This window comes from Salvia hispanica, unplaced genomic scaffold (genome assembly GCF_023119035.1).
Source record: "Salvia hispanica cultivar TCC Black 2014 unplaced genomic scaffold, UniMelb_Shisp_WGS_1.0 HiC_scaffold_523, whole genome shotgun sequence".
Lineage (NCBI taxonomy): Eukaryota > Viridiplantae > Streptophyta > Magnoliopsida > Lamiales > Lamiaceae > Salvia > Salvia hispanica.
In genome coordinates, this window is record NW_025952271.1 from 380 (window position 1) to 72,468 (window position 72,089).

The 72,089-nt window shown below is 35.9% G+C and overlaps 8 pseudogenes; 4 read left to right on the forward strand and 4 right to left on the reverse strand.

The window, feature by feature from the left end:
- Positions 1-6,532: 6,532 nt before the first annotated feature.
- On the reverse strand, positions 6,533-8,436 carry LOC125199507 (annotated as a pseudogene).
- Positions 8,437-9,198: 762 nt separating this feature from the next.
- LOC125199504 lies at positions 9,199-10,829 on the reverse strand (annotated as a pseudogene).
- A 9,710-nt stretch (positions 10,830-20,539) lies between these two features.
- Positions 20,540-24,302, forward strand: LOC125199500 (annotated as a pseudogene).
- Positions 24,303-24,354: 52 nt separating this feature from the next.
- LOC125199501 lies at positions 24,355-24,794 on the reverse strand (annotated as a pseudogene).
- A 37-nt stretch (positions 24,795-24,831) lies between these two features.
- On the forward strand, positions 24,832-27,142 carry LOC125199505 (annotated as a pseudogene).
- Positions 27,143-27,620: 478 nt separating this feature from the next.
- Positions 27,621-31,550, reverse strand: LOC125199510 (annotated as a pseudogene).
- Positions 31,551-43,148: 11,598 nt separating this feature from the next.
- Positions 43,149-48,699, forward strand: LOC125199508 (annotated as a pseudogene).
- Positions 48,700-67,056: 18,357 nt separating this feature from the next.
- Positions 67,057-69,480, forward strand: LOC125199503 (annotated as a pseudogene).
- The last annotated feature ends 2,609 nt before the right edge of the window (positions 69,481-72,089 follow it).

Consider the following 72,089-nt stretch of genomic DNA (forward strand, 5'->3'; position numbering starts at 1 on the left):
TTTATAAAAATTTGAGGCTTGATGTCTTCTCGCTCAACTTCCGCGATGTCGACATCCCCCTCCGACTCCTCCACCGCCGGTTCCCACAACGCGCTCCTCCTTCCACCTTCCTTATTCTCGTTGTTCACCTCCGTTGAGCGAGCTGGCGAGTTCGTAACAAACAATTACAACTAAATTTAATACTTTATACTTTATTTAAAGTTTAATTCAATACTTTTATAATTTTATTGCACATAACAATTAAAATGTCATAAAATGAAGTAAAATTCATGCATGCCAAATCACTATACTATATTGCATAATCACCTCCGTAACCAAAACTTTGAAGGGAACACTATTTTTTGATAGATACGAAGTCTCTTACATCTCTTAGATCTCCCCATTTTATTTATTAATTATGTTCGATTTGATTTGCTAAATATTTATGCATACAAATGGCGAAATTCAATCCATAACAGTCAGCGATTTATAGTAATCTGATTTATAGCTCTTGAAATACTTTTATTTTAGACTAATAAATGAGATTTTTTCAATAAAATCATCGGAAATTGCGTTTTGACCGTTGACTCAATTAGTCATTAATAGCATGCCACCTCATTCAGTTGCCCGTCTCTTATAATCTCACGCTCTCATTTTTATTTTTTTTTTTCCCTTTTTGATTAGTTCAATAATAAAATTTACCATCAATCAGAAAAAAAATCACACATTTATTGTGAATTTATGATTAAAATAAAAAATACATTTGGAAAATAGTCAAATTTTATTTGAATAAATAAAATATAGAGGAGTATCGCCACACCGACAAAAAGACGACGTTTCAGGCTATCCCTCACTTAAAAAGTTTAATGTGGGAAACAAATCATGCATTGTGTTGTAGCAGCTGCAGGCGTCGCCAAGGAATATGTTGCTTGTTTTCTACAAGCCGCCATCGCTCCTCCGCCCTTGTCCCAAACAAGTAGTGCAGCATTAAATGGGGGGATGGGAAGAGGAACATGGAATTGTACCCCAAGCGAAAAGGCCGGTGAGGATTGATATTCCAAAGACAAGCTTAAGTAGAGGAAGCTAAAACGACATCGAATTTGCATAGGACTAGCGAGGTCTGTTTGAAGGGGACGGATACTCAGTTTACTCCAAAAGAGGGAAAAGAGGTGCCATTTTACGCCGTCGTTTCCAACATTCATGGCAAAATTTAAACCGGTAAATTTTCCTTTGAACCTTTTACTTGTCGATGTTTGTTACTACTCCTTATTAAGATGATTTTGGGGTTTTTTATTGATCTTTTTGATTAAGATTGAAAGTTTGAAACCATGAAGATTTGAGTTGGTTTAGTTTAAAAATGAGAAAAGTAGAAGTATTATTGGCTTTTGTAGGATCGGTTTATAACCTAACTTACGAGAATTAATTCAGATATGGAAATATCATATTAGTGGGTGGAGAAATTAGTGTTTTGGGTGATTTGGGTAGAGGTGTTGATAAGTTTTGGGAGTTGCTGATGTGAACCGGATTCACAATCATAGATGCAACGACATCGAGGGCCAGGGTGAGGGGTCCGAAAAAAAGGAGATATGACAAGGAGCCAAGCCGGATTCGAAGGTCTGACTCAAACCAGAATTTTCCTATCAAAATGATGTCCAAATGCTGTTCTAAGACCACCATTATCTTCATCGTCAAAAGAGCTTCGCTGAGTACCTTACACTCCCAATCGGAGTTCGGATGAGAAGTTATGGCCGTTGACTAAAGTCGCCAGAAGTGCCAAAAATGCCCGGCCACGAGAAAACGCCCGCAAGGCCCCAAAACGCCCGGCCGGGCGCTTGCCCGAAAATGCCATTTTTAAGATTTTAAAGACTATTTTCCCTATTACTTTGGTTTTAGTATAAATACTCTTTGTGGGTTTCATTCTCGCCTTTAATATTTGTAAGAGATAATTTCTCCATATTTGAGGCTCACCTTCTTCATCTTTTGAAGACTTATCAAATTCCTTCGGCTGCATTCGATCTTTGCCGCTAAGTTGATTGTAGAAGATGCTTGCTATTCTTCGTTGCTAGTTTGCGGAGCCAAGGGTTGATGCGAGTGCTTTGATTTCTTTCTGTTCTTCACCTAAATCATAACACTAATCCATCATCTATCCTTTTATCCATTTTTCTTGTTCCATTTCTTATTTATCTTATTTATTTACTCGGGTTTATTTACAAGAACAAGTCCGGGCAATCATGAGTTTTCAATCTAAAGATTCACATTATTTTCTTTGTTGGTTCTTTTCCCCGATATAAGATTAGGTCGAACCAACCATATGGCCCTTAGATTATAAATCGGACATTCATTAATTTCTGCTTTCAATTAATGAAGAAATATTTTGCCCACATTACTTGTGCAATACACAAACTCGCCGCAACAACTCGCTCAGCCGCAGACGGAAATCTCTTCCGCCTCAGCCTTCCGCTTATTTTGCGCTGATCCCAAGCTTAGGGACGCCTTCGTGACAGGAATTCTTCTGTTAAGAGAGGTGCACTCAATTTGACATAGAGCTATATTAGAATAAAGAATTGAAATCTCCATGTCCCCTTTTTTTCTTTTCTTTTTTTCCTTTTAAAGGGGAGGGTGAATGTTTTTTCCTAAGGCCAAATTAAAAAAAGAAATGCTCTAACGTCGTTGACCAAATTATGCAAATGATCTCATAATATATTAGTATTTAATTAGTAATGTGTTGTGAATTAGGAATGGGAAAACAATCAACCAAATAATGCAGTTTAAATTTTAACATGTGCAAAGGTATTTTAAATCAATTGATAGTAAAATACTACTATATGTTAGCAAAATAAGAACTTTTATGTGTACAGCTTTTATTTATCTATTAAGTACTACTAGTTCTTTAGCCATTTTGGATAAAATTGTTAGTGTGAATTTACTTAATGACTCACCATACTTCATGTAAACAAATAATTTATAAAAACTCATGTCACATTTCATGAAATATAAATCAAATTGTAAATTGGTGGGATATACGTTTTTTTTAACATAATCAAACTCATATGTTATACCCACTGTTTTGAGTATTATGTCGGTGATTTTTTATGCACCTCTATTTTAAGGCATAATATGTTTTTATAAGCTGCCTAAGGTATAATAATATTATTTGAATACTAAATAGACATTTAATGGGTTATGGATGAGAGCCGAAACGAAGCACAGTGTTCGGCTTTGCTCATTTCCACCGTTTACTCTTTTTAAAATTTCAAATCATATTTCTATAAGACTATATTATACTCCACGTTCACGCTAATATAACTCGTGCTAGTTTCTATTTTGTTTTTATATTTCATAGTTTAGCTCTGATATAAGAAATTCATCTCCAAGAAACGAAATATTGATAACATATTTTGACGGAAAAAAAATGAAAATGGAGAAACAGACATATTAAATGATTATAGAGAATGATAAAAATAATTTTATATATTTATTGTTTCTTATTAAAAACTGTACACATTTTATAACATTCCCATGTGTGAATGCAAAAAGATAGGAGTAGTATTTTTTTCATAAGAAAATAAATCAAATCATATAATTATTATAGAAATAAAATACAAAAATATAACTAAATAACATCAATAGGCAATAAAAAATGTGTGTCTATATATGAACAGTAAAATAATAGGGAATAAAATACTACACTCACATAATAATTTGTTCAAATCTTATTGTTATAACAAAATAAACTCGATATATTTATGGACTTCATTAGTAGGCAAATCAAACTCAGATTCACACTTCACAAAGGAATGGTTACGATTTGCTACACAGACTGGGATTATAAAATTGGTTAACCATAATAGCAATTAATAAACCGAATATCTTTTGCAAATTCTGAAGATCAAAGTAGTCGAAATTATGAAAATTATCTTAATTTGATTTAGTACCTCAAAAGTCAAAATGTAACAATTATGAACCAAACTGACTTGCAGGTAACAGAGTATATATATGCAATTTCATAAAAAGCACCATAAATCAAATTAAATATATAAACTATTGGTTCCCAAATCAGTAAATATTTTCTCCATTAAAAAGAAACAATAAATAATAAAAAATCATAAGACCGCAGTTATTTGGATCGATCTATAATTTGATCGGCATATCACTTCTGAGTAAAAAAAATTAAACGAAAATATAAAAACGGTAATAAATCAAAAGACAGTAAAATAAAAATAAATCAGATCTCTACGAACAGAAATAGTAAAATAAGATTTGGAAAATTGATAAATACAGTAATTAATAAGTACTCCTACTTAGTATATTTTCAACCACCCAAAACTTTTCAGATTAAACAATGCTGCAGAAAAGCAAATAAGAAGGGCAGTTTGAAATCATTTTGGCTTCATGGTTACGAATTGAGTGGGCACTAATAAATCCCATCAACAAGACAGTGAAGCATATTTATTAAAAACAATTATTTAATTGAAAAATATGAAAATCAAAATGAATGTGTTGATAGTATCCTATCAAAAATCTTAGCGCAATGACTTTATAGCTCAAGTCTCGAACTAACTAAAAATACTAGTAAGATTTTTGTAAAAGAGTCACAACTAAATAAATAGCTACTCTAAATACAATTCAACTGCAAAATCGGCCTTCTTTGATGCTTGTCCATGAAATTGTACACCAAATAAGCATAAAAATGACATTAGGAAGCAGAACTTGTGAGAAGAAGAAAATGGAGATGAGAGAAGAAGAAATGCTTAATTTGAGGATTATAAATTTTCGTGGGGGAGAAATATATAAAGTGGCAGTGGAAAAAGTTGTTAGTAAATTCGCAAGAAATATTGAAGCTGTTGAGATATGATTGGCTGTTGAATAGCATCGTATTCCTTTTTCAAGATTCCATTCCTCGAGTGACACTTATAATTTGAAATTATCTTTTTCATCTCTAAATTTCTTATTTTCACATGATCGGGAAATCAATTACTCGGGTACATTCTTGACATGATGAGATCCAAAAAAAAATGCTTGGAACAAATTGAAATTGCTTAGAATTTGATTAAATGGCTCGAGTAATTGAAATGTTTTCCTTACTTAGGTTTCAAATTTATTACTATGTTGCTTTGAATTTTATTAGGTAGTATTATCATTTAAAAGTTGTAGTATCTGTCATTTTACTCGTCCATTTTATTTTTAGAGTGAACCGTTACTTTATATGTTTGGAACCCATAACAAAAATAACTCTGCATCAAACATTTGATTTTTTTATGGATATTTTTGGAATTTTCTATTTAAAAGAACCAATATGTGATTTTTTTCTTCCTTTCTTATTTCTTTTTTCTTCTTTAGTTTCTTCTTCTTTCTTTTTTCTTCATTTTCTTCTTTTCTTTTTAGTATTTTATCTTCCTTTCTTCTTTCTTTCTTTTCTCCTTAGTTTATGTTTCCTCTTTTTCCTATTATCTTCTTTTTCTTCTTTTCTTTTTTGTGTTTTATACATACATCTAATTGCATTCATAATATAAATCAACAACAAAACACCTAATTAAATTAATTATTTAAAGTAACTAAATCAATTGAATATTTTTAATTAAATTATTTATACTCATTTTAGGTTAACCTAACTAAAAATATTCAACTCTAACTCTTTATCATTATGAATGCAATTTACAATATTAAATTTTTATTAAGACTATATTGATTAATATAAAATAATAATTATTATTTATTAATTACTACTAGTTTTTACTATTATAACAATAATTTTATTATAGTAATTAAATATAATTATACCTATAATTATGATTAAGTATATTTAAATGATATTAAAAATAAATTAATTATTAATTTATAACATCAAAATAATAATATTAATATTGATTAATAATAATAGTATAAAGAGTGAGGAGAATGAGAGAAGATATTATAATATCACTTTGTACTAGTTTTTCAATGCTCAAAATATCCTTTATGACATAAATGGAAAAATGAAATTATTTAGAGGGTATTTTAAAGTAAAATTGCATCGTCAATCAAAAATGTGATTTATAGGTACCAAAAAACGATATAAAATAAAGATCGATACTATTTATGGCGTAAATTGAAATATCATGTATCATTTATGTAGTTCACTCTTATTTTTATGTTTTAACAGAAAATTAACCTTTAGAAATAACATTAAAAAAATATTATACATCATTTAAGGGGAAATGGTATGTTATATGTATGTCCAATTCTTAGTTCAAAGGCAAGACGTATCATATCCTAAAATCATTTTACTTTTAAATTTTATTACATTTTTATGCACTGGCTGCTTATAGTTTTGTACTTAGTATGCTCGCTAAGAATAGTCTTAAAGTGAATATAGAAGGCAAGAGTTTTAACATAAAATTAAAGAGAGAGAAATAAATATAATTGAAATACTGGAGTATTATTAATAGAGAAAGTGGTCGACATTAGGAAAAAATTATCATAACCAGATCCGTACTGACTACATAATCCTAACATAAAAGTAACTAAAAAAAATTAAAACTAAAAGTAGGAGTTGTGAATGTTTTAAAATGATCTAAAATCGAAGAGCAAGGCTTGCTAAAACCCCAACGAGCGGGCAACATTTGCAGTGGCAGGCTCCGCTTGTTGGTAATTCTCTCTTTTATCATTATATTCGTCGTTTCGATTGGGCCCCCCTACAACGGCCCCATAGACAACATTAGGGTTATCTGCATTCTTGTGGAACCACTCTTCAAAACCTCCTTGGCAGCTCACCGGCGCGGATCTTTCTTGATTGACACTATAGACGCTCCTCTATGGTGCACTCTTTTGGGATAGTTTGTTCCAAATCCAACCATGTAACTCATCCCCTTAGGGTTTAACCCTAGAATGTAATCCACTTGTGACCTAGCAAATGTGACCAAGTCGTAAGACGAGACCGGCCCATGAGGGCATTGGATGGTGCTTCTAGTATTGGCAGGGTCTCTGCACGCAGCGGCCAGGAAATGATGCGGTAGCAACATAGTGAAGATTGTTCCATTCTTGAAACCATAAGAGACCGGCGTACGTTCTGGGACGTTGAAGCTTCCTTTTGGATGCAATTGCAAAGGAATGCTCACCGTTGTTCTTCATCTCGTATACCTCTCCACCATTTGCCCACATCTTTTCTCCAGAGTGCTCATTGCCACAAGGAGTTGGGCACCTGATATTTGTCGTCCCACGAAAACATGGTTCGTGCGCCTCCTGAATTTGAGGATTTGGTAATGAAATTATGGTAGTTGTTGTCGTTGGTGGCCCTGCCTAACCAGGCTGCAGCCCACACCAATTCATCCTATACCAAATCAAACACAATCTTATTTACTTCCAAACAAAATTGCAAAAAACATGATTTTAGTTTAATAACAACCTCATATCCACTGCTTGAATAGAATTATCCAGCCGTTGGAATGCTATTTTGGTATTGACCGGTGTACTTTGTGGCAAACTCAAACAACTGCAACAAATTGCAAATTAGTATATCAAGGTGATAATCCGTTTTCTAGATAAAATTATATCTTAAATTATATTAAGATATAATTTAGGATTGATTTGTGAGATTATTTTAGTTAGAGAAATCTGACTATGACTAATTATCACATGATTATCCAAGTTGTGAGATTCACTCTCATGAACTAAAGTATTTATAATCTTGCAAATCGAATGCCTCTACTTTTGCATGGTTAAGAAGCGTGGAGGAATAAGTAGGAGTCCATGTGCGTTGAAAGCAATGGAGGCTGCAGCCAAAGCGGCTGCGGTTTCAGCAGCGAGATCAGAGCCGGGATGTTGGGCGCGATCTTGTAAGCGGGGCGGGTGTGGTCATGTCTTCGGGCCTTTGCCAGCAAGCATGGTTGGAGCCGCTTCTCCGACTTGGCCGTAGAGCACATTGGGCTCCGGATGGGCTTTAATCATATAATCCGTTCCCCATTTTATAGCATTCAAAGCATTCCACAGCTCCTTGCGGGCCTCCAGCTGAGGCCCAAATTGCACCACACTCCATGCCAGCATCGTCACTGTGAACGCCATCGGAAGCCCAAATTTAACGTTGTCACCGGCGTCATAGTATCCTCCCACCAAATTAATCTACATTATGAAATAAGGGTTACACTTGCACTTCTTTTTAAATTTTAGTAGGCAAATGAATATAAATTTCAAATATGGGACTCGATTCCAAGACCACTGGCCTTAGAATTAACCACGTTACCACTAGGCCAACACACTGCACGTACACTTACTTACCCCAGCATTATTGCCATCACGAAGAGCTGAATCGCCACGCCATTGCACTCGTTGATGTGGAGGTAATTTGCCGGATCTTTGTGCCTCAAAATACAGCAAAGATTTGGTTAATGCATCTCCATAGTCAAATGAAGCAGCACCATTCTGCAACAACAACAACACAACACATAAACCAAAGCTCAAGTAACGCAAACCAGACGACATTATTCTACTTTTCTACGTATCATTAATTCCTACATTCACTATTTATACTAACCAATAACCTTTCTTTAACCTATTCAAAATTCTCAGCAAAATTTACTAATAATTTACTACCGTAATTAGTGCAGCTATTGATTAGCCTCTGAAAGGAAATAGCATCGACTCATTTTTCTAATTTGAAAATAAAATAAATGCTTCTCAAAGTCTGCGTATTAATATATAGAAAGAGATCTCTTTGGTCAAAATGAGCCAAGGTATCCGAATATTTTCTCACTATAGTTAGTCTCATACTAATATTAATTCCATTCTAGTTAAAATAAATATTCATTTCATAACTATTGAATTTGTTTCACTAGGAATAGTCTTATCATAAATTTATGGGCAGATCTTCTTCTCCCTAAGTTGTGACTTGGATAGACAATTATTGCCTTCATTTTCTTCCGCAAATTTTTGATTCACAACTTCATATCATTCAGCCTCCAGCTATATATTCTTCAATCGTATTGGCTTGGGAAGAGCTGAAGATAGTTTTGAAAATTACTAAAAAATTTAAAAGTAGAGGAAAAAATGTGATTACCCCTAAATATATGGACTATTCAAGATATTAAAATATATTAGGGAATCCAACTGTTCATAACCTAATTTGTAAATTCACTCCAAAATAAAATACTAATTCAAGTCCACTACCACCACCAATGTAATTAAATTAGAGATATTATGGATGACTAGCAAAAATTTAAATAAAAAATCTTAGAAAACTCACTCTGAAGAAACAAATCTAGATACACTAGTAACAAAAGAGTCAATTACTTACAATTTCATTTTCTATTCACTTGTATATGCAATTTCATATTACAAACACATTTCCAAAATCAATAAAATTCCAGCAACGGTCAAGATGCAGAGATGATTCGAGCGTAAAGGAGCTCGTTCCACGTGTCCGGCAATCCAGGGAGGCACCAATGTATGCAGTCGGCAAACGCCGCCGGATCCGCCTTCTGCTCCGGCGTCAGAATCTTCCCATACCTGATGGTGTGGACAGCCGTGTGCGCGTCCTTCCGGTACTCGGAGAGGCGCGTGATGTCGAGGAAACTCACAGGCACTCTCATCCCCCTAGTCACGCTCGCCGCCACCGCAAACAGCCTCCCGTCCGTCCCCACGTCCAGCGCCGGCGTCGCATTGACGATCGGAGACGTCTCTCTAGCGCACTTCACGCCCTCCGCGTTTCCCCAATCCGAGCTCCTGCAGCCCCGAATCCGATCAATTAATTAACAAAACGAAATTGAAATCGATTTGATTTGAGGAATTTGGTGTTTTAATTACTTGATGTGAAGAGGCGACATGCTCATGAAGAAAACTTTGGTGCGATTTGGATCTACATTTTTCTCGATCCATTTGGACCAAGTGTTGAGCACGCTTCTGTAGGCCACTTCCCTTTCCACTTGCTCGTATTCGCTCGAGTTTTGGTGCCTGCAAATTCAACGCACATAATTACTAGCTCTATTTGCAAATGTTCAAACTTGTATTACTTACACAACTTTCATGGAGGGAGTGTTCATCCACCAAATGTAAGTGTTGAAAATGAGGTAGTCCACATTTTTCCAATTGGTGCCATGTTTTTGGATTGATTTAGGCAAGATGATGCGATCCGAGACGCTGTGCATATTTGGGTCATCAGAGTTTGACTCTACCAAGAATGGGGCCCAGTAGAATTCCACTGTAGCATTGTAATCCTGCAAAATTTAATGTTACTCCATATTTTTAGTTTTGAATATAGAGAAAACTGAAAAGAATTAACCTGAAATTTGAAAATGGACAATGAAGCAGTGATGTGGAGGCTCTTTTGGAGGGAGGGACAAGAGATTGCAACAAACAAATCATGGATTCCCACTGATTACGATTCAACGAGTCTCCGACGAACATCAGTCTCTTATTCCTCAATTTGTTAAGCAACAATCTTGGCCTAAACCTGAATCAATAATTAATCAATTAATGTGATCCTAAATTAAGTAGTAGTAATTGATTAATTCAAGAAAGTCTTACTTGGGCAAAGAGCAATCTCGAGGCTGCCACCTCCAATTCTGATAAACGGAATCTTTCCTTCCGTTTCGCATGCAGGTGACCTGCGCCGTTAAGAACTTGCATTCATCCTCTCGGTAGAGAGGGCGAGTGACGTTATCGAAAACCCAATTCCCCGTGAATAAATCGCACTCTTCACCATTCGATTTCAAGACGGTTTCTTGAATGTGAAGGGCTTTGGATCGAGAGAATGGGAAGTCGGCGATGTACATGAAGCAGCCCAGGAGGAAGACGGAGGCCACGACCATGAAAATCGGGAGGTTGGGCTTCATGGCGGCGGAGAGGATGAAATTGTGGCGGAGGGAGGAGGGCTCCATCAGAAATTGGGGGAAATTTTAAAAAAGAATATTTTGACGATCAAACAATGAAGAAGGCCACCGACTTGCTATTTATGGTTGATGGAGTTTCAAAAGGGGGATTTTGGGGGGTCGAATTAGCTACTGTGAGAGTGAGAATTTAATTGAAGATTTTTTTTTAGAAAAAGCGGGGAAAGTCCGACAAAAAATATCAAAAAACACCTAATTTATCATGTAGAAGCTAAATATTAAGTTTTGTGGGTGGATTCTCCAACACATGAACGTCGTTGTGCACCGAATAAGCATAATGTGATAAGTAATCAGCAACAAAGTTCCCTTCCTTCCCGCGCACATGTCAGCAGATGATCGAGTTAAAATCATGAAGTATTTTGCGGATTCTCAACACAATTGTTCAACAAATAGTAGAGATTTCAAAGTGTTCCAAGACCATAGCAACAACTCAAGAACTATCGCTTTCTACTTCCAAAACTTGCACACCCAAACTTCTAGCCAACTCTACTCCATGAAAAATACACCAAATCTCAGCAAGTAAAATATAACAAATCCCGATATTATTTATAAATCAATGTCTCTAGTTACATGCGTCATCTCTAATCAATCCTCCGCCATAGGCACGCATATCACTCTAAGGAAGCATCCGTGTTCAACTTTAGAACCCCATGGAAGGTGACATCCAACCAACTAAAGTTGCATTTTTGTATCACCCTTTCACCAACATGAGCCACCAACTTGACATCACGAATATTCTTAGTCATAGTAATGGTATGTGAAATAACAGCCTCTCGAACTAACCGACTCGCGTAACAAAAGCACCCCTTTTTTTTTCCAAATGAGCCAACATCCAACACCAAAAATAGTGCACCACCTCATCCCACTCCCCATAGTTAAATTAGAGCTCACATTACGAAGCACCCAATCATCAAAACTTAGCGTATGGTCAAAGAACCACTCCAAACCAACCCATGTTCGTCACGCATCAACGCAGTACAAAGAATATACATTCGAGTTTCTAAATGACAACCACACAAGTCATAGCCCCCATCCAAAAATAAGCATCGCTTTACCATCTCATCATTAACCAAAATATCGTTATTTAGTAACAACCGAAAAATGTTTTAATTCGTTGGGGCCATTATATGTCGTTTTAATAGGAACTTGCATGTCGATGATGGCCCCTTAAAGCCTCATCCTCACATTCTATTGTTAGGTGGGATGATTGTTGAGATTAGTTCAACGATCTTAGGAGGTAAGAATGGATGTTTAAACTTAAATTTGGTATTTTTGACAAAATAATTCACCATCTTATAAAGATAACTGGGATTGGTCGTCCCCCACGGAAGGGGCTCCAATTTGGAACCCAACGATGATTCGAAAATTGTATTGTATCTCCCTTCCCGAAGTCCACAATATCCTCTTCCTCATCATCTCCATCCATGTACGCATACAAGTCTCCAAAACGGTGTACAAACCGCAAGAGCACAGCCTAAAGTCGACCATGGTTCAAACTTATATTTGGAACGTAAAATACTTCCCACAAAGAGTTGGGATTGTTAATGAGTCGCCAACAAGCTTTTCATTCCCAAAGCCCGATTCACCGCATGCAAATTAAAAATTCCAAGTCCCCCATCATCCTGGGTCGAATTACCTTATTCCAAGCCACTTTGCTAACTTATGACCCACGTAAATCTCCCGATTGATTTTCCATTGCATCACAAAAACCTATAGGCAAATTGACGTCCGCATCACGTAAATCTGGCATTGTATCCAATACGATCATAGGTAGCTCTTCCCGCTAAAGAGAGATGAGTTGCATTCCGAGTTAGCTATCTTTCCTTTCATCTTCCGGAGAATATAAGCATAGGTTTCTTTATTAAGGCATCCGCAATGGTGCGGACGATGCACGTCGCCAACCATCGTCCGCGCCCAATAGATCGTCTCGCGAACGATGCGCGGAGGATACCTATCGCCGTCGATCGTCGCCACCTGTGGACGACGGACGATGGGCACACGTTTCGAAATTTTTTTGAATTTTTCAAAATTTTTTTCTTATTTAAACTCTACTATTCACTACCATTTCACACACTCCAATTTCACATCTCTTCAATTTCTCTTCAATTATTCTCTCTCATCGACTCAAAATGAATCCCGACGACTACGATTTGAGTACATGGATGGCGCAGACGGCCTGACTCGAGCCTTGTTCGATGCCGTTAATGAAGCCAAGGCGAATGCTTGCACAAATGCAGGGAGCAGGGCGGCGGCGGGAGGCGGGTCCTCGCTCGATACGACGGCGGACGTTTGTCCCCGCGAGCACGACGTAGCGCATGAACGTCCTGCTCGCATTATTTTGCGAGAATCCAAGGTGGGGCCCAAATGTTTTTCACCGCCGTTTTAGAATGAGCCAGATCTTTTCTCCGCATGGCACACGCTTGGAGGCCGTGATGAGTACTTCCAAGATCGGGAAGACGGGATCGAAGACCCGGACTTACGCCGCTGCGAAGTGCACGTGCGATCCGCCGTTGGCCTACAAGACAACATCGATATGTTCGACGAGTACCTTTACGTCGGGGATACAACCGGCCGCGAATGTCGAAGAATTTTTGCAAGTTAGTTGTGGAGGCTTTGGCGACACATATTTGCGACGCCCGGACGCGACGATTGCCAAAGCGATGCGGATGCACGAGACGGTGCACGGCTTCCCGGATGCTAGGAGCATCGATCGTATGACCGGCATCGGAAGACGCTCCGAGCCTGGAGAGGCCATACTAGCGGCTACAAGGGCACACCCGACGATGATCCCGGCCGTTGCGACCACCGCCCGGATCTGCATGCCTACTTGGTGTAGCGGGTCGAACAACGACATCAACGTCCTCAACTCATCCACCCTATTCGCCGATCGCGGGGTCGCGGTATTCGCTTCCGCCAACGGCCGCACACATCATAGGGGTACTACTCGCCGATGACATATACCCTAGGTGGCTTGTTTTTTTAAGACGATCAGCGCCCAATGGTGAGAGGAGAGTCTTGTTTGCGGCAAAGCAGAGTCCGCGGAAGGATGTGGAGCGGGCTTTGGGGTGCTCCAATCGCGGTGGGCAATCGTGAAAAGTCGGCGCATGCCGGTACAAGGAAGTCATCGCGGCGCAGTGATGTTTGCATCATCATGCATAACATGATATCGAACAAGAACGTGGCCATGTCACCAATGGGTGGATGATGAAGCCGAATCTAGCTCCAGTAAAGGCGACCCTCGCCGGCACTCGAGGATTAGCGACGCTTGTGCGTTCTAGAGCGACAGCCTCAATGCGCAACCAACAAGACCACACTCACTCTGACCGACATGATTGAAGAAGTTTGACCGCAACCGCCGTTGAGAAATTGTAGTTTTTTTTTTCAGTATTGTAATGTTTGAATTTTAATGAAATGAAGTTTTAGTTTTCCAAATTTTGAAGTATTTAAATATTCAAATAATAGAAAAATGCTTAGGCGTCGCAGGGCGGGCTATAATCCGCCCCACCGGGTGGAATAGGGGAGGATAAATGCCGACGTGGCGGTGCATAAGGCGTCGCTTAGGGCGTCCCATTGTGGATGCCCTTTAACCTTTTTATGCAATGGGGACCCCTAGCCTAGGTACCGACTCCAAACTGTCCACTTCTTGTACTCCCAACATCTCCCTCAATCTTGTTCTTTCAATATAGCGTACAATTCTTAGAAAATAATAAAGATGTTTTAGCAATACTAACTTTCATACCTGAGCTATCACAAAAATCCTCCAATATATGTAAAATAGATTCGCGGTCATTAACCCCGCTTCTCCAAAAAATAGGAGATCACCCGCAAAAAAGGCAGTGAGTGTCGGTCCTTCTTACAAAATTTGAAAGGTTTCTACACTCCTTTCCTAACAGTTTGACTAATGACATGTGTTAATCTCTCCATGCAAAGAACAAGCAAATAAGGGGAGAGTGGGCATCCTCGTCGAAGCCCTCGAGACGGAATAAACCTCTCCGTCAAGTTCCCATTCCATAAAACTTGCATTGTACTCGTGAAACAGACGCCATGATCACATCAATTATGCTCGGTGGCAATCTTGCCTCATTCAAAGTATTAAATAGAAAAGCTCAACTTACTCTGTCATATGCCTTCTCCAAATCCACCTTCAACGTCATGACACCTCGTTTTCCGATCCTATACCGCATAGAAAGGATGCCTCTTGTGCTAGAACAATATTATATGTAATGTGTCTCCCATAAACGAATTGACTCGTGTCGGACCCACAAGGGCGGCATAAGGTTCTTCGGCCGACTAGCAAGGCGGACCCAAGTGTATTGGGGGAGGGGCTTAAGCCTAATATATATATATATATATATTTTTACTTCTTTTTCCTTAATTGTTTTTTAAAATTATTCAAATTTAGTGTAAATTATAGTGTAAAAGTCCCTACAAATTATCTAAATAACTCAAATATATACTTTAAAACAAAATTAAAAAATCTCAACCTCTATCGACAAATATTTCGCACTTTGCCTCAGACTAGCATACCAATGTGGCAATATGATGCGATATGTCTTTCAAAAGTTTTACAAATGGAAGCATTTAAGGTCCACTTCCAAATAGATAAACTATAAAAGTAAACTATGAAATTATAATAAATGATTTTGCACATTCCGTATATAATAAATGGACCATATTACTCTAATTTTTGTATGTTCGTATTAATTTTAGTTGTTTTTTAATATTTTAAATATAATTGTTATCTCCTGCCGCAATCATCTAATATATATATTTTTTGTGAAATTTTGACATGATACGTTGAAAATGATTTATATTAGTAAAATTTAGATCATTTTATTTTTATTAACTATTTTTTATCTTTTAATATAACAAATATACATTTATATAGTTAGAGAAATGATATGCTATATACCTTAGCTAATGTGCAACAATAAAATGAAAAAAATTGCATTATAGAATTATTTATGTAACCAATTTAATTTTGGCATTCAATGCTAATAAAATTTAATTACAATTTTTTGTTTGTGTAGATTTTTGTATATATATGTATGTATGTATACATAAAACAATTTCATCAAATCTTAAATGGGGGGCAATATTATATTAATACTCACTTGACTTGACGAATATTGCATTTTATTATCACTTGTGTGTGTATAAATCTATGTACATATTATGTGTATATTTGATCATGCAAAATATTTGGCATGGTTTCAATAATTTACAATAATATCTTTTTATAGAAAAATTAAATGTATTTTCATAATTTATGCATCTAGTTGAAATCTAGTTGGAAATGAGACTTTATATGTTTCCACTTGTCAAAATTTTATTAATAAGACATACCATATCACATTGTCACTTGGTTATGCTATGATGTGGTATGCTATGACTAGGGAATTTTTCTCATTTATTGTGTGTGTTTTCATAGGGTTATTCATTCCATTAAGAAATCAATTTTTAGTAGGATACTCACACGCTACATACACACACACATTTGCTGAAAACATACACATTCACACAATAGATAATGTATCTCAATCTAGAGTAATTTTGCCTTTACTTTGTTTATGTATGTATGGAACGAAGAATGTTATTTTGGTTCTGTGAATAGCTCCATATAGTACAAAATAAATTTATTGCATTCGTGTGTGCGTGCGCGTGCACCAAATTATGCGTCTAAGAAGGCTGTCTAAGATGTCACTTGTGTTTGTGTATCCAGTGTGTGTGCTATGTGTGTGTGCGCATGTGTGTGCAATTTGTGTGCGTAGTGTGTGTGTGCGCGCGCAATTTGTGTGCATAGTCTATGTGTGTGTGTGCGCAATTTGTGTGCATAGTCTATGTGTGTGGGTGCAATTTGTGTGCATAGTGTGTGTGTGTGTGTGTGGCGCGCAATTTGTGTGTAGTGTGTGTGCGCGCGTGCAATTTGTGTGCATAGTTGTGTGTGTGTGTGTTCGCGCGCGCAATTTGTGTGCGTAGTTACGTGTGTGTGGGGTGTGTGTAACGTGCGTAATGCTTGTTTGTGTCCAATCGATAGTTATATAGCTATTTGAAATTTCAATCATCTAATTTTAATATAGAATTCAAATTGTTGAATTTGAAGGAATTGGAATTGTAATTCAATTCTAAATCCAAATATTTTATGGTACCAAACATTGGATTTGGAATTCAATACTCAATTTCATGATAACGAATGTAGTCTAATTAATTTATACTATTCAGTTAGTAACGTGGTTCCGAATTCCTCTCTGAATTTTCAGTCTTTTGTTTGATTATTGTTAGTTATTATATCACCTCGGTTTTTTTAGTGAAGTAAGATTTTAGGTAACACATTGTAATTATGAGATATGTCTACTACATGTGTATTAGTGTGGTGGGATGTGGCCAAAATGGTTTTGGGAATCGCACAGCTCGCTGTAGTGCTATGAGGTCTGGCTTCATGATGCTGACTCTATGGCTCTCTCAAAGGCGCACGAATCTATCTCATCAAGAATTGAAAACCTAGGCCTCAAAGGCAATCTCACCAATGTTGTTTGTTCAATTCGACAACATTGTTAAAAGTTTTTCTATTTTGGCATCAAACACTAGCTCAATCTTACACATCTAATATTTGATATGACCACCTTGATTGATTTAGTTATTCAATTTTTAAATAATACTCCCTCCGTCCACGAATAGGAGTCCCATTTATCGGTGCGGATTTTAATAAATGTTAAGAAAAGTGAGTGGATGAAAGTTGGTGAAATAAGGGTCCCACTTATACATATTAGTAGTTTTAAATGATATGTGAGTTGAATGAGTTGGTGAAATGTGGTCTTTTTACCATTTATGGTAATTATGAACCAGGACTCTTATTTGTGGACGAACCAAAATAGAAAAACGGGACTCCTATTCGCGGATAATTAGATGTTTTGTTTCTAGTCTAAAAAGGAAATGACTCAAGTAATTTGGACATATCAAAAGAATATGATTCAAATAACTTGGGAAGGAGAGAGTATTATATAATTCAATTTAAATTGATTTTTGTTATTGAATTTATGCACCTTGGCCGACTGTTTATAATATAGGTGTGGAAATTATTGTGCATTATATTGCCGATAGTTTCATATGTTGAACATATTCATGCCAACAAAAGTGGAAATTATTGTAGCCAACAGTTTCATACTATGTTTGAACATATTCATGCCAACAAAAATAAAAATGATAGCTCAATAACAATCCATATTCCTCAATTTTCCTCAATTTTAAATAGAATGTTTCATATTTTGAAGAAAATAAAATGGGTTGTGCATAGACAGTGTGATACTAGTGTATGTAAATTGGAGCATGACTAACTTATAATTAAAATTTATATATTTGAAAATAAAACTCGAGCCTTTTTTCGATTTATAAAAAAAAGGTATGCAAAATACATTTTAGTTAAGTATAAAAAACTTATAAAACATGTTATGGGCTAAGTATAGTAGGGGTGCTAAACGGTTCTAGGGTTCTTGGTTAGAGAGCGGAATCGAAACTGCCGTTAATTGAGGAACCAGAAGCTGGAAAACCGGTTTCATGTTTTTAAAAATTGGTTCTGAATCTAACGAACCGATCGATTCTTAATCGGGAATCGGATTAGAATTCAATTTTATTGTGTTTTATAATTTAATTTACTAATAAATCTAACTTAATTGAATTAATATTGAATTAAAATGAAATAAGTTGAACTATTCAGTGATTTTTATATTTAAACCTTGTTAAATTTGCGAACTTTATTTTGTGAAGAATTTAAAGTGTTTAAACCGTGATGCTTTGAATCTCAGTTATCTCTCCAATCCAATTTTGATGAACTAACTATTATGAGTAGAACATTATAAGTTTGTTTTTCATTTCGGAAAGAGCTTATACAAATACATATCATTTCATATTGATAGAAATTTAATTTTATAACAAATTTGATGTAATAATTCATTTAACATACACGATTTTAACATGTTTGTGAATAATGTATTAATTGTTCCGTTTTAAACCAAAAAGTCACAACAAGATCAATTAGTATCGAAAATTTTATTGAATATTTGTTCACCGAAAAAAGGAAATTGGAATTCAATTTTAAAACTCCTTTTAGAAAAAAAAATTGCTAAATTTTAGAGCTCCTTTTTTTTTAAAAAAAAATTGCCAATATAAACATGTCCGGCATACTATTTGTTATTTCGTTTGATGATTCTTTACAAAATAGTACACTTGGCATTACTCTTACCATCACTTAACGAAATGAATATTAATTGCATTGTTGGTTTGTAAATTTTTTTATTTGAATTTTTAGGTATTATTTTGTTATATTTCAAGATGTTGGATTATTATTTTTTTAATATTAAAATATTTAAAATTATAAATAAATTCGGATTAAAATTACACATCGGTTCGGTTTGAACCGAAGCCGAGATTCTTAATCGCCGCTGAACGCTCGGTTCCAATTCCAAGATTTACAAAAAACTAAAGCTGGTCAACCGATCCGGTAAGAACCGAAACGGGCCAACTCTCTATAGATAAGATTCAAATAGATAAAATCACACAATGTCCTAAAAACTCTCTATCCTTGTTTATTCCTCATATAGTCATGCCAACTCACCATTTACGATAAATCTAAACACAATTTACAATAAATATCATACTCCCCGTCCACTGAATAAGAGTCCCGTTTTTTATTTTAGTCGTCCGAATAAGAGTCCGGTTCACTTTTACCATAAATGGTAATAGGGTCTCACCTTCCACTAACTCATTCTACTCACATTTCATTTAAAATTAATATATACAAGTGGAACCTCTATTCCACTAACTTTTTCCATCCACTTTTCATATCATTTCTTAAAACTCATGCCGCCATGAATGGGACTCCTAATGGCGGACGGAGGGAGTAGTAGATAATAATTTTAGTTCAATCATTGGACTAACCCCTAACTCAAGCTAAAATTCAAAAGAATATTCTACATATATTTAATTTTTTTCTATTTTTTTATCATAAATTATAACCTCGTAAAAATTTATCCAAAAATTAATTATTATTATAAATTTAAAAATAATAATACATTCTCTACTATATACTTACACGTTAGAGTTTATTTACATTTTTTATATTTGGAATGTCAGTCATTTTATTGAATTATCATATTTATACTTTCTTCGTCCCACTTTAAGAGTATTCGATTGGAATTTTGGATTAAAAAATTTGGGTAGCTGTTTTTGGATATCCGAAATTTTTGGGTTGGATATCCGTGGATACCCAATTTGACTTTAAAGTTACCTACAAACTCTTGTCATAGAGTATTAAAAACGGATGTTTAACTTTAAACACGCGTTTACGCATTTTTTTTATCTCTGCAAATTTAGTAAAGATATACGTATAATTTAGGAACCTATATTAGTTTATTCTATACGCAACTCATACCAAATTTAATAATTACTCGAATAAAAACAAAGGCCGCCTACCTACAGAAGTATTTTAAACAATATGGTAACTGATCTGATTTGGATGAGATTGTATTCAATTTTTGTTTGAGATCAGCTTGAGTTGAGGTAAGCAAGTTATTTCACCCTTCTTCTCTATCCTTATTCTTTTGGAATTGTTATATGCGCACGTATTTTTGTTCTTGTAACTGGAGCGTAATGCGATGAGGATGTAGTTATCGCTGTAGAGGCGCCAGCAGATGAAGGAATGAGGAGATTAGAGGTTTACATATAGATATGTTCGCCAACTATAACAGATTTTCTGCAAATTCCAGTCAATATACCGGGAATTTTGGTCATGTTCAAAAGTCCTACTCATTGAGTATCAAACTGTAACTCCAATTTGTAGTTTAGATCGGACCACGAAGTAATTCTATGGAGAATTATCGCAGTAGAATACTCTGCTCGCGTGTTTTTGTGATCGAGTTTTTACTAGGTTTTCGGCGTCAATTTGGCGTCTCGCAATCGATAGAGGGCTTTGAGATCACGGGGAATGAGCTGCCCAACTGCGAGGCCGTTCGGCGATGCAACGGCCGGCGGTGGTGAATTATGATGCCAATTGATTTAGTTTTCTTATGAAGTGAATTAGGCATACGACACTTGGTTATAACAACTTGTATTGTTTAATTCCCCGCTAAGTATTATACTGATACTCATCATGAAATGAAATTTCAGATTGAGGAATAAAGGCTACAAGGATATAGATGTTGAGCCAACCAGGTCTCCCACTCGAAGATGTTAAAATGTTAGTATCATGTTTTAAGTGATTTTATGGAGTATTTATTTGGTAGAATTCCTCTCTGAATTGTCAATCTTTTTTTTTGATTGATATTGTTAGTTATTATATCACCTGTGTTTTTTTAAGTAAAGTAAGATTTTAGGTAACACTATGTTATTATGAGATATGTCTGCTCCAGGTGTATTGGTGTGGTGGGATGTGGCCAAATGGGTTCGGAATCGCACAGCTTGCTGCAGTGAATGGCTGTGAGGTCTGGCTTCATGATGCTGACTCTATGGCTCTCTCAAAAGCGCGCAAATCTATCTCATCAAGAATTGAAAACCTAGTCCTCAAAGGCAATCTCACCAAGGTTTTCTCATCATGCTCATTTGGTGTAACTAATGTTTGATTTTCTGGTTCATAATTACTACGCGTTGCAGGTTCCTGACTGTTTTTGCACTAAAGCAATCCATGTGTTGTCAATGCCGGTTGAGAAAGTTTTCTTGATTTCCTTAGCTACCATTGTAGTTCTTAACCTTTCATCTAAGAGGGAACTTGGTTAGTGAGGAACGTTTATTTCAGCTTTGATTGGGAATTTTTCAAACAAACTATTTCAGGGAATCCTTTTATTTTCTTATTTTTATATGATCAGTTCTATTCATTCCTCTATCCATTTTGGAAAAGTTTATATGTTCTACACGAACTGTGAGTTGGTTTTCTAAGTCGATTACCTACAGGAAAAAGGTACTGAAGCGATAAGGAACTTGAGGTGTACATCAAATTTGGAGGATTTTCACTCTGCAGATATGGTAATTGAGGCCATTATGGAGTCGGAGGATGTGAAAAAAGTTGTTTGTTCAATTGGACAACATTGTTAAAAGTTCTTCTATCTTGGCATCAAACACCAGCTCAATCTCGATTACTAGATTAGCTTCTGTGACCAGCCGACCTAGCCAGGTTACACATCCAATCTTTAATAAATATGACCACTTAATTGATTTAGTTGTTCAGTTGTGGTTGATGATTGCAGCCTTATTGTTAATAATACTACTATTTATGAATTAGCATTATATTTTTTTTAAGCATCCCTTCTACAATAATTTTAATTGTGTGGGCAGTGGCGTACCAGTAATTTCCCATTTGATACTGCATCTTTACCAACTAATGCTGCAAAATACGCTATGCACTAGAACAACTTTTGTAACACCGGTTGGTAATGTACTGATTTGAGAGGCAAAGGCTATAAAATATAGTAGTATGAAAAAAACTCCAAAAGGTTCTTTTCTAGTCCTCATATAATATATGAAAGACTAGACAGGACTTTTGATTATTCTTTTCATAGAGGTGATTATCCATACATTTGATTGTTCTTAGATATATAGTTTTTTTTCTTTCTTCATATTCAACTTCAGATTGGCTTCACTTTTACTTGTTTATGTATAATAACCTATGTATTTGCATTAACTGTTTGTTGTCCACCTATCAACAAAAACTGCTCTAATTAAGTACTTTTGTCTGCAGGTTATAGGCATGCATTTTATGAATCCTCCCCTGTTATGAAGCTAGTTGAGATTATTCGAGGAGCTAGTACATCAGATGATACGTTCAATGCCACAAAATCGTTGGCAGAGAGGTGGGTTAGAAAATAAAAATGGATAAAAAAATTTGGCTTTACTACATGTGCACGCGAAATTTTACAATCATATTATCTAGTTGCAATGAACTTTAGTAGCATGATACTGTATTGCTAACAGCTAAGCAGGAAAAATATAAGGAGAGCCTTGTATATAGCAGTTTACTGCTAAGTAAATGGTAAACCCGATCAACTTTATCAAAGAGAGCAATTAACTAAAAATACATACTCTGTATAATAATACCTGCTCTTATCATTTTACCCTTTAGGGTGTAGGCATGCATTAGGCCAATTTTAGGTAATGCACGTTTACACACTCACACAGCACATGAGCTAGCATGTAAGATTACCTGCTTGTACAACATTGTTAGTGTAATGTTTGCAAGTTGTATAAAGATAAAAAAGAATTGCAATACATATTCCAGGGATGCTAAATGATGAGAGGGCGTAGAGTTGGGGTGAGACGAAGACAATGGGGGTGGGGTGACAGGGTTGGGTGAATTTAGTATATATTTTAATAAAAAAAACATGTAAGGGCAATTATGTCTTTCTGCATGAAAAGTAGGTAATTTTTATATTATCATTTAAGGGCAATTATGATTCATTAAGGTGGGTATAATTTGTTTGTACTATACACTTGTAGGGGTTGGTGGTAGGGTTGATTTATAAAGCTAATCATATGATTAGGCCTTTGGTTAGAACCCTTGTAGGGGTTGGTGGTAGGGTTGATTTTTGTTGGTACTATTATGATTTATGTAACTGTGCAGGTAATGCTGTAGTTGGGTATTAAAACTATATTCTAAAACTCGGCTAGAAAGCAAATTTTTGTTCGACATGTCAGTTAATCGTCTTAGTGGTAACTGGAAAAAATCAAGAAATGAATTCATATTCCATATGTTCATTCATTGCACAAACATACAAATCGTAGGAGAGACAATTCTATAGTCTTATCTTAGTGGAAAAAATCAAGAAATAAATTCATGTTCCTCTTCTCGCCTTTCACTTCATTCAGTGAGGTTCATGGCTCAACATTGTTTTTTCTGTGTGTACAATATACATTGAATAGTGGGCTGTATTGCAGGTTTGGCAAGAAGATTGTTTGTTCCCAGGATTTCTCCGGCTTCATTGTAAATCGGGTTTTGATGCCAATGATAAATGAAGCTTTTTATGCACTGTATACTGGTGTGGCAACGAAGGAGGACATTGATGCAGGAATGAAGCTGGGAACAAACCATCCAATGGGTCCCTTGGAACTCGCTGATCATATTGGACTCGATGTTTGCTTGTCAATAATGAAAGTCCTGCATGCCGGCTTAGGGATAGTAAGTATCTGCCATGCCCATTGCTCGTGCAGTACGTTGATGCCGGTCGCCTTGGTAGAAAGAAGGGTGTCGGCGTATACAATTACAGTAAAATCTGAGGAGTTCGCCTCAGGCTGTGTGCAACACTAGGGATCTCAGCTATGCCATCTGTTGACTGTTGTGATCAAGTGTAGTATCAATAATAGGCATTGTCCATTGTGTTCTTTCTTCTGCTTAAAGCTTTATAGGATAATTGTGTGTGAACTGAATATGTGTTTTGCAATAATATATATGGAAATATGCTGGTGAGAAAGCAATGTATATCACACAGATCAATCTCGGAACATATCCGTAAATCAAAATAGGTGCTACTTCATTGATTCTATTTCCGGCTATCATAATCAAGGATCTCGTCATCGGTAACCGACCTTGAGTTCTGAACAATGGATCGCCCGATGGAATTGATCCAATCCTCCTTCTCCTTGTCCGTATCCGCGATGAAATACATGGTTTCATTCCGAGTGGACAATTGGAAGGTGAATTGGCGATTGAGCACGTCCTCAGCGCCCTTCACAGTCAGGCGATCACCCAAGGGGATGATGCCGCTGGGGCGGGAGGCGCGTGTCACGTTCGATTCCTTGAACCAGAACAGTTTCCCCTGCTTCAGGATGAACCATCGGCGCCGCCAGGTTTTGATTGTATTCGCCCTGCTTCGTGAGCCACCCGGCGCGCTCTGCCACGCCCCAAAACTTGATGCCGTCAGATTCGTCGCCGTTGGCCTCGCTGGTGCTCATCGCCACTCGCCACAGGCTCAACATTGATGCAGATTCGGGGTTTGGTGGTGGAGATGAGGCGATGGTAGAGAAAGGAGTTTGTTGGGGTTTGCTTTTTAGGTGGTTATATTATTGGTATAAGTAGTTTGGATTTCGGAACTTTTCAATCAAATAATGCATACCATGCAACAAAATCATTTTTTCCTAAATGTACGTAACAAAGAAATTTTAAAAAGTAAAATGCAATGTAGTTTTATTAGTTATAGTATTCCTCCATCCCTAAAAAGTAATATTTGTTTCGACAATGATAGTAGGAGTAATGTGTCGTTATTACAAAGTTCATAATTTTAAGGGTGAACAATTAGAAATAGCTCATATTTTTCGGATTAATAAGATTTTTGAATAGCAATAACAAAAATGATATGGAAAATTTATGATAAATTTTTTCACACTATAATTTATGTACATTTGCCATTTCTCAATATTAAATTACATAATTTTTTTATTCATTTTGTTATTCAAAATGTTAATTAAAAAACGGATTGGGAAAAAAAAAAGAAAACTACTTTTAAAAAAAGTGGTTTGAATAAAATAATTTATTTTTATTTCATCTACAAATAGAACAATCAAACAAAAAATCGAATTTCAGAAAAAAATTTATCACAAAACAAAATATAAATTTCTAAGACTTTGATTAGGAAAATAAAAAGTGAAGAATTTTTGTGAATAGCATTAGTTCAACTTACCATGTAAACTAATCAGACGAGTAATATTTGAAATGGGGTGCCTACAAACCGTTTTTAATCAGAACTGAAGATCTCTGAAACAGATTATCATCAATGTCGTCTCCTTCACCGACTCGCTCGATCAATTCGGTGCCAACTCGCCGGTAGCCGCCTCGTTTGACGACGGCTACTCCTTTTCCAACTTTGATTCCACCGTCGCCGAGTCCCCCACGCCGATCTACGTCTCCGGCGGAGAATTCATTGATCCGACGTATTTCTCGTCGGAAACCAATGAAAACGGTCCGATTCTTCCGCTCGAGGAGAGTTATGCGCTCCGTGAATGGAGAAGGTAAAGCATTTTTTTTTTTGATCAGCGAAATGAAGGTTTTATGTTCGTTAGGTTTTGCAGAGTAAATTTAGGTTTTATTATTATGTTTATGCAATTCTTCCGCAGTTGATTGGATTTTCAATTGTTTGGGTGAAATCCTTATTGGGGAACAGAAGAATCGAACATTGTTCGTGTAAATGTTCTTGTGATTTGAAATTAATTATTAGGAAAAAATCATTTCTTTGAATGTTATGGGAGATAACATTTTGTTAATTCTGGTTGACAATATAATCTGTCAAATTTAATTAGTTGGTTGTATTGTTAATTTTAATAATTACTATTGGCATTCGACTAGTACCTAATTTTGGGAAATGAACGGATTATTTCACCAGATATGTCAGCATTTTATAAACCATTGCTGCTGAAACACGCAGTCGAAGTTCTCATTTGTTTTTTTTAATTGTTTATGTGGTTAACAGACAAAACACAATTCGGTTAGAGGAGAAGGAGAAGAGAGAGAAGGAATTGTTGGCCAAGTCATAGTTGAAGCTGATGAGTACAAGGTTGAATTTCACAGAGGGGCAAATTACCTCAGAAACCAACAGAGTGGCCAACCGGGAGAAGGAGCAGGTACATTACAGAATCGTGTTAGTTTACCTTTGTTTTACTTCTACGTACGTATGATGCATCGAATGTCATTTGTTTAAACAAGTGTGTTTCCTTGTTCTAGTCTGTATTCATGCTGCATCTGATTGGCATCTTATAGAATGGCAACAATAGTAGATCATTGTGAAAAGTTGATGCTTGGTTGATGTAGTTATTCGTAGAAGCTTCCTATCAAAGTTCAAAAATCAAGAATTGATGATTGAGTGATTCTTGTTTTTCTATCAGGTACTTGTTGCTAAGCTAGAGAAATTCCATGCTGAAGCTGACAAGGATTATTGGAAATCTATAGCAGAACTGATACCTAAGGAAGTTGTTACAATAGAGAGGAGGAAAGGAAAGACCGAGCAGGAGAAGAAGGCGTCGGTTGTGGTGGTTCAAGGACCTAAGCCTGGGAAACCCACTGATTTATCCAGAATGCGACAGCTACTCCTGAAGCTCAAACAAAACACCCCTCCCCACCTCAACCAGTCTCCTACTGTGCCCATCATCACCAAAGAGCCTGTGGCCGCTGCATAGTTATATAGTCTATACCATGTTAAAGGATTTGTTGCTAGATATATGAGTCTTGTAGCTCTCTCTACAAGTACAACTTTTCAATTGGTGTTACATTTGGACAGCTTACATAAAAGATTCAAAAATGTCTTTTGAGTAAATCATTTCTTCGCATTATTCAAGAATCTGTTGCTGCCAAGTAGTAATATCAAACGAAAAGGAAAAAACGACATAGCATAGCTGTAAACCTTACTCTCAACTATGTACCACTTGCTAATAGCGATTTGAAGCTCGATGGCAGGAGATAACACACATCAGCTACATGTGCCACATTAAAACAAGACTAGTGGCCTTTGATCCAACAAAGACGAGTGAAGAAACAGAGATAATGTGGTCCAGTTTAAAGGGCGTTTTCAGCATCATCACTTATTACTATAATTTGCTAGCACAAGTGACCATATTCTGCAGTTTAGTATTCATAACTCATAAGCCCCTTCTGCTATAAACAACTGAAACTACTGCAGTTTAACATGAATCAAGATGTTGACAGACATTTTTCAAATTAGCTTTGAACAAATTAGGTTTAATAATAGGTGTTACATTCGATTAGCCAACAAACAACAAACTGAAGGACAGTGCAGTGCGTGTGGAAGCAGCTGATACAGATTAATACAGGATACTACTCATGAAGCATAGTTGAAATTTACACCAACATATAAGACAGCTCTTCAGCTTTTTCTTTTTCTTTTGTCTTTCAGAGAAGAGGGTTATGTCTCAGTTGTTACTCATGCTTGCCAGTAGTTGTTCAGTAGTAAGTGAGTGTCTACAACAAAACATATGTATCATCATCACCTGCCCGCTAAGCTACCTGGAGAGCGGAGACACTTGTCACTGCTCACATCCTCATCTGCTTCACCTCCGTTGTTGACACTCAACTCAGAACTGCAGTTACTGCTTGTCGCAAGTGGAGAATCAGAGATGGTGGTTGTCCTTCTGTTTGCCCCCGATCTCACACTATACATTGAGGATGCAGGGATGTTGGTCATAAGAGGCCGCAAATTGCCTGGAATAGTCCGTCTTATATCCTGCACGAGGCAACACATATATTAAGTCTAGTATGCTGACAAAATTATGCCAAGGATCACTTTGTGATGATGAATAATCATATTACCATATGTCTTATGGCCATATCTAAGGATTTCTTTGAAAGTGTTCTTCCGAACCTAGCACTGTCTGGTGATGAGGACTTTCCAGATAAGTTGCTGTGGGGAGAATGTTTATCGTCTTGCTTGGGGGGAGCTAGCTTCCGCATATTTATCATCCTTTCAACCATTTTAGTTCCGACCAGAGCAGGGCTAAATTGTCATTAGCCTTAGCATGCAACCGACGTGAAGCAGGAACAGGCACAGAGCTTCCACTATTATGATTCACGCCATTGGGTGGGCCCTCTTGCAGGAGAACAAGATTGTCTTCTAATCCTTCCATTTAAAGTGGGTTCAATAGATGATGACCGAGAACTTAGTGCACCAGGTCTACCTCTTGTGGCTGAAGGAGGCCTGTCGGACAGAGATGTTCTCAGATTTGGTGGAGCATCAAGTGAAAATCCAGGCATCTCTGAAGGCTTCCACGGTTTAGGTCTCACTGTAGGTGAATCTGACCGTGCTTGCATGGGATTCTTTGAGGCATTAGGAATTGGCTTCGCAACTGAAGAGATCGTTGGGGATTTAGATGAAACAGCAGGTTTTTTTGTAGCAGTGGATGCTGTTGGTCACAGTAGGAGTCGAGGCTCTGGATGTCGACTTAGATGCTGGTATGGAGGCTCTGCTTGTCGGTGTTGAGGATCTTACAGAAGACCTGGCTGTCGGGGTGGACGATCTTGAAGGACCTACGGGCTTTGCTGAAGACAACGTGGGGCGAGAAGTGGGCGTAGAAGATCTTGAAGGTTTTGATGTTGTGGTTGACATTACTTTAGATGTGGCATTGGCGGTAGATTTAACTGATGCAGTCAGTGAATGCTTTTTCGATGTTGAGGTCAAGGTGGATCTAGACACTGAGCTCACGTTGGACGACCAGTTGGTGTTGCAGGTCTTGACCCAGGACCACCAGAAGAAGTGGGCCGGCGAAGTCCCCCAGTTGAAGTATTCAACCCAGGAGATGAGACTTGCTGTCTAGATGATAAATTGCTCCTAGCAGCAGGCCCCGATTGTACACTGGCTAGCTTCAGTCAGATAAATAAATTGGATAAAGAGTTCGTATTTGTAAATGTATATGATCACATAAGAACAAGCTAAAGGTTGGCACAGAAATAAATGTTGAAAGTTTGAAATACTATGCTATATATATTTCCACTCAACTGGTCCAAGACATGCCCATACAGCAGAGGTTAATGACGCTCTGATTAATTGCCCTCCATCGGATATTTTTTTATTCACTGTGGCCTCTCACATAAATTAAAATTACTATTTAAGGTAAATGAGTAGTCGACATTAATATTCAGGAAACATGAGGGCATTTTGTATGACTATGAAAAAGATACCAAATAATGGAACATCACAAAAAGGCCAAAACTAAATGTAAGACTAAATATTTGGGACAGAGGGCGTCGCATATTTCAGCCCAGACTGGGTGAAGTCACTTAAAAGTTTTTTTGTACTTACTGTAGCATAATCATACTACACCCGTTTAAATGGTTGTTGTAGGCTTGTAGCACAGAATCAAAAATCAAAATTAACTTACTCTAGACTTGAGACCAGTAGGGCGAGCTTTTGGAGTGCCCAGATGGCTCATGACAGTTTTTTTCCTTCCATTTCTAGCGAAGGAAAGAGTGGGGTGCCCGGAGGTGTTAAAAGCCTGAAAACACACAATTATAGTAAATATAAAAGATGGAGGATTCAGATACAGAAGTTTTGAAGAATAATCTCATGGAAATCTAAACAGAAATCCAATTAAACACCAGCAGTAGTAGTAGACATAGCTTTAAAAAAAACCACCTTCGAGTTCCGGTTTAGAGTAAAATGTGAGTTATTCCAAAAGATGCTAAATCATTTCCAATATGCTAAGAACTTCAATTAGCACATTTATCTTGGTAGACAACCACAACAGAAACTACTCCCAATATAAGAAAAACAGACGAGCCAAAAAAAAAGGACTTGATTCTGTAGAACCATTGTCAGACTATTCCAGACTTTTTTGTAATCTCACCAGAGAACTAGTACATGCGGGAACAAAACTAGAGAATGGTTATCTAAGTTTACAGTGGTTACAATTCTAGCAGAACAATTATCTGCACAAGGGCAAAACCAGCATACGATAATCTATCATCATTGGTTAATATCTAACATGAACATCTATCATTACTGAGCTACATTGGGCTTCTTCATTGTGTATTATCACAATATATGCACCACCATATATTATTTAATGGAGATTTACTAATGAAAAAACTAATGGGTTGCAAATATATCATAAATTCAAAGCAAGAACACACAATAATTAACAAAAGCAACAAGGATAGTAACAGCATTCAAAATTATCACATTAGAAATACCTGAAGAAATGGTATGTACATAGTGCATTCCTTGAGCTACAACTACTTCATAGGAGATCACCCTAAGATGCTGAAGTCTTATGTTACACTTGGCTCTCATTATCTTAATGTAAAAATAATCCTCATTACCATTATGTACACAGTGCATTCCTTGAGCTCTAACTACTAAGAGTTCAGCTTAAGTTTTTAAGCCTTTTCATATGAGTAACTTAAGACTTCACCTTCATAGGCTGATAATCAATACACCGTAGCTTGTAAATTACCAGCAAAGACAAGTCTTCTTTTTAAATACTATACTATTAAGGCATTCATCAGTAGATCAAAAGAAGTACAAAGTAGAGTTACATGCAAGAATTAAGTTCCAATTACCAATCATAATCATTTTTGTCATTGTCTGAATTGAGAAAATCATCAGCACCGCTCTTCCGGACTGGCGGCCCAGTGGTACCAGATGTTATATTAAATATTGGAGAACTACCACTTCTTGGTCCTGCAAAGACATGTGGGTGATTTTTTCAAAAATCTTAAATTAAAAAGCCAATTGCGGAACTGGAAGAAGAGTAGAAGAGTAAAACGACTCTCACATGCCATCACAGAAGTCATTAAGATAAATATATAAGAAGAAAAACCACCACATAGTGTGAGTAAACATTTAAATTGGGAAAGTAATCAAGAAACATCCAACCTGCATCGAGCCCCAACAAAACCATAGAAGAAAACACTTAATTATTGAGTAAAAAGAAACAAATTCGAAATTTCATTTCAAATTACCAAGTGGAGCATCAAACTCGTCGTCGTTTTGAAGAAGAAGAAGATCGTTCCTTTCCTTCTCGCGCTTCCGCATTTCCCGAAACAACGCCAACTCATCATCTTTATGATCCCTTAACCTCAGGCTCCCCAGTTGCCCCCTTTCGGGAGCCCTAAAACTCCGGTTCATCCCAAAAAACAAGTTAAATACAAGACGATTATGGTTAGGTTAAACCCTAATCTTCCCATTCACATTCCACAATCCACGAATTCGAAAACCCTAGCTCCTCTCTAGCTCAAAACGCTTAATCTTCAGGAACAAAACTGGCAGATCGACGAGCAACCTCGACCACCTGGAGCAATTTGCACCAAAAAGCAACTCAAAATAAGTCCGCATTCCAAAATTCGCCATAAATGAGCATAAATTTGAGCATTGATACACCAAAAGCCACCGCTAAAACCTAAAAGAGAAAATGCAGAAACAAACATGTATGTCAGCAAGCGTTTTGAATGCAGAGAGAGTGTGTGTGTGTGTACCGCGAGAAGGATCTCTGGACGTACAACGGCCACAGCAGCAGTGATTAAGCGAAGATAGATCTCAGATCACCGGAAAATTGGAGAAAAAGCAAAATATGTGATGGTATTTGGTCTGCAACCAAACGGTGGGTGAGTGAGAGAAAAGGAGAGGGGCGATTTGAATGAGATCGAGAAGAGAGTGGCAGAGGGTGCAATTCGTGGAAAAATGGAGGACCGAATGGGAAAATTGGGGTTTTCTTTCAATTTATACTCCCCACCGGTATTGATTATCGAATTTCTTCAGCTTCAGCTGAAGAGAAAGGAATCCGGTGAAGCTATTTCTTCCCTTTTTTCATCATATATATATATATATATATATATATATATATATATCGATATTAAATTATGAAGTTTACTAAATTTGGTGGTCCATCACCACACTCAATTTGTGATTTGGGATAAGCCCATTTAAGGGATCTTTTTTCATTATTTTTATCTGTTACATTATTCTAGCTTTTGGATGAGTTCTATTTTAAATTTATGGATGTGTAATCTAATTTCGGTACATAGTCATTAGTCACTGAAGAACAATTGATAAAACCATATTGACTAAGGTCTTGAATTAAATGAGAATAATCCAATTACAACGGTCACATAACTGGACAATAATTTATCTGATGTGGAAGGTCTACAATCTGTACATATTGGTAATTGGATTACATTCATAATTGAACAAAATAATGTTAGTCACACAAAATTAATTTGACAATCAATCTTAATCAATCAGGCCCTACTTATATGATGAAATGGAATGAGAAGGAAATGAAATAGAAATGAGAATGGAATGAAGGTAACTATAAGGAAGGCAAAAAGAATGGAATTATTATTCCTTAATTGATTTCATTCCTATGTTTGATAACTACAAATTAATATAGAAATAGAATGGAATGAAATATGAATAATTAATGTGTGTGAATTTTTCAATTATTAAAAAATTTAAAATTTTAATTTTATTATAAAATTGTGATTATATTAAATTTAAATTTAATATAAAATAATATTTATATAATTTTGTTAAAATTTAAAGGGTAACGGCTTTTAAAGTCACCAACTTTCCATGAATTCTTGTTTTCCATGACTTTAAAAGTTCGTGTAATGTCGAACTTTATTGTTGGTTGTCATTTTCTATGTCGAGGTTTTCGGTCTGATTCAAACTGTTCGTTTCCTATTAAGACAATGTCCAAATTCTTTTATCTTACTATCATTATCTTCGCCTTTGAAATAGCTTCGCTGAGTACCTTTAGCAATCGAGACTCGGATGAAGAAGTTATGGCCATTTGATGAAGGCTGCGAACTTTGTGCGACCTTGTACTATCATAATGGCCATAACTTTCATCCGAGTCAATTGAGGCGACAAAGTACCTACCTGAAGCTATTTCAAAGGCGGAGATAATGATAGTAAGATAAAAGAATTTGGACATTGTCTTAATAGGAAACAACAGTTTGAATCAGACCGAAAAGCTTGGCGTGGAAAATGACTAACACAATAAAGTTCGATTCGAATTAATGAACTTTTTAAAGTTCGTGGGAAACCGAATCAGGGAAGTTGGTGACTTAAGCAGTTACCCCAAATTTAAAATAAGAAGAAAGGAAAATGGAATGGAATGGAATGTTCATTTCTTAGCTAAATGGATAGAAGAATGGGTATTCCATGTGGAATGGAATGGTCATTCCAAAGGGATGTATCAAGCAAAGGAATGGAATGGAGGTAGGAATGTCATTTCATTCCCGCGTGCTAAGAAGGGCTCACTATTTATTTTCCTAATACACAACATCAACTGGACAAAATAATTTTCGAGGAATATGAAAGTATATACGTATTACTACGAGTCTATTAACCAAAAATTCACCCTTAAAGACCGAACTAGAGACCAAATTAGGGCCACTAATTTTTCTTAATCTTATGGTTATGATTAATTTACAATTAATTTAATATTTTATTAAATAAAAATGTTTTTATTTTATTTTTTTAACTTTTTTTAAATTTTTTAAATTTTTTTATTATTCACAAAAAACTTCTGGAGTAAATAATGAACTATATTCACTACATAATGAACTAAATGAATGTACGTTATGAACTTATTACTTCATTCGATCGTGCTATTACTTCATTCAGTTAGTTTATTACGTCATTCTATTAGTTTATTACTTCATTCGTTAGTTTATTACTTCATTCATATCTATTACTTAATTCATTAGTTTATTACTTCGTAATGTGTTATGACATAATTATCTTTCAGTTGAGTTTAGGGTTATTACATTATTCCGTTAGTTTATTACTTCATTCAGTCATGTTATTACTTTATTCCGTTAGTTTATTACTTCATCCAGTCATGTTATTGTTATGAACTTATTACTCATTGATCGTCTTTACTTATTAGTTAGTTTATTGCTTCATTTATTCATGCTATTACTTCATTGGGTTATGGTTATTACTTTATTCCGTTAGGTTTATCACTTCATTCATCATGTTATTATTTCATTTTTGTTAGTTTATTACTTCATTCAGGCATGTTATTACTTCATTCTATTAGTTTAGTACTTCATTCGTTAGTTTATTCTTACATTCATCATCTATTACTTAATTCAGTTAGTTTATTACTTCATTCGTTATGTTATTACTTCATTTCATTAGTTTAGTACTTCATTTCATTAGTTTATTACTTCATAATGTGTTATAACATAATTATCTTTCGATTAGTAAATTCGGTATATAATGAATGCGAAAAATTACTTCATAACATACATTCATTTAGTTCATTATGTAGTGAATATAGTTCATTATTTACTCCAACAAGTTTTTATCAAATAAAAAAAATTTAAGAAATTTTTAAAATTATTTTAAAAAAATAAAAATAAATTAAAAACATTTTTATTTAATAAAATATTAAATTAATTCTAAATTAATCCTAACCATAAGATAAAGAAAAATGAGTGGCCCAAATTTAGTCTCTAGTTCGGGCTTTAAGAAGGGTTCGACATTGATCACATTTCGTACTACTACAATATAGGGATAATAAATTATTACATTTATATATGTGTGTCCTCTCGATATCAAACTAACAGAAAAGAAATTTCCTAATTCTAGTTCGATGGAAATTTCTATTCATCTCCCTTGTAGCCGTAAAATAAAATTTTCCATTTCAATTTTAAAAAATATATGCGTTGGAAGAACCAATTAAATACCTTCTTTAAAATATAAAAACTACAAATATTTTGCACTTAATAGATAAGTTAGTTGCATTTAACCAATAGCATATACACTATGTATTTGTGTTCCAAATCGATCATGAAAGTTCATTCAAAAAACTAAAAAGAACTTATTTGGTCTATGAATACCACATTCTACAATGGAAACCAACATCAACAATGTAGCAGATCATACATACTAAAACACCATCATAACTGATCAAGAGGTTGACAGACTGCTCCAGAACAGATTTGCCTTCCTTGTACTTTTGTCTCTTCTCGTGATGAATCAATCTATCGAATTATGTGTTGAAAGACTCAAGAGGAGTGTGTGCCGAGTGTTTATAGCATCGTGTATTAGTGTATTAAGTACATATTTCCATCCAACGATTGAACCACACTAGACACAAAATAAATATCAGCCACTGTATGAGTCTCCCGTATTTGCTCTGCACGGCGTGGATATGAGAAATTATTATGCAGCGTATGTTTATAATAGGCTGTCGATGTAATTTCGACTCTCACTTCCTCGAACTTGACATTATATGAGCATATCGTTTCTGACTGCACTTAACTTCTTTATTTATCATTTAAGAATTAACAGCACATGTACTTGTGCTCGCTAATTTGTGAGCATCTTACTAGCAAACTGTTGGTGTAAGATAACTAAATTTTCTTTTTATATGATTTAATTCCGAGCACACACGATTACTCACAATATGGAAGAAAATTCGACTAGTAACCGTAGGGGTGAATATTCCCATTTTTAAAACCGGTCGCTGTTTTCATTTGTGCTCGAAAATATTTCATAACCTTGGTCGCAAACAATCATGTTTATTATTTTCTATTGCACTATGTACCACTAGTAGTTAAAACATTTTTGTTCTAGTTTTAATTGATATTTACATATAAGCTAATCTAACTTTAAAACTTTTCACGCCTCTCATGGAAATCAAACTTAGGTGGTGCATTCGTCTAGGTGTAGCAAGACAAAACCTTCACAATATATATTCGAGAGCAAATGCTGAAAACGATTCAACGATATTAGCCATAAAAGTATTTATATTTGAACTCTTTGCAACGAGCAACAAATTAACGCCCATATTTACAATTACAACAAATCTCAATGCATAACTAATGTAAATCTATCTATTACACTTTTATTTATCACCAATATAAGCTAATCATGTAGCATTATCGCCACATAAATTTAAACACAATAGGGTTATTCCTAAATAAATCAACACGTTCATATAAATTTATAGTAGATGTATATACCATGTTGGCCTAATTTTTTAGAGCTTAATCATGGCTTCGGCGATGGAGCAAGCGCGGTGCGCCTCTTGTGCTACTTTAATTCCTTCAGTGATGACTTTGGCGTCGTCGCCCTTGGCCTCCGCCTCACTCTCTTCAACGCATCAACACAACTCTGCATCGCATGGGGAGATATCCACGAGCTTCTTGGGGATGGCTTTGAGTAGCTTCCCGAGTGTGGCTGTGAGCCGTGCTAGTGTCGTTGTTGAGCTTCCGCAGTGCCAGGCTGAGTGGACACTGGCCCGCGTGCTCCACGCCTGCGACCGCCTCCTTCACCTCTTTGTTCTTCGCGCCCTTAGCCACGGGCCCCTTCATGAAAGTCTTCACTTCGTTGACTTTCTCGATGGCCGCGTTCACACCCGCATTCTCCATCTTTGAGGGATTATTATCCGCAAACTCGGCCTCGCTGGGCTTGAGGAGCGTTGCACAGAAGGCTGGGTCTGGGGTCTGCTTGCACGCTCGTCCAGCCCAGCGTACGCCACAGAGGCGAGGAGGAGGGCCAAGGCCGCGAGGACAGAGGATTTCCCTAATGTTGCCATTGTTATTATTATTATTTTTCTTTTGTGTGTGTGAAAAAATGAAAGGATTGTTGTTGCTAGTTTAATTTATTGTTGTGAGAATGGCTGTTTTCTATTGTTATTGAATTCGATTCTACGGTTCAAATTTTTGCGATCCGTTTTACGATCCGTTTTTACGATCCGTTTTTACGGTTAGCTTAAATATGTTTATGGTAAGAAATTAATTACTATATATTTCTGTTAATGAATTAAGAGGATTGTGGTGGAGCGTTGAATTTGTCAACCAAAGGTCATGGCAGAGATTGTAAATTGTGATACATTATTTATATTCTAAAAAACGAATTATTTCTCTTCTAAAAATAGGACCAAATATTATTTCAAATATAAAGCTAGCAATATAAATGTTATTAATTCAAATAATATATAATTATGAAAATTTTAATGTATTAAAATCTGATTAATATCATGAGAAAATATAATTCTTTGCTTCAAATTTAATTGTAATTAAACTACATAAACAAAACCATTAATTTACATAATATTAGAACTATATTTATAAAAATTACAATACATTATTAAATTTTTGCAAATGCTATTATATAATTATATATTTGATTTACTGACTAGAAATTACAATAGATTATTAAAACCTGATTTATATATATGGCTAAATGAGTATTCAGTTTATTGAAATTTGATTAATACTGAGTAGAAAAAATTGAATAGTTAGATAAAGAAATAAAACTAAAACTATTAAGGAATATAAATATATAAATAAATTTGATATGGATCCTCACAACTTAATCCTTAATTAGAGAATGTCATACACTATTTACGTGCCTTACAACACTTTTATCTACTCCCACCATTCCGAGAGTGGAAACGCTTTCTTTAAGCACGCGATTTAAGAAAAAATAGTTAAGTGAGTTATGTAAATGGAGAATAAAGAAAGGAAATGAAAAGGGAAGAGAAATTATGAGAAAATAAAGTAAGTAAGAAGGGAGTGATGAGTTTTACAAAAAAAGAAATGACTCAACTACTATCAAACAAGGGAGTAGTAGAATTACTTTTCGATACGGATTTTAAAAAAAAGATTTAAGTGAAGAGATATTAACGTGGAAATAGAGAAAAGTAGAAAAATAAAGTAAGAGAGGAAAGAAATAAAGTAACGAGAGAAAAGTGTTACTTTTAGCTTAATAGGGAAATGATTCATGGAACGTTTCTAAATGAAAAAAATGACTCAATTAATGTGGAATAGAGAAAGTATTTTTTTTATTTAATTTCCTAACTAAGGAAAAATATCTCCAATAATCTATTCCTCCCTTAAAGGGTCTCACTATTTTATTCTTCAATTTAAAATTAAAATTCAAAAAACATTTCATTAGTAATAAAACTTCATTAAAAAACCCAAAAATAACTTTACATATTCCTAAAAATTTAAAACTTGCATGATTAAATTCCTAAAAGTTTTAAATTGCATAATTTAAAAAACCTAAAAATAAAAAATTGTAAAATTTTAAATCCTAATAATTAAAAATGGCATAATTGGAATCCGAATAATTGAAAACTAGTGGTGGTAGACTAGGTTGGAGGCTTCAATCATGGCCATGCACAACTTTTGTTGCAATTCATTTATGTCATGTCAGGGGCTAGTTTATAAATATTCGAATAAAATCTTCGGATTAGGGCATGGAGGGGTGGACCTTGGGGGCACTTTGAGCTTGGGCTTTGTCTTCCCATGCGGATAGCTTTTTTGGGCCCTTTGTCCTAGGTGAACGACGGGGTGAACCGGCACTAGATCCACTCGCACTGCTCCAAAACTATCTAAATCAGCCTCTAGCGAACCGGGTTGGACCTTGTCCTCGATATGGTCGACTTGCGACCTCAACCGTTTGGGAGGTGGAGTTCGAGGAGTATCGGTGGTGCCACCCATCCACTTATCCGATTACAAACCTTCTTCCAAGTACCGACATGCTTGAAAGGCCTGGTTTGGGATATTGGTGTGGACTATTATTTAGGCCGCTTTTATTTGAGCCAAAAGGAATTAATTGGCGGTGAGCCCAATGACTTATCTTCTTCCCCCGTGATGCCGCCACGTGCTCCCTCTCCCGGATCATGCTTCTCCATCGTTGGATGTGGGGTCGTGTTTGTTATGTGAGAGCCAACTCCTTGAGTCTCATTCACTCTCTAATCTCTCTTCTCTCTTCTTCTCCGATGAGTTTCCGGCCATCTCTGTGATCTCTCACGGTTCTTTGAGTGGTAGATCTTTTGTGGGGCCCGGAATAAGGCAATCTCTTCGATTGTTTGGGCTCGAGGAAGAACTAGGGTTTGTGAGACGTGGGTTCTTGTGAGGTTTTGTTCGGTGGAACTTGATCCGTGTGGGGGGAACTTGGGTGAAGGCACGGTGGGTGAGGGTGAACTCTAACCGGCCCAAATTGTGCTTCCTTGGGTCTTGTTCTTGTAGAATAGATCGGTGTGGTGGCGGATTCTGAGCCATATTTTGTGATCTATTCGATTTATTTTTCTCTTGTGTTAGTCTCTCATCTTTGATCCGAGAGGATCTTGTGTGAAGTTACCGACTCGTTTGAGTGTCTGGTACGAATCAAGTGGGTGAACCAGGGTTTCGATCAAGAACCTTGTAATAGTTAGGGTTCAATTACTTGTATCCTTAGTACATTTACACCATTGTATTTGTATAAATCATCCGCGTGGTTGAAGTGGTGATCTCGAAAGAAAAAAGAGGCCCCGTAATTGGGAAACAGACAAATTGATCCAAAATTCATGGTCTTTTAAGAATAACATGTCCGAAATATAAATCACTTTCCCCCCACCCGTTCTTTTTTAGATTTCATCTTTTCTTGGGGAAAATGATTTCGGGATACTTATTTGCACGAAGGGCCAACGGTTGCTTTGTGTTGTTGCTTTCATTGACACGCTCCCAAAAGTCCTCCCCGGGCAGCCCAAGAACTGAAATTTCCCAAGGTGCCAACATACGCCGAATAATTTATCAATCTAGGTCAGGGGGGAAAGTGGGACGTAAATTTCGAAACCCGCCCCTTCATAAGCTTGTTTCCTTTGAACTTAGGAAAAACCGAACCGGGCCTATTTGGGAGCCCCCGAAACCCCCCGGCGTCTTTTCCGCGGTAAGGCGGACCCCCTTGGAGTCCCCAGCCTTGTCTATTAGACCCGGGGTCCACTAGCTCGTCTTCGCTCGCCCCCGTCTCGTCTATGTCGATTTTGCCCTAAATGTTTGGGGGGCCAGCCAAGGATTATGTGAACCCGCCCACTTATCCGATTTTGAATCTTCCCATGTAGTGATAAACATGAAGGCTGGGGTGTTTCAAAGATAAGGGGCCCGAAGTCATCGTGGCCGATGATCTCCCCGCTCCGCCTCATTTCATATGATGTCGCAACCTTTTGGATATCTTCGACTTCACTTGCTCGTCTTAAATGTTTGTGAAACATCGGGGATTGCACAAGGATCCATCCACGGTAGTGTTGTAGGTTTCATGACCATCCTGCCTTTGGGGTTTTTGGGAAGTTTCCCCCAAGATCTTTCAAAAGGGCCCCCCCTTTGAACAATTTGTCCAAAAGGTTAAGGATAGCTTTGAACTCTGAGCGTTTTTCCGGGGAGCATTGGGACAAATATTAACACCGTGATCCAAAATGTGACGTTTCCGATCCTTTGCCGACTCGAGCTCCACTAGTTCACCCCCTCTCGAGTTGATGGTGGTTTTTCGGTTATATTTGAAAATGTGGAGGGGAAAAATTTGAGAGAGAATGAAAGGGTGGAAAATTCATCGGGGATTTTTTTAATGAACGAGATATTTATAATGATTTGTGGATGAATTAAGGATAAAAATGAATATTCAGAAAAAGGAATAAACATACCAATTTGGGATATGATGTTTTTTAAATTTTTCTGATTTTCTTTAAAATAATTTTCAAACGGGTTAAAAAGATGCCCACTGGGGCCGAGTGGGCGTCACGTAACGCATTGGAAAAAAATTTTTTGCCCGATGCTAAAAAAAATATATGCAAAATCACTCTATCAATTTACATATATGCAAAATCACTCTATCAAATTACTAATTGTATGTAAAAAAATCACTCAAATTGTATAACCATTAATTACTACTCCGATTTATATCTATATAAACCATAGAAAAACCCAATCGAAAAAAAAATTAGATACGTATTTAATATGGCAAGGAGGATTCGATATATTGGTACTAGGCCTAATCATAACCTTAGAGCATCCACAATAGAAATAGGTCGACATAGGCCGACTCTCCTTCCTCCCACGCCGCAAGACTAAAAATCCACCCCCAATCGATTTAGGCCGGCCAGGGGCCCAAATAATAAAAATAATTCAAAAACAACTACATTTACGGAATTAAATTTACGATTAAATTGCGGAATTAAATTTACGAGGACATATACGGGAAAATTCTTTAAATTTGCATTAAAAAAAAGTACATTCATTTAAAAAAATAAATTACATAATAAAGAAAAAAACTATCGCCGTGCGCTCTTCCCCAAAACTCTTCAATTATATCATTTTGGAGTTGAATATGAGCATCCACTTGGCGCATGTCGGCATATTCCTGGAGGCGGCCGACTTCATCGGGGTCCCTATGCGTACGCTAGGGTGGCGTCCGTTTGGGACCGGCCATCGTATTGGCCAACTAGTCGGTTTGCCTTCGTCTTCGACGATCATGTTGTGCATGATAATGCGGCATTATTTGGGAAACGCATTTGACATCCACAAACGCTTGGGACCCTAATTGCCGCCCATAGGGGCCGGAGTACGCAATGCCGCTCCACGTCCTTGCGCGCCGACTCGTCTTTCCCGCAAAGAGGCCTTCTTGTCATCCACCGCGTCCCCGATCGTCTTACAAGGCGGGCCACCTGAGGTATATCCCATCCGCCAAGTAGTAGCCCATATCATACGGGCCGTTGGCCACAAATGAGACGGTTGGGACCGATGCCCCGACACTTCGTTGAAGAGGGGCGCGAGTTGAGGACGTTGTGGTCGTTGTTCGACCCGGCTACCCCAAAATACGCATGCGGATCCACGTCGGTAACCCGCTACGGCCTCGAGGATCATCGTGGGATTCTTTGACTTGTAGCCGGCGTGTAGGCCCTTCCAGCAATGGGGGTTCCACTCCCAATGCATACAATCTATGCTTTAACATCCCGGGGGAAACCCCTCGCTTTCCCCGTGCATCCCTCATCCGGCAATCTTTTGGGGGGAGGGGTTCGAAGATACTCCCATCGAAAATTTGAATCACGCCCGAGAAAATTTCGGACATTGCAGGTCGTCTCACGATGGGAGGTACTTATCCCACATGTCCGCGGGGCCCCCGTAGCCATCACGATTGCCGCCGGCACTTTTGGATAGGGGTGGGGGGATCTCGGCCGATCGTATGAAGCGGAAATAAAATATCGACGCTCCAAAGCGTCAACGATTGCATAAACAACTCCCCGCATTCTAAAACGCCCGAAATGGTTCCGGAAACGCGGTCCGGGCAATAGTCGTCATATGGACCGATGTGCGGCTACGTGATCCGATCAATCCTGTCCGGTGGACAACCGGTGGAGGGCGAGTCCGCCCTGTTCCACCCTTCGCATGTACCGCTCCATCTCGGCTCTGTAGCCTCCATAGCCTCGTTCATTTGCCGTTTGTACTCCTCGGGATCCCACCACTACCACCACTACCACCACCGCTCCACCCGCGTTATCTCCCCCGATGTTGCACTTGTACAAAAATTTAGAGAGAGAAAAACTCGTTAAAACAAGTGGTGCCATGAAAATGAAACTAAATCGCGTATATATGGGTTTTTAAAAAAATTTAAAACGAAAATTGGCCCGCGATCGGCACGCATTGGGAAGCCAGGACGGCCGGGGGCCCCCTATCGGCTGCCCAGCAATTTTATGCTGATCAACCGCCGATCGAATGGTTCGGCCGATCGGCTGGGCCAAAGGCCCTACCGGACCTGTGGATGCTCTTTTAAATAGAAATCACATCGATCTAGTTCTCGTAAATCAATGCATATTTTACTTGAATTGAACAAAAGTACTAAATTCATTTACTTAATAAATAAGTAAGAATAATAATGATGGTGTTGGGTTAAATTAGCCTATGATTTTGGGCAATGTTGGCTTGATTTAAAAAATAAATAAAAATCGACAATAATAAAGTCGGACATTTATTTGGTTCACATCCCAACTTCTTTTTTCTGCACAGTTTTCCTTTCACACACATATATATCTCCATCCGTGTGCTCTCATTACTTCCGCAGTAATAGTAATGTTCGTTTTCTCTCTCATCCTCTCCTTTCTCTCTCTATCAATCTACATCCTCCGCCGCAGCAGGCGGCGGCGGGGGCGGTTGCCGCCGGGCAACCTGGGCCTCCCATGGATCGGGGAGACTCTCCAGCTCATCTCGGCCTACAAGACGGAGAATCCGGAGCCTTTTATCGATGATCGGGTGGGCCGATATGGGCCGGTTTTCACGACCCACTTGTTTGGCGAGCCGACCGTGTTCTCGGCCGACCTGGAGACGAACCGGCTCATCCTGCAGAACGAGGGGCGGCTGTTCGAGTCGAGCTACCCGGTTCGATATCGAATCTGCTGGGGCGGCACTCGCTCCTGCTGATGAGAGGCAGCCTCCACAAGCGGATGCATTCCCTCACCACGAGCTTCGCGAACTCGGCCATCATCCGCGATCATCTCCTGCTCGACATAGACCGCCTCGTCTGCCTCAACATGGACTCCTGGACCGCCCGGGTTCTCCTCATGGAGGAAGCCAAAAGGTACTAGCATTTTTTTAATCAAATGCGAAAATGAGTTAGTGGAATATAATATGATCTAGGGGCAATAGAAATGAAAATTAATAACAAATTCATGGCTTGATTTGAGTGCATGCGTGATGATTTCATCATTTCATGTTATGTTAGGATCACTTTTTCTTGCTAAAGTAATAATTTGCTTATAGTATTATTGTGGATTGAGCTTTAGAAGCACGATGTACCCACACACATGTGCATGTAGTGTGACCCATTGATTTTCTTGCCCTTTTAGCCCATTATCTTTTGTTTTCTCATCATTGTATTGTATGGATATTGTGAAGGAAGGTTCTATAAATGCTTTTTTATGAGATGGGATTTAATCTTTTTTTTAAAAGATATGTGAAATAAATTGATTATGGTGTTTGAATGTGCAGATAACTTTTCAGTTAACAGTGAAGCAGTTGATGAGCTTTGATCCGTGTGAATGGACTGAGAATCTCATGAAAGAGTATATGCTAGTTATTGAAGGCTTTTTCACCATCCACTCCCCATTTTCCACCACATATCGAAAAGCTATTCAAGTACATATATTTTCGTTAAAAATAGTAACAAGCTCAGATTTTATTTTAAGATTCATGTTTATTTTTTTTTAAAAAAATTGTATTTTGAATAATGTGTGTGTTTTAGGCCCGAGAAGGTGGCGGAGGCGTTGAGGTTGGTGGTGAGGGGTAGGAGGAGAGCGGTCGAAAGAGGAGAGGTAAAGAACGATATGCTAGCGGGGCTGCTGGAGGAGCAAGGCGGCTTTTCCGACGACCAAATAGTGGATTTATGTTGGCTTTGCTGGTGGCTGGCTATGAGACCACATCCACTATTATGACCCCGCCGTTAAATTCCTTACCGAGACCCCTCTTGCCTTAGCTCAACTTAAGGTACAAATTCTTTTCTCCTTTTTCTTTTGTTAAGTCAAGTCCCTCTATCTCTACTTAATATTTAATTCATATTCTATTATTAGTATTTATTTCATGTTAGAGTGAGATTGCCTGAGCATCTCCAACCATTCCACTAAATTCAAACTCATTTTAATATAAATCTCACACTAAATATTGATTTCCATTTATACTAAACTCAAATTTAAAAGAATATTCTCTATATTATGCTTTTTTACTCACAAAATTTGAGATTTTTTTAGATTTTGGTTTAGTGTAAACCTAAAAGATAGGTATTTTTTTTCTCAAAAACCGAAAATGGGATTGGTTTTTGAGTACTATTGAAACTAAATACCTATCCCATTTTAGATTTTAGTGTACTTTGGAGATGGTCACCTAAGAATAGTATGTCTTGCATATTGTGATTTGAGATGCCATGTTGATTTTCAGTGAGATTTAGTGTCCATGAATAAGTAGAGTTCATTTCCATGCTTTATAGTACTAGTATATACAGAGATTGTTCCGGTATATTCACATTAAGAACCTCTTTTATACTACTCTCTGTCCTGAAAATTTGATACATATTACCATTTTGTTCGTCCCTAAAAATTTGATACACTTCACTTTTACCATTTTTGGTAGTGACCTCATATTCATAACTCATTCCTACTCACATTTTATTATAAAACTAATACTTTAAAAATAGAACCCATATCCCACCAACTTTTTTCAACTCACTTTTCATTACATTTCTTAAAACCCGGCCGGCAAAGAGTAATAAATTTTGGACGGAGGTAGTAATAAATTATAGTAGTATAAAGAATCCAAGTGTTAAAAGAGAGGCCAACTAATGTTGGTGGACAAAACTCCAATCTTGAAAGAGGAGCCAACTAATGTTGGTGGACCCAAGACTCACAAGGTGGGCATGTCTCTTTACCTTATCCAATATCTCATCCAACTAAATTCTATAGAGACACAAATAAGCAAATTAATTATTCGAAAACAAAAAGTGTAAAAACAACACAACTCAAAAAATAATTTCATCTCATAAATATTTTACTACTATAATATACTGGAATTCTTAATGAGGCTGGAAAATGATTAAAGGAGGTGTAATTTTTATCTAGTTATAGGTGATGTTATCCTACATTAATTTCAATTTGCCATGATTATGCCGGCAGGTTGCAGGGTGCGGGCCTGTATCTTGTTTATAAAATTACTACTACAACTCACTAAATTAATACTAAGAAACATTTCTAATCATAAGCGTTACCTTTTTTCATTTCCTGAAATAAACTATAGTAACATTGACGACTTGGGTTAATATTGATGGAATAGGCCTTGTTGGTAATTCTGAACAAAATTACTTGTTTGGTAGGATTGGGATGATTCTATATATGGTCCAATACAAATAATAATAATAATAATAATAATAATAATATTAATATTGAATACAACACAACTTTATTATTATTGAAAATAATACAACACAATTTCCATCCAAAGTACTGAGATTAGATAAAATTTGTTAGTTACATTATTAGTCGAGATTATAATAGTAAGTATATTATTAATATGGTTAATATTTTAATAAAATCATGAAAGTTATACTTATTCAAAATGTTAGCAATAATTAAGAATAAATCAGAAAAGCTATGGAATAATTGATTTTGAAAATTGCACTGTTTTTATTTCATAAGTAATTCACATTATCACTATTTTTGCAAGATACAAACATGCAATCAAATAGTACTCCATGTATACAAATTTTGAATTAGATTATATTGGTATCAGAACAAGATTTTCCATGTCTTACACTATGGTTAATAAGTTTATATTCAATGAGAATTTTGGAAGAAAAGACAAGCCGACATAGACTAGCCACGGGATGCCTGTAAAAAATTGTGATGGTATCCGAATTCAACTTGACTATTTATTGGTCCTATTAGTTATCCTATTTTTTTTTAGTAGAGATTTTAAAAATTGTTTAATATTATTAAGAAATGTGAAATTTTTTTAATTGAATATGAGTTTATATGTTTAAGACTGTGAGTTAAATAAGTTAATGGACTATGGTAAAAGAATATATAATTAATAGTTATAGGACAAAAAAAGACACAATGTGAACAAATTAATGAAAATATACATATGCATAAATTGATTTTTTTTTTTAATTTTAACCCTCCTAATAAACTAATTTTATTTTTTATATATTAGTTTTTTCTTATATTTTACTAATTGTATATTTAATTTTGTACCGTTTATAAATATGACTATTTTTTAAAAATTAATAAGATTTTCATTTAATGAAAGGAAGTAGGAGTAATAAAGAAAAGTGAGTGCATGAGTTAATAATGTCAATTTCACTGAAAAGGATGGCTCACCATTCAAAGTTTCCATTCCAATATCATGTTCACAGTGCGCCTGGCATGTCATATTATATCAACCCAGAACTATATTGCCCTTTTATACACCAAATTATTGTAAAGAAGCAGTAAGTGTAGAAATTGGAGTATATCACAGTTACTCTTATTTGAAATCATAGAGTATGGAGTACCATTTTATTTTTCTAACATTATTCATCTCTACAGATGAATATCATCTTCTTATTATTTGCATGATTGCATCCAATAAATATTTTTAGTTATACAGTGTACATCTCAGCGTTAACTTAGCATATAGAGTGATAATGCAACAAAAAATTCTGGCTGAATTTAAGAGAAAATATAGACAAAGAAACAGTGAATAAAGTAGCCACCAGTAGACAAACACTCTGCACGCCTATGTCAGAACTAACCCCCCAAGGGGGCATTTTTGACATTTCAGATTTTCCAATTACACTTTACGTGATTAAATTAGATTAAAGATTTCACCATTTAATTATAATCAAATGAAATGAAATTCGTGACGCTATATATTATCAAGATTATTTCTCATGAACTAACTTATGGAAATATGAAAGACCATTTCAAATGTTGTGTTAATTAGATAAAATTAAATATTGTATTAGTTGTAATTTTCTTTACCAAAAAATTTATGATGTGTACCATTTTCTCTTGACAGCACGAGCATGAAGAAATCAGGCTAAAAGAGGGGGAAAATGATGCACTTCTGTGGGAAGACTACAAGTCCATGTCTTTCACTCAATGTGTAAGTTCATTTTGTAACGTCAATTTATACCATTTTCTTACGAATTTGTTTAAGAGTAAAAAATGTCTCATTTCCTATTTATTGATCTTCAATTGTTATTGTTAGGTGGTGAATGAAACTCTTCGAGTGGCTAACATAATTAGTGGTGTGTTTAGACGAGCAATAACCGATGTCACTATCAAAGGTGAGTTTCACATTGTTTCAATTTTTAAACCAATGCAAGATTAATTCTCTTGGCGAAATTGGAGATAGAATTATAGGAAGTGAAAATTAAAAAGTTCAATTTTATTTTTATTTTTTCAAATTAGAAGGTTATACAATTCCTAAGGGATGGAAGGTCTTCGCTTCTTTCCGTGGGGTACATATGGATAATCATCACTTTAAAGATGCTCGAGTTTTCAATCCGTGGAGATGGCAGGTATATTTTTAAATTATGTTATATGGAGTACTAATTTCATGACTTATGACTGAATTTGTTTCCATCCAACAGAATTATTCGGAAGCAACTAGCACGATAAGCATGTACAACCCGCTCGGAGGCGGCCCTCGACGCTGCCCAGGAGTGGAGCTTGCTAGGGTTGAGCTTTCGGTTTTTCTTCATCGATTAGTCACTCAATTTAGGTATCATCAGTTCACGTGGCATGGTCTTTAATATTTATGTATATTTTGATTTAAGATGACAATGGTGTCATTATTTAGGGCTTAATGTGTAATGAGATTGAATTATTTGATGATTTTGCAGCTGGGAGGCGATAGAGCAAGACAAGCTAGTTTTCTTTCCCACGACGAGAACTCAAAAGAGGTATCCCATCACCATTCAAAGGCTAAAACAAGGCGTTGTGGAATAAATATTATTGAGACCATTATAAATTTCGAGGAAGATATCTAGGAACCAATTGGTACTGATAGATTCAATTTCTTAAGAGATGTAAATTGTTATATTATACGGAGTATATATTAAATGTTCTGTTGCACTCACGCTTATATATAGCGCACACAACACAATAAGCCGGTGCTAAAACTTCTTTTGAAAAATAGCAGTATATAATAATATTATTTTATTAAAATATTTAATTTATATATATTGCATTCATAATAATAACGAGAGATCAAATAATAACTGTAACAAATAAAAATCTAATAATTCTTCATCATCAAATTCACATAAATCATAGTCATAAATAAAACTTCATTATCAAATTCACATAGATACTAAGTCACATATTGCAACCTAAATTCATATAAATCACATACAGCCTAAGTTCCTAACAGTTTAGCTCCAAAATAATAAGCTAAATCTTTATTTACAAATTATTATCATAATTTATAAATATATGATTTTATAATGACTAAATAAATAAAGTATCAAGCCTTAATTTATTCTCATTAGATAATTGGTCATTTAATTAATAAAAAATTAGCTCATTTTAATTATTTTTTATTTATGTAAATGGATTAACACAAATTTATTGAGAGAGGAAATTCTTCCTCATTATCCAATTCTTGCTGAGAACATAGATCCAAACAATTGAGTTGTTTCCTCTTTGAAGTCCACTTTTCTCCTTTTATCTTTGATCACGGCTCCCTCCAGTTTAAACACCGTTTGTAGTGTGTTAAAGTTCAAAGCTTATACTCCTATTTCATAGTGCAGATAACTATTGAACTCCCAAGAGTAAAGGTCCTTTTTGGTCCTTAACATATGACCCATTTTTGATTTTGGTCCATAACATTATCTTTTGAATTATTTGGTCCTTAACAAATAAAAATCGATCACATTTGGTCCGAAATGGACGGAAATGGTTAAATCTAACGGTCCTAACAGAATCACACTGCGTGTGAGACCATAGCGAAGAAGGTGTTTCGGCGGTGTATGAAAGCGTGAGGAGACGTATTATGCGTATAGAGTGAGGGATCGGCTGATGAAGGAGGTGCTTGTGCCGCTGGGAAAGGGGTTGCAGCTGCGAAGGATGAACACGGCGAAGTGGCGGAGCTGCAGTGGAGGAGAATGTTGGATGACATGGCGAAGATTGGGAAATTGAGGAATTGCCTTGAGTATGTATGGGACTCCGATGACAATGTTTGATGACAATGTTTCAGGGAGTATGTATGGGACTCTGATGAAGGTATTGGTGGCGCTAGGGATTTTGGTGTCGGAATTGAGCGAGGAGCGTGGAAGGGGAAGCTCATCAATTTCAGCAAAATCCTAGCTTCAAAAAATTGGAAGGGAGAGTTTAAAATCGAAAATTGTGTTTGTTAAAAGTATGGAATGGGGTATAACACCGATTTCGAAGGTATTGATGTGATACTTGAAGTGGCGGTGAAAGGGAAGATGAAGGCGGAGGAGATGATAAAGAGGTTGTTTGTGTTCGTGATATGGAATTCGATGAGACGTCGGCGAATCCGTGGTAGACGGATTATGAGGCGATAGTGAGAAGTATAAAGAGAAGGGATATGGAGAATGTGCCGGAGATTGTGTTTTGGAATCTCGTGGATTCGAGGGCGCGGTGCCGCAACTGAAGGGTGGCGTAGTTGATTGAATATTAATAAAAAACAGTTAATTGAATATTAATCCGGTCAAAATTCAATTAATATTAGTTGACCGTTAGATTTAACCATTTCCATCCAATTCGGACCAAATGTGACCGATTTTTATTTGTTAAGGACCAAATAATTCAAAAGATAATGTTATGGACCAAAATAAAAAAATTGACATATGTTAAGAACTAAAAAGGACCTTTACTCAACTCCCAAAATCTAATAATAGGTCTCTAGATTAATTATGCACCTAGTTTTGAACTGAGTCCCCTGCATTTCCCACTCAAACTTTTTAAATTTCTTATCACATTGTAGACTTTAGTTGCCTCTTCCACTGCAACAGGGAAGCACTTTTACTTACTCACAATTAATCTTTTTTGGAAGTTGTGTGTACTTCATGTAGAGTCAATTAGCACTCTTAAAGCTCTCTTTTAGTTATAGTAGTTATTATTAGTTGTTTAGTGGAGTAATTAATTTTGCTCATATAGAGTAATTTTTATTTATGAACGCACATTTTCTTTTTTTTGTTACGTACTCACTCCATTCCACAATAATGAATGCATTTATTTCCGACACGGAAATTAAGAAAAAGTGTGTAATATAGTATTAAATAAAAAGATACTCCTAATAAAACAAGAGTGAGGAAAAAGTAGAGATAATAAAGTGGTGTAAGAGAGAGGAAAAGTAAGAGCGATAAAATGTGTTACTTTTTTACTAAAATAGGAAATACTTACTATTATGAAACGCCAAAATAGAAAAATGATTATTATTTATACTATGAAACGGAGGGAATAGTAATTACTTAGCACTCCTATTTCCTTTTCAAGAAATGTGGTTATTTACTAATGTTTTAATTATTTTGATTTTTTATATTATGCTTTATTATTAACTTTTTTAGTTGCTTTAATTTTTGTATTATTATGCTTGGTATGATGGAATGGACGAGGTGGAATGGAATGGAGGTTGAATGAAATGAAGATAGAATGAAATGTCAATTTCCTTAGATTTCATTTACATTTTCATCCATTCACTCATTCATTCCATCCACAAGATATGAATAGAATGGAAGTAGGAATCACATTTCATTCCACCATTCAATTCCATCATACCAATAAACCCTTTAGTAGTACTAGATTTGGGAAAAATACCGAAAAAATGATACATCGCTCGTATCGTATTGAAAAATATCGAAAAATTATCGAATTTTCGATATATCGTAATTTTCGATACGATACGATACGATATCGTATCGTAAGTTTTCGATACGATAACGATATGAATTTCCTTATATCGCGATATATCGTTTTATATCGAAAATACGTATATATATCGAAATTTTTTGATATATCGATATTTTCGATATATATCGATATTTTATTTTCGATATACATCGATATATATCGAAAATTTTGATATATATCGATATTTAACGATATATCGATTTTCGACGATATATCGAAATATTGATATGATAACGATATAAAATTTTTATATCGAAAGTTCGATATATATCAAACTTTCGATATCGATAACGATATGAAATTCTTTCATATCGATATTTTCGATACGATACACGATACTAACGTTTCGATACGATATATCAGATCGACCCACCCCTAAGCAAGTACAACTCTTACTTCAAATAAAAAATCTCGCTACTTTTTAATTAATTTTATTTTTAATATTATCTTATTTAGTATATTGTTTTATGTAAATATTTGTTGTACAATTCTTACCAGATCAAAAATCTGGAATCAACCACTGATATTATAAGTCCTGAATAATTTAATTATTATCAGCCTAACACTGATTTCTTAATTTTCCAGCCCAAGATTTGATTAATTACGCAGCCCAAGGCTTTTAATTGTTCTGGCCCAAACATTTTAATTTAGGGGATAGGCCCAAGCTTATTTTAGCCCAAAAGAGGAACACGCCTCCTGTGCATCTCATCTCTCCCATTTGGTCTCTCCTTCCCAAAAATTCTCTCTTCTTTCTCTCTGCAATCACCAGATAAATATGTGGTTAGATATGATTAACTAGTGATTAGTTACCATGAACGGAATTAATTGAGAGAATTGACTCCTGTAGCTAATGGGAAGAAAGAATTTGATTATCCCATTTATTGAAGTCATAATTTGTAGAATTAATTATTTAATTCTTTGGATTTTAATTTGCATGGCCCAAAGCCAATTGTAAAAGGACTTTCAACTTTATTACTCCTCTTTGCCTAAAAGACGTCTACACGAGTGGTTACACATAATTTTAGAGGTTTCCTTACAGTGTATTAGCAGAAAGAGAAAATATAATATTATTGTGAAAGAGAACATTTTTTAAAAATGAAAATGTAACATTTTTTATGAGACAAACTAAAATGAAAAGTAAGACATTTTTATGGGACGAGTACTATTTATTTATTTTGAAAGGTCCAAATACATTTATTTCATTCTCATTTCGTTTATTAATTAAAGTCAAACGGAAGATTTCAAATTAATTTCTTCGTCTCTTTCTCATATGGAACTTAATTCGCACAACATAGAACAATTAGTACTTGGAATAACAAGTACTACTTCCATTATTCAACACTCAGAATGCCTCAAACAACGTGTTAGGCGTAGAGCACTTCAAACAAAGTCATCGGTGGATCCAGGTAGGGTTGGCGGGGTCGGCCGACCCTATGTGGGTCCATGAATACCACCGGAAAATACCACTACTCGGCATGCCGACAATCAAAAACCCGCTCTGACCCCACGGCAACCTTCTCCACATAACCGGCGGATAAGACAATGAAACTAAAAATTTGAGGAACAAATTAGAAGAGAAGTGATATACATATACATCGTCATCGTAGATAAAAAAATTGATAAGATTTCGATAAGAAATTTGGAAGAAAGAAAGAGGAAAAGTGAGAATTTTAGGGAAGAGAAGTTTGGGGAAGAAGATGCGTTGTTCGGTCTTCATTCTTTGAGATTTGGGCTTCAAAGATGTGGGGATTTGGGCTTCCACAAATTAAGTTATTTTTTATAATCGAATTTTTTTTTTACGAAAATCATCCAAATTTGAATAAATATATTCATTATTTATGTTCGTAGTACTTTAATTTTATCAATTTTCAAATTTGGTGTTACATATATTTAGTCTATTTAAGTCATAAAAAAATATAATATAAGTATTGAATACAAATTTATTACATAATGTTTTTTATTACCCCCTTTGTCTCCAAAGAATATGCACTTTGGGGATAACACGAGTTTTAATACAAAATTGGTAAAGTAAGAGATATGTAGAGAGAAAAAGTAAGTAAAGTATTGTTAATGGAGAATGAGTCTCGCCTTATTAGAGAGGAGAGACTTTCCAAAATTAGAAAGAGCATATTCTTATGGACGACTAAAAAGGAAAGAAATACATATTCTTGTGAGACGGAGAAGTACAATTTAAAATAATAATTATTTAAATAAATATATAGTAATATATTTTTCACCATGTTCGACCCCACGAGTTTTATATCCTGGATCCGCAATTGAACAAAGTAACAAACCAAAGAAGATAAATAATCCTCATCAATACTTTACTTCACATCACACAATTATGAATATATATAATCCATTGTACAAAACTCCCCCTTTGCAAAATCAAACAATAGTAACATTTTGGTGTTATGCCGTACTACTACGACTCGAAAAGATGTCTGCTTGGTTAAACGGTGATTCGTAATTCACAAAGCGTTCATAGAAAAGACAATGATATCAACGTGCTCAAGTATATTATTTGCGTGACCCCTGAAATATTTAATTTCTTCGCTATGCGAAAATTAGTAATTATTATTTTCTTAAATTCCTTTTTCATTACCATACCATTCAAAAAGTTTCATTATCAGAAAATGGCAGGGTGTTACACTTTTTTTATTAGTTCATTAGAGCCCCACGATAAAACGAGTTCTTAAATCCGTTAGTACGCGATGGGGACCGAAGGGGAGTGCATATTGAACGTGCCATAAAAATTTATGAGTGTTTTCATTCAACTTAGTACTCATTTGTCTGCTATAAAATGATTGGTTTCTATTTGTTAACTATTGGAATCAAAGAACGCGATATGAGAGAATCAAGAGAAAACTTTATTGATCACTCAAGAATTGAAGAACACAGCCGTTTCTTATTTGGGAAATTACAACGGAGATATGAGCCTTTAATTGAATTTTACAAAGAGTAATATATCAACTAACTCTAAATCGTGATAAGGAATTTGATCAATAGTCCACAATCTTGATCTTAAAGAATAAGATCTCCGTACGGAATTAAAACACCCATATAAGAGATTGAGTTGACTTGAGCATATGGCTACAAATCTCCACCTTGCCTCGAGCAATTCCTTCGTGCAGGGAATATCGGCCTCTGCAAAGCTCTGCTTTCTCTCTAGGCAAAGCTTTTGTAAGCGTAATAGAGCTAGGTTCACCTGGGTGCTCACTTTGAATATCTCTGCTTAGCCACTTCAATCTTCTCTCTGATGAAGTGCAGCGTATCGATGTGCTTGCTCGTTCGTGGCAGTGTTTTGCAGGCATATGGCACTTCTTTATTATCACGCCAAAGCTACGGCCACGCTACTCAAGTCGAAGCTAACCCCACAAGCCAAAGCTTTCTTTAACGGCAAGCATCAAAGCAATATACTCCGGTTACGCTATTAATAAGGCAACTACATCTTGAAGGCTCAGCACCAACTAACCTTGAGCAACGAAACATTGTGAACAAATAACTGTGTGATCCTCCTCTTTATCCGCGTCCCACCTCAAAATCAGTCACTATTTATCCAAGCATCCTTGAGACAATGCCCATTTGCCTCTTCCATACGAGGATACCCAAGCTTGTTGCCATTTTTAAGTACCTCAAAGCCACTTAAGAGGCGACGGTGTTCTTTCCCAATTAGACATAAATCTCTTAGTCAAGCCTCATCTTTGCGCAGTAATAAAGCCGTGTACAAATCATGGCATACATCACACTACCATGATGTTGGCATAAGAGACAATCATCTCTTTTTCCTTTCCTTCTCACTCTGAGGTCTCGATCTGACAGCTTAGTGATGCTTGATAGATGCCGAGTTCCCTTGAGATTATCTATCTTGAATCTTTTCGAAGCATTCTCAAAATATAATCAGGCCGGCAGACCAAATGCTCCTTTAAATGTACGACTACACTCATGCCAAGTATTCTCTTTACGGGGACCAAGATCCTTCATATCAAATCCTAAGTTCAAGTCATCTTTCATCGGTTACCTCTTTCATGTTAGCTCCTGCAACTAACACTTGCTCATCTACATACAAAAGCAAGTATGCCACAACTTAACTCCACCTCTCTTCTTGAAGTACACACAGAGTCATATTTTGACCTTGTGAAACCACATTTTAACATGCGATTGTTGAACTTCTTGTGTCGTTGTCTACTTGGCTTTGTTTTTCAACCCATAAATGCTCTTATTGAGCTTGCAAACCTTCATTTCCTCTCCGGGTTTAGCAAACCCCTCAATTTGCACCATGTAGATGGTCTTTTCTAAGTCTCCATTCAAATAATAGATGTGACATCTAGTTGTTCAATTCCCAATTTTTTGTTTGCCTGACAAACATGAGTACTTTCTGATGGAGCTATGTTTCACTAGCGGGTGAAGGGCCTCATTATAATTGATTCGACTTGGCCTTGTATCGATTGAGCCATCGCTTCAAGGATTTCCTTTTGAAAATCCAACTTGCTTGACCAACTTCCTTCCCTTCACTTTATCCACCGGACTCCATGTTTTATTTTTCGGCGATGAATATTTCATGAATATCATTCATTGCTCTCAACCATTTATCCCTTTCATTGCCTCCCATGGCTTACGTATGTGTATTAGTGGTTCACCGAAGCTCTACCTCTGCCGGCCGATAGCATAGAAGAGCATTTCGAAGTCGAGAGAACCTGTTTGTGATTTTTGAGGTTCTCCTAACTCTTGTCTCGGCATTGACATGTAATTTCTCGGATCTCGAACTCCACCAACACAGCTGCACGAGGTCCTCCATCGAGATGCACTAGCTTCAATAGATTTGGATTTGACACATATATCAAGTATGTGAAAAATCATCAATAGAGACATGTAATATCTACCTCCTCTACTCAGTACTAACGCAGTGGCCCGCATAGATCACTATGTACATAATCTAAAGGAAGGGAAAGTGTGTTTTACAGTCAGTGTATGGAGACACTTAGCCTTCCCTCCAGATGATCTGACATGTTGCAATTCCCTCTGTATGTAGGCTGATAACTTTCCCTTCTTCCCAGTTCCTTTAACAACTTCCCATTCTTGGGATGGCCAAAGTCTTCCATGCCACAACATCAAGCTTCGACTTTACACGGATTCAACTCCTCCTTCTAAACCTTAATCACTGATGCATAGAGATAGTAAAGACTCCCCTTCTACTCGGTTGTCATAACAACACTCCCCTATTTTCACCGGCATTCTTCCACCTGAGAGGAGAAGAAACTACATCCTTTTGACTCAGTAGCCCCAAAGATATCGGAGTTTCTCTTCACTTGAGGATATGCAGCATCATTGAGAACCTTCTGAGATTGATCTTGCATTCTCAATCTAATGGATCAATTCCTCTGATATTACATTTTTTATTGTTTCCCCAATCCTTGTGCGAACTATCGGCTAAGCTCCTCAAACCAATCGGTTAGGCCCGGTCTTGAAAATTTCTGCCTGTCCATGATCCAGAAGCCCCATCAATTGCTTCCATCACGTTCAGCGCCTACGCATCATGATGGTTTCCACACAATCGGAAGTATTTGTGTGTTGATTTCCGGAATGTAGCTTTGCTTCTTCTTCCACCCGAAGCAATCCTTCTTCCAAAATGCCACAGTTTTTACCAAAAACACACCTGCTCTCATGCATTGCTCATTCAGATGACTTAGGAGCATCAAATTTCTTCTTAAAAGGTTTCTAGCCATTGGAAACCCTTTATGTTCAAACTCGAAGTAGGATCACCATTTCTTGAGCAGTGCACTCCTTGACCACTTGGGTGCAATTGCACCTCCAGAGAGTGATAGTTCCTTCTCTCCCATACATAATTGCATCTCGAAGCTGATCGTAGGATCTTGTGAGCATTGAGGAATATTGCATGTCTTCATCACCTATTGTTACATCGATGTTTTCAAGATTATCGATTGCATGACCAAGTCCTCCGGTTAACAGTACCCCTTTATCATCCAGGCTTGTAAGAATACGATCGTTGCTTCATGAACAACTTGATTTGCGAGACTTGGTTAAGTACAAATTCTCTAATTTCTTAGGATTCAGGCCGTAGTTTCTTTATGACCTCCTTGAGCACCTTTACCATGTCTTAGGCATAACCACCACCTTTGTGTGCTTTAGCAGCAATTGGCTAAACCGCCACCAATTTCTCATCAAGATCATGTGACTCTCCTTCTCCTTCTGTCTCAAGGCGCCGATAACCCTTGTTGAATGAGCATCACGTGTTCATCTTCATCCGCCATAGGCCAAAGTCATTTTTCTCATTGAACTTCTCTGCTCCCCTTGCCGCCATCCTTCTCCGGCTTCGTTTCCCAAAAAACAACACAATTTTTCCCCAAATTGCTCGCCCCCAGACCATAATTTGTTAACTATTGGAATCAAAGAACACAAATATGAGAGAATCAAGGAAAATTTTATTGATCATCAAGAATTAAAGAACACAAATTTTTATTTGGAAAATTCCGAGATAGAGCCCTAATTAATTTTTCAAGCTAATATATAAATAACTCTAAATAAAAGAATAACATCCAATGGCCACAATCTTCCGATCTTAAAGAATAAGATCTAGACATGATTAAAACACCCATATAAGAGATTGATTTGATTGAGCATATAAGCTACACTATTGAATATGAAATATAAGAAAAGAATAATTATTGAACCGGGGAAAAAAAATAAAATAAAAATAATAATTAATGGAGAAATCAATATTTCAAGGGGATCACTAGTAGAAAAATCAATTATTTGCATAAAAAGAAAAACAATGCAAGGGAATACTGTGGAAACATTTGTACTTGTTCTATAGTTTGTACCCTTGTAAGGTTAGGAAAAAAAAATCATTGTTGCTTTTTCAACTTTAGTCTTCATCACCCAAGTTATGTGGTCAATATCACCGTTCTTACCGATTACTATTAATTTATATGATCCCACTAATATCCAATTGTATATCATGATTCATGTCGACTACTCTTTTTTCGTAACACGTTTTTTTTTTATTATAGTTCAACAACGCATGATGTCATCTATCACGTCTATAATTATTGATCATGTTTTTTTATATTTTGTATAAATATAGGTTTTACAGATTGGATTATCCACTAGCTTAAGTATATTTTCAATATTTTCTGAAGAATTTAAAAATTATCGTTCTAAAAGGGGATTAATATAAACATATGTTATTTATCATGTGGAGGGCAGATGGAAAAAGAGCGAAACAATCTGTCGTTTTCCACTTCTTAAAATAGATAAAATTCAAAATATAAATAAAATAACATTACTTATTGTCATAATAGATGCAACTTGCATTTATTGTGTTTTTGGAAATATATTGACTATCCCAAAAAGCTGCTGGCTTGATATTTTTTGGGATACAATAATTCATTATTTTTTCAAATTCCCCATTCGTAAAAAAAATAATGTTACATTTGTCATTCAGTCTATTCACAAAATAAAAAAAAAAATTTTTTATTATTTATTTTTTTGTTTAAAACCCTCATTTTTTTCATAATATCATTAAAAGTTATTTTTAAAAAATTTAAAAGTATTTTTAAAAAGGGGATTAATATTGAAATTAAGATTTAAAAAAAAATTTTTTAAAAAATTTTTTTAAATTAAAAAAATTTTAAATTTTGGAATTTAAAGGGAGTTTTAATTTTAAAAAGGGGAAATCACAGGTGGGAAACCATTTTTAGAAAAATTATTTAATGGGTTATAAAAAATTTTATTAATGAAAATTCAATTGGGAAAGGGGCCCCAAAATTTTTTAGGAAGCAATTGTTTAAATAAACCCTCGTTTTGTTTAGCATTAATATACTAGCATATGATTTTTTTAAGAAATGGCCAAAATTTTACTCAGCATTGTCAGATAAATCTATTCAAATTTTAACAAGATAAGCAAAAGCAATGGAAAATAAAAGGGGAAAAAAAATGAAATTGAGTGAACATTTTTAAAAACCAATAATTTCACACCCAAATTTCCCCAAACCTCAAAATGTATTTTAAAAATTCCCATCACACTAGATATTATTTTTTAAGCCTTTTTTGTATAGTAATTTTCCCCCTCTATTCTACGTGTACATTTTTTCTTTTTAACTTTTCTCACTGAGATACCTATATATTTAAAAGAATCTCTCTCCCCCTCTCTCGCTTTTTAAAAAAAATTCAAATATATTTATTTCTCTACATACTCTATTTAATAATTTCTCATAAAATTTTTTGCTATTAAAATATTTTGAAAAATAATTTTGTGGGATTGGGGGCGTATTAGTTAATTTTTGTGAAGCTTAGCAAGAAGAAATTAGGGGTGAATTGAATGGCATTTTAGTAAACTTGTAATAGGTTGCCAGATATTTGATGTTTACTTGGGGGAATGGAAAAGCCGACACCTGTAAATAGTTAGGGAAAATCAAGTCTTAATCCAATTAAATTGAGACAGCTCCACCATTAATATTAGATTAATATCCCTTTTCCAAAAAAATATCTATTGCTAAGATAATGGGGATATTGCACAAGAAGATTCATGCTATTACCGGTGATGGTCGGTGAAAGGAACTTTTATCGCTAGCTAGTCGGAATATTACCTATTGTGTGGGTTAGACGATGAAACCAAAAAATCCACAAAATTATAATGTTGTTTGTTTTGGTAAGTCTATGCGGTTTAGTTTTCGGAATATTTGATAAAAAATTTCATGTTGGACTAGATATTGCACTTCTATATTACTTGTATTTTTTTTTAATTCTATGATGTGAGTTAGTTTGAACTCCAACACCTATTTTAAAGTATCTTTCTTTTTGATAACTTTCCAAATTAGCTAGATGTTGAGTATGTGAATCGATAATGGTGTTGACTGTTGCGGACTTTGATAGTTAAAGAAAATATAATATGGATATATTTCACTAGGTAGTAAATATGATTTTTATTGATGATTGAAATGGTAGATGTTATGATATATGGCTGAGCATAGTAGCGAACGTCCATTCAACGTAGAGTGAGGGAGCATGCAGCCGATCAAATGGAGCTTGAGAGTTTGTTAGGAAGAACTAGCCGTTGTGGCGGCTCTCTTTACGATTGTAACTAAATGAGTGAACCATCATTCACTCGGCTTAGAGGAGTAAAAATGTGTAGCTTTGCTTGAGTAAAATCTTCTTGTAACAATCACACATCAAAGAACAATAATACTTTTTACTCTCGTAGTTTGTGTGTCCTATCCTCTCAAAACCCTAAACTTCTTGCATTGTTCTTGATCGAGATCATCTTCAATCTTCAACAATTGGGCCCGTCCGTGGGAATTGGAAATCGATCAACGATAGCGGCGATGGCAGCACGACTTGAAGCAAAATAGTTTACGGGAAGAACGATTATGGCTTATGGAAAGTGAAATGAGAAACAGTTTTGGTGTAGGCATCGGTTCTATCTCGACCAATGGGAAGGAAAGGCCCGCGCTTGATGAGAAGGCTCAGCGAAGCTCGATGAGATGCAGTGAGCTCATAGCGCGTAATTCTGTGCCATGGAGATAAGGTATTACGGCGGCCGCAATCTTGAAAAGCTAGATGAGGTTTACATGGTGAAATCTCTAGCTAATCGCTCTATATGAATCTATAGCTTCCAAGATAAGTCCATTGTCGAGCAGTTGGAGAATTTCGAAGTTTTATTGATGATCTTGAACCCTTGATGTCAAGATCACGATGAAGATAAGGCAATCTTGGTGCTAAATGCTTTGCCGAGCTCATATGATCAAATGAGGACTAATTCTTTAGGGCCCGGGGATAAGCCTATTACTTTGGTTGAAGTTCTTCGTTCTCAAAGGGAAGCTTCAAAAGGGATCCGGGCGCACGGATCCACAACCACTCTCACAATATCAAGAAGTTCGATAGAAGAGGTTCAAGAAGAAAATGAGGATTGCTTTTAATACCCTCAAGATATGGTGTAAGGAAATGGAGGCCGAGAAAGGTAAGACCCCAAAACTCATAGATTAGATAACGGGTTGATTATTTGTCTAAAGAGTTTGATTTTTTTTGTCAAGATAGAGGTATAAAAAGGCATGCCCGTGCTGCCTAACCCTCAACAAACGCAGTTGGAAAGAAGAAAAATTTGCTAGAAAGAGTTAGATGTTTATTGTCTTCTTCCGGAGGGGAAAGAGTTTCGGGCCGAAGCCGGGGTCTACAACGACCCATTCGATAAATAAGTGTCCATCTTTGGAATTGAAGGTCTTACCGGATGAAAAATGGTATGGATCGAGAAGATTATTCAAGGGTTGAACCCTTTTTGGGATGTAAGGTTTTGACATCGAAGCAAGGAAAGCTCAATGCTAGAGCTATTCAATGTATTATGCTTGGTTATCGAAGGGTGGCGATATAGGCTATAATCCATCGAGCCTAGGAAAGAAAGGATCTTGGTGAGAGAGATGTGGTTTTATAAGACAAGATGTCCTTCTATTGAAAATTTCGAAGAGAAGGATGATGCTTCCGCAGCAGCTTCATGCAAATGATGGTCGTTTAGGTGGAGACCGACATATGTCCCAGTTTAAAATCAAGAGCAGAGAGTGTAGATGTTGGTTGAGAGACCATGGTGAAAGTCGCAACATAGCCTCCACCACAAGATTATCGATTGGGGAGATAGACCTGAAGAGCAATGTGAAGCCACCTTCAAGATTCAGGATTATGAAATGATGTTCTATGCGCTTCATGTTGCGAGTAGATAGAGCTTTCGAGCCAAGTTCTTACACGGAAGCCGGAACGGCTAGAGAAAGGCAAGGGGTTCTAGCTATGAAAGAAGAGATTGAATCTTTATTGAACAACAAGACTTGGGATCTTAGTAGATAAGGCGGTTTGGCGGGTCATTGGTTGCAAGGGTGTTAAAAAAGAATTTTGAGGCTAGAAAAATCCAAGGTGGGGTTCAAACCCCTATTTAGAAAGGGATTCAATCGGAAAAGGGATAGACTTTAAAGGGGTCATTCTAAAATTGTTAAGCATAATTCTATTCGAGTTTTTGCAATAAAAAACCCAAATAAAGATTGGGACCCGAGAAGGGTGTTAAAACATCAACCTAAATGGTGAACTAAAAAAATTTCCCCTTTACATGGCTTTACCGGGGGGCCCAAAATTTCCCCGGGTTGAACAAAAAGTATGCATCCTTAAGAAAAGCATATAGTCTCAAACAAAAAAAGGGCCGGCAATGGTACTTAAAATTTGGAGAAAGTCTTAAAAGGGCCGGGGTTTAGCAAATCACCAATATGATTTTTGGTTTTTTGGGAAGAGGCGAAGGAAAAGAAACCAAATTTCCCCGTTATTGTATGAGTTGATATGTTGATTTGGGAACCAAAATCCCGATAAGATTAAAATGGTGAAAGCTGGGGTTAAAGCCGAGTTCGAAATGAGCATTTTAAAAAGACTTTTGAGATGTAAAAGTCAAACATAAAAAAATAAAAAATTTTGGGTTATTTCTTAAACCATATAGAAAAAACTCGAAAAAATTCAAAGGGGGAAAATGAGATCCACATCAACTCCATTGGTACACTTCAAATTAACAAAGAATCGGGGAAAAGGATAGAGGAAATGAAAGAAAGGGGTGTTTCCCACCCCTAATATTGTTGGAAACTGATGTACATGATGATATGCACAAGACCGGAAAACCTTTTTGCTATCAAAACACAAGAGATACATGGCTAGCTTTGGGGGGGACAATCCGGAGTGCTTTGAAGTGGACTTTGAGATTCCGAAAAAATTTTCCCAAAATTAGCTATTCTTTTTACGGATGAAGGGTGGAGTAGATGAGGGCCTTTGGTTGGTTTTTTTGATTCCCGGGCTATGCCAACCCCCGATTTCAACCAAAAGAAGCTTTTATCTCCAAACTTTGGGAAAACATGCTTTGGAAAATAGTGGCCCCATTTAAATAAGGAAAAGTATTTAAAGGCTAACTTGAATAGTAAAAAAAGTTAATGGTTGCTCGGATTGATATCTTAGTTTAAAATTGATCAAAGGGGTTTTTTTCGTGGAAAAGGGGGATTATTTTGGGTAAAAAAAACAAATGTTTCATGAGAGGGGGCAAGGGGAAAAGTGTGTTTACACTTCATTATGGAGAGGGGGGAGTGATGGGTTAAGGTGGTGAAGAAATAAAGACATAACCCCCGCGATATGCTCACCAAAACCCGGGAGCAAAGAAAAGTTTTAATATTGTTGAACTGGGCTTCGATAGACTTCCCAAAATTTTTTATTAAACTTCTTTGAGCTCCATGAAACTACATTAGTTCCAAGTGATAGCCCTCCCACGGCCCTCTTAGGCCCGCGATAGCCTCCCACGGCTTGGGGGCCCAATAGGAGCCTCCGACCACCTCCCAAAAGAGTGGGAAGGCTTCCTATTGTTAATGCTCTTAGTTTTACAAAAGAGTTTAAAAAGTGTCTTAATGTTATCATCTATTAGCACCTCTTAATTGTGTCCTAAATTGACACTACCGTTTTTTATTCAAAAGTATTATTGAAACAAAAAAGGGTTTGTTTTGTAAAATGATACTCCACATTCATATTCATTCATTTAACGTAAAAAAAAAGTTCGAATATTTTTTCCCCACCGATTGCAAATGAGAATCACAACATGTCTTCTTGCGGCTTTAACTCCTTTTTGTCTTAGTTCCCCGACACTCAAGCTAAGTCAGTATGCACGCTTGTAATGAGAATAACGCAGATTGATCAAGCAAACACCAACAGATCCAAGACACACTTCAAACCGACATGCAAAAAATCACCCGTTGATCAAGCAACAAAAAACTAACCGGTCAAGGTGACTCTAGAATCTATCCACGTGCTGGCCCGGGCGCGCAAACCGAAGCCGATTTCAAAACCTTAACCCACGTAGTATTAACTAGTAAAGGGAAGTAAGGATCGAATCCCACAAGGATAAAGGTTTAAACACATGTATTGCGGACATTTTGGAATGGTTTTGCCACCAAGAGTGGGTTAAGTTCTACCTACTTGACTTAGCGATTTAAAAGGAAAATATTCCTAACAATCAACTGGATGAATTATGCGAAAACACGATTGACTCATTAACTTTTCCTAACTCGTCAAGCAAGACCGAAAAGAGAACAAACGGTAAAAATAACGCAAATTCGGATACTCGAACCGAAATCTCAAACATATCTACCCAATACCCGACCGTATGTGAATTCGGGTATCCCATTACCGTGGGGTACCGAACCCAACTAACGGGTACCCATAAACTGAAGTTATTATATTTCAAATTTATTATATTTATATAATTTATATTGACGAGAATAGAAATTAATAAATATCTCTCCGTCCCACAAAAAAGGTCACACTTTTCTTTTTGTTTCCCACAAAAGATGTCAATTTATTTTTTGGAAAAAGTTCCTTCTCACATCAATTATAAAATTATATTTTCTCACCCTTAAACACAAAATAACATCTCCTAAAATTGTGTCTTTTAAGGTGTTCTTAAAGAGGAGTGGATTTTATTGACTATTATTAAAAGTTTAAACATATAGACACTACTTCATTTTAAAATAAAAAAAATTTTGGGATAAATTGAAACTCATAAATGATTAAAATGAATTTCTTAAGATTTTAAATAACATTTAAAAAAAAGGGGAAAGATAACTATATATTGAAAATATAATGAGTAAGAACATAAATAATGCAACTGATATTTACCCATTGCCCCATACTAAATAAATTTTTTTTTTTCATAAATACATAATTAATCGGTTTAATCGGGTATTAGTCGGGATTTTAAAACGGGTTTTGGGTAACCTAAACCAAAAACCTAACTTTAACTACCCAAACCCTTTAACCTATAATTTCAGGTTTGGTACCAAAATCTGCCGGGGTTGGTCGGGGTCGGGTATACCCGAAAGAACTAAATTTGCAACCTCAATGGACAACAACTCAATGTAAACGAAAAATTCAAATGCAACGAAAGTGAGAAAACAAGAAACAACGAGATCTACGATAGCCCACTGAAACCGGGAAACAAACGAACTTTCCATAATCATGCAAACCTCGCAAGAATTGTTTACAAAACAAAAAACCCAACTAGCTAAAACTAAAAACCTATTTGGGAATCAAGTGTAAAATCCAACAAACCAAGCATAAACAAGCTCGCCATCACAAGATCTAACAAAACCCAACAATATACTTCATAGCAACAACGACTTCTAAAAAACCCCATATCTAGATTACAATATTCAAACTCGAAATAGCAAGATTCAACTAAGAAACAACTTGCGACAAAGTTTAAGCTAAGAAAACTTAGAAATGACGAAACACTTTAAAACTTTAACTAATATAAACTGAAAATGACAAAAGAACGATTGTATTTGCTCCTTAGAGTCATGGAACGACAAATAAACGGTGGAGTCTAGCTAAATCGTGGTTCTCTCCCTCCAAGCTAGGAGGAAGAGAGCATTCTTCCTTGGGAAACTTGTCTTTCTTCTTTTGGTGTGTATTTCTATTTCTCTTCTTGATTTTCTCCCCTTTTATAGGGTGGTCTAGCTCGAATCCCTAGGGTTAGAGATTTTATGATTTGGCATTAATACCTTGACGAAAAAAAAAAACACTTGTAGATTCTCTCTCCCTGCCCCACTCTTTGCGGCACTTCCTTTGGTAAATCCACTTGATCGCACGAGTTTTGGTTGTTCCATCTGCGTCCACTTGATCGTTTGCACGACTTTTGGCATTTTTGCTCCATTTGCATCCACTTGATCAGTTTGGACTAATTACTTGATCAAGCGATAACTCTGCACTAAAACTCAAATTTTCCGCATTATCTCCCCAAATGGCACATTAAACCACCATCAAAATCATACATGAAACGAGCCTATCATTCACACAATCCGAGTGTATTAGGTTTATAATTTTAATTTATATACTCTTTCGTCCTTCAAAAATGGAAACTTTTATGAATCAACACGGGTAATGCAAATTGATTAAATAATTGAGATAGAAAGAAAAGCGTTTAGTGAAAAAATTGGGTCCCACCTTATTGCGGATAAAGAAATTTTAAAATAGAAAGTTTATATTTTAGGGGATGGAACAAAATAATAAAAAATAATTTTAGAGGACGGAGGAAGTAGTATTTTGTATTTATTAAACTGTAGAAAATTTCTCTTGTATGTTTTTAATAATTTAGTAAAAATAAAATTACATTCTAAAAGTTTCACATTAGTGCGTTTTTTATATATTAGAGTATGAATTTTTAGTGAAACCGCTGTCAAAATTTATTTCTTCGTCCACGTCCACCGACTACATCTTAATTGAATTCTCTAATCTACAACATATAATAGAGTAGATTTGCTGTGACATTATATATGATGAAATAGGAAGATATTTAAATTTCATTCTCGAATAGTAACATCAGAAGCACATGGCAAGAAATATAGCACTAAAATAAAATTGACACACACTAAATAATCTCTTGTCCGCCACACACCAATTATCATACACTAATTTCACGTTCTATTTTTTCCTCCTCCTCATGTCAACTTCACCACCCCTCTCTATACTGTACTCTATATATACATCACAATTTCTTCCCTTCCACTACAATTCATCAATACCAAATAAATATTAATAAACCAAATAAATATTAATAAACCAAAGAAATACTATCCTAGTATTTTAAATGGCTTGCCCAAGCGATTGGCCGGAGCCAATAGTCCGAGTCCAATCCCTATCCGAGAAGTGCGGAGGCAAAGGCCGGATTCCGAGCGATACGTGAAGCCCGTGGAGTCGAGGCCTTGGTTGAGCGAAGAAGGTGAAGAAGCCAACATTCCGGTGATTGACCTTGGGGAGGAGGGGGAGATTGGGGGCCGTGTGGCGGAGGCTTGCCGGGAGTGGGGTTTCTTGCAGGTGGTGAACCACGGGGTGAGGCCGGAGCTCATGGACGCGGCTCAGAGGTGTGGCGCCAGTTCTTCCATCAGCCCATGGAGGTCAAGCAAGCCTACGCCAACTCCCCACCACCTATGAGGGCCTACGGAAGCCGGCTTGGCATCGAAAAGGGCGCCATTCTTGACTGGAGCGATTACTACTTCCTTCACTACCTCCCTTGCAACTTGAGGGATGTTAACAAGTGGCCTTCCTCCCCATTTCTCTAAGGTTTCTTTTTTAAAAAAAATTTTTATCTCAATAATAATGAATACCTACCTTATTGCTACTACTATATAAACCCTTGTTTTAATATAAGGGGTTAAATTTGTTACTTAATTCAACTTGTGTGTATGTTAGTATGATTCACATAAACTTTTTTTTCATAAATTCCCTTTCTATACTATATTCTAGTGGTGAGTGGGATGAGCATATTGAAGCAAAGTGGTAGCATGTTTGGAATTGGAATAGTGAAAGCTAAGTGCAATTGACTAATGGGAAATTGAATGTGTATAGGGAGGTGATGGATGAGTACTCAAGGGAGATTGTGAGGCTAGGTGGGGTTTTGCTAAAGATGCTGTCGATAAGCCTCGGATTAAATCATGATTTCCTACAAAATTCGTTTGGAGGAGAAGATGTTGGGGCTTGTTTGAGGGTCAATTACTACCCGAAATGCCCGCAGCCGGATCTGACCCTAGGCTTATCCTCGCATTCGGATCCGGGTGGGATGACGTTCTGCTGCCGGATCAGAATGTTCCTGGGCTCCAAGTTCGAAGGGGCGACCGTTGGATCACGGTCAAACCCGCCCCACACGCCTTCATTGTTAACATCGGTGATCAAATTCAGGTTAGCCACAATAAATCTCTCTACTTCCTAAATTTTTTTTTTTATGTGTGTAGTAAAATCTCTCTACTTACTAGGACTACAAATAATTATTCTTGTTCTTAAATAGAGCTCTAACATAATAATGATTATATATTATTTTCAAATCTATGTTAAATACGTTAAAAATAATATTATGATTATATACAAGAGAATTTTAAGAAATGCATGCATATAAATAGTCATGTGGACTAGCTATTGAGTACATGCACAATTTATCCAAAGTAGAGTATTCCTTGATAAAGATTATACTGTATAGTTCTGAGAATTAGAGATATGGATGAAGTAGAAGGAATCTGAGTTACTTTATAGGTAATGATGATCAATAATAAAATAACTAGTGATATTTGGTTTCTGATTAGGAATAGCGTATGTTATTACTCCTCCTCCACAAATATTATCCCATTTTTCCATTTCCGTTCATTCCACATTTGTCTCATTTCACTTTTACATTTTGATATGGACCTCATATTCCACTAACTCATTCATATTCACATTTTATTATAAAACTAATCTTTAAAAGTAGGACTCACATTCCACCAACTTTTTAACTCACTTTTCATTACATTTCTTAAAATTCGTGCTACGGTCAAAATGAGACTATCTTTGTAGGACGGAGGAGTATACATAACCACCAACCAAAATATAATATAGAATTACAATAGATATAATTATGTTACATAGGAGAGCTCATTCTTAATGAAGTGTAGAATGAATAGCTTTATGCCTTTATATGCATTTCTATTTCTATTTGTGATTTACATTATAGTCTCTAAATTTTAAGTTTTTCAAGTATGAAATGATCAAGTAATTATGTATACCTGAACATAATATTTTCTTCATGAGCATATGTTACATGATTTATAGTGAATCAACTATTTTTGTAAATCCAAAGAATCTAAGAAAACTTCATATGGGCAGAGCACATGGAAATACTAGGCAATTTTCTTAATTAATTGGGTCAGTGTGGTTATAAGTAAAAATTGTTTATTACTAGAATTTTAACGACAGGTGGTTAAAATTTTGTTTATGAAATGTCAGTATAATGGAGTTTGGCATTATCGGATTTCTCCACATTAAAATATGAATATAAAACAACATTTAATTAAACGTGCAAATATTGTATTCTAATTGTCTTTATTTGACTATTTGTTCGATTCCTACCATCGTTTTCAAACGAAAATAAATCAACTCCAAGTTGGAAGAAATTCGAAGAAAAAGTAGTGGGTCCAGTAATGTTTGGCCATAAAATAGTGTTTTTCTTTTGGTGTCCCAAAATATTAATAGTGGTGAATGTGATATACTACAATTTTGTCTAACAATGATCAAGTAGTTCACATGTGTGTTTTTCTCATAAGTTGCTGTTTTGGATGCATTCGGTCGCACCCATCCATATTTATGTATTCTTATTTTAGCTATTGAATTTTAATCAACTTTTAATTAAAGATTAAGTAATTAGGAATTGTGTTTTGCAATAGTTATATTGTAATCTTAAATTTATAAGAGGAGATAAGTACATGTTCGCCCAAAATATATAGAACTATAATATGATAAATTTGGATATAATTTTAATTTTGTAATAGGGTATCCTTATACGGTACTTAAAATATAAAGTTGGTTGGAAAGTCATCTTTCAAATCAAAGTTATCTAATTTTTTATTTATGTGATTACTACTCTTACTTTTGTCCTTGGAAGGGACATGAGATAGAGCTATTGCATAAGTACTATAGTACTTAATATAGTATATTTGAAAAATATAATTGAAAGAAAGAAATAAAATAAATGTTGATAATGATAACTCGAAGGGATGCTACTACGTTTAACTTTTAAAATTCAAGTACGTAACCAAAATTATGTTATATGAATATAACATATTTCTCTATAGTTCTAAGAAATCGCAAGATAAAAAACATCAAACAAAATTAAAATTTTCTCTCTTTTTATGCACTATAAGCTCAAACTGTGTAACTCGAAAATACTCATAAAAGAAATTGAATTAACTTTATTTTAAGTTCTGTTATTCTTATAATTAATTATCATTTTTATATTAATGAAGTATTATTTTGTTGAAAATATAATAGGTGTTGAGCAATGCTATTTACAATAGGGTTTAGCACAGAGTAATTGTGAATTCAGCGCAAGAGCGCATTTCATGGCCTATTTCTATAATCCAAAAAGCGACTTACTCATACAACCGGCAAAGGAATTGTTGGCACCGGACAGACCCACTGTACCCAGCCATGACCTTCGATGAATATGGCTCTTCATTAGGACCAAGGGCCCTAGGGGAAAATCTCAATTAGGAGAATCTTAAAATCAACATAAAGAATTGATAGACTTATGCCTCACTCTTTTGCTTTAGCTGTGTCTTAATTAGTCATTTACTTTTTGATTAATTTGGATATAATCAATATATTTGGTATCGAGTTTTATCAAATTTTTTTGTATATTGTAATGATATTATGACACAAAAGTGAATACATCATATAGAATTACAATATTATTGTACATTTGTACTCATTCATTTGCACCTGCATGTTGATTTCTGACTCAGTTGGTGTTAACACTAACGTATTTCTTGTTCATAATTTGGATTGAGCGTCAATAAGGATCCGTTTGGTACACGAGATTAGAATTGGAATTGAAATTGAATTGAAAAGAATTGAATTCGAATTGAAATTGGAATTGGATTGAATTTAAATTCAATTCAAAATTCTTTGTTTGGAAAAATAAAACCCTTTGTTTGGAATTGAATTTAAGAAATTGCGCGCAACACTACACACGTTGCACAATCATTAAATATACACACACGCACTAGAAACACATTGTGTGTAAGAATGTGTGCAGTGTGTGAATGTGTTAGTGTATGCAGTGTGCAGTGTGTGTAAATGTGTGTAAGAGTGTGTGTGAATGTGCGTAAAAATGTGTGTCAGTGTGTGTAATTTAATAAATATTTAGAATTCTGCTACGTTCAATATGGAATATCAAACACAAATATTGAATTTAGAATTGAAGGCTCTAATTTGGGCGTCAAATTGAGCTGACATCTTGAAACCAAATCGATATTGTTCACTTGAAATTTCTTTTGCTAAAATGAACCTTAACTTTCTATGTGATAGTAACTGGATTATTGTAGCTCAAAAAATTCATGGGAAAATGTCAATAATTTTGATTAAAATATATTTAATATGCATTACATAAAAAACAACATTATTTATTTAACCCTCGGGGGGCCCCAGGAAACGTTAGTCATGATGGGCAGATGGCCCATAGATCTTCCCAAATCTTTCCTCCTTTTTTTTTTTTTCTAGGGGGACAATATCGATATGCTACTTGATTTTTTTTTTTCCAGATAAATTTATATATTCCTTGTAAATATATAAATGGAGTTTTGAGAAAAAATTAGAAAATAAGTAAAAACAAATGATATTTTGCGAGCAAATAGAAAACCTTATACAAACTATAAGATTAAAAAACTTACCCCTCTTTTAATGTTAAAAAAACCCCAATTATTAGTGTTTGAATTTTAAAAAAAAAACACAATTTGAATAAATAAGAAAGCTTTTATAGGTTGAGCAAATTATCTTTATATTTTATTTTTTTTAAGGCGTTTTATTTGTTTTCCAAAATTTTGTTAAGACATAAACAATAAGAGTTTCCCCAATGGAGGTGGCGTTCGGGGAAAAATCCCCTTTCGCAATTCCCCGGCCTTTGGGGCGGGTCGGCGATAATTGGCGTTTGTTCCTTTTTCCGGAGTGGTTTTGCGGATTATGCGACGTCCCCGGGCCACAGCGTTTTAAAAT